The sequence below is a fragment of the Rutilus rutilus genome (genome assembly GCF_951802725.1).
Source record: "Rutilus rutilus genome assembly, chromosome: 5".
NCBI classification, from domain to species: domain Eukaryota; kingdom Metazoa; phylum Chordata; class Actinopteri; order Cypriniformes; family Leuciscidae; genus Rutilus; species Rutilus rutilus.
The window spans coordinates 17,467,975-17,540,063 of record NC_140213.1 but is presented as its reverse complement, the minus strand read 5'-3'; the positions used below and the strand labels follow the sequence as shown (position 1 = coordinate 17,540,063).

General features: G+C 36.5%; 1 protein-coding gene across 1 annotated transcript; it reads right to left on the bottom strand.

The window, feature by feature from the left end:
- Window positions 1-20,538: 20,538 nt before the first annotated feature.
- On the bottom strand, window positions 20,539-21,519 carry LOC311291098 (putative inhibitor of apoptosis; the record flags this gene model as incomplete). Its single annotated transcript, XM_084409969.1, has 1 exon — window positions 20,539-21,519. One exon carries the CDS (start codon window positions 21,517-21,519, stop codon window positions 20,539-20,541), a length of 981 nt encoding a protein of 326 aa, XP_084266095.1.
- Window positions 21,520-72,089: the final 50,570 nt, after the last annotated feature.

Sequence of the window (72,089 nt, the reverse complement as noted above, 5' to 3'; positions counted from 1 at the left end):
ATCTGTAGAGTGGTAGTGGGATCCTCCATAGGGAGAGACTAGTTGGCACTTCAGCACTGCGTTGTCATCGGTCCAGGTGAAGGTCCTTCGTCAGATCTGGATACGGCCCGGATCCGGCAGGCTGCAGGAAAAACCTTGGGATAAACACAGACACTAAAATTAGCGTAGATGCCATTCTTCTCATGATGTAACGAGTACATCAGGATTTTTGGGAAGTGTTCCCGGTTCCGGCTGACCTAATCTATGCAGCATAACATTAAATTATAGAAGTCTATAATGTATTATGTGAAAGCTAGGTCAAAGAGATGTGTCTTTAATCTGGCTTTGAACTGACAGAGTGTGTCTGCTTCCCGGACAATGGTAGGAAGACTGTTCCAGAGTTTTGGTGCTAAATAGGAAAAGGATCTACCGCCAGCAGTGGATTTTGATATTCTAGGTATAATCAACTGGCCGGAATTTTGAGATCGTAATAGACGTGACGGACTATAATGCGTTAAGAGCTCGCTCAAGTACTGCGGAGCTAAACCATTCAGTGCTTTGTAAGTAATCAGCAATATTTTAAAATTTATGCGATGTTTAATAGGGAGCCAATGCAGTTTTGACAGAACTGGGCTAATATGGTCATACTTCCTGGTTCTGGTAAGAACTCGAGCTGCTGCGTTTTGAACTAGCTGTAGTTTGTTTATTAAGCGTGCAGGGCAACCACCCAGTAGAGCATTACAATAATCTAGCCTTGAGGTCATGAACGCATGAACTAATTGTTCCGCATTTGTCAATGAGAGCATATGACGTAATTTAGATATATTTTTAAGATGGAAAAATGCAGTTTTACAGATACTAGACACGTGACTTTCAAATGAAAGATTGGTATCAAAGAGCACACCCAGGTTCCTAACCGACGACGAAGACTTAACAGAGCAGCCATCAAGTGTTAGACAGTATTCTAGGTTATTACGTGAGGAAGTTTTTTGTCCAATAATTAGAAACTCTGTTTTTTCAGAATTTAGAAGTAGGAAATTACAAGTCATCCAATTTTTTATATCCGCTATGCATTCCGTTAATTTTGTGAATTGATAAGTTTCGTTAGGTTTTGAAGAAATATAGAGCTAAGTATCATCGGCATAACAGTGAAAGCTAATGCCATGTTTCCTAATGATATCTCCTAATGGTAGCATGTACAGAGTGAACAGCAGCGGTCCTAGTACTGAGCCTTGTGGTACGCCATACTGAACTTGTGATCGATGAGACATCTCATCATTTACTGCTACAAACTGATAACGGTCAGATAAGTATGATTTAAACCATGCTAGTGCATTTCCCGTAATGCCAACATAATGTTCTAATCTATTTAAAAGAACGTTGTGGTCGATGGTGTCAAATGCAGCACTAAGATCGAGTAACACTAATAGAGAGATACAACCACGATCGGATGATAAGAGCAAATCATTTGTGACTCTAACGAGAGCTGTTTCGGTACTATGGTACGGTCTAAATCCGGACTGGAAATCCTCGCAGATATCATTTCTTTCAAGAAAGGAACACAGTTGTGAGGATACTGCCTTTTCTAATATCTTTGACAGAAAAGGTAGATTCGAGATCGGCCTGTAATTGACTAATTCTGAAGGATCAAGTTGCGTTTTTTTAACAAGCGGTTTAATCAAAGCCAGCTTAAAGTTTTTTGGTACGTATCCTAGAGACAAAGACGAATTAATGATATTAAGAAGAGGATCTATGACCTCTGGAAGTATTTCTTTCAGTAGCTTAGTCGGTATCGGGTCTAACATACATGTTGTCGATTTAGATGATTTAACGAGTTTAGTAAATTCTTCCTCTCCTATAGCAATGAATGAATCAAATTTTTCCTCAGGGAGACTACAATGCACTGCCTGATGCGATACTGTAGTAGACGGTTGCATAGTTATAATTTTGTCCCTGATATTATCAATCTTATAAGTGAAGAAGTTCATAAAGTCATTACTGCTGTGTTGCTTGGAAACTTCGGTGCTTGAAGCTTTATTTTTCGTTAGTTTAGCCACCGTTTCAAATAAATACCTAGGATTATGTTTATTTTCTTCTAATAGGGTTGAAAAATAAGCAGATCTAGCAGCTTTTAAAGCCTCTCTGTAAGTAATTGAGCTCTCTTTCCATGAAATGCGAAATACCTCTAGTTTTGTTTTCTTCCAGTTGCGCTCCATTTTTCTGGCTGCTCTCTTAAGGGCCCGAGTGTGCTCGTTGTACCACGGCGTTGGACTATTTTCTTTAATCTTCTTTAAGCGCAACGGAGCAACTGTGTCTAAAGTGCTGGAAAAGAGAGAGTTAAACGTTTCTGTTGTAATATCTAGTTCTTCTAAGCTATCTGAGATGCTGAGATGATGAAACTGATTAGGAAGATTATTAATAAAGCAATCTTTAGTAGCAGAAGTGATAGGTCTCACATATTTGAAACACGGAGTCGGCTTTGCAGCCTTGGCTAAATGCAAATTACACGAGACTAGATAATGATCTGAGATGTCATCGCTCTGCTGCAGAATTTCAACGGCATCAACATCTATTCCGTGTGATAATATTAGATCTAGAGTATGATTACGACGATGAGTAGGTCCTGACACGTGTTGTCTAACTCCAATTGAATTTACAATGTCTTTAAATGCCAATCCCAATGCATCTTTTTCATTATCGATGTGTATATTAAAATCACCAACAATTAGTACTTTATCTGCAGTCAATATTAATTCTGATAGAAAGTCCGCAAATTCTTTGATAAAGTCTGTATGGTGCCCTGGTGGCCTGTATACAGTAGCCAGCACAAATCTCAAACGTGATTTATCGTTTACACTATATATTTTTACATTAAGCACCAATGCTTCAAAAGAATTATATTTAAAACTTGATTTCTTAGTGGTTTTGAAACTATTACTATAAATTACAGCAACACCACCCCCTTTGCGTTTCAGACGAGGCTCATGTTTATAACAGTAGTCTTGCGGGGTGGACTCATTTAAAGTAATGTAATCGTTTGGTTTTAGCCAGGTTTCTGTCAAACACAGCACATCTAGGTTATTATCTGAAATCATATCGTTAACAACGAGTGCTTTTGAAGTAAGCGATCGAATATTCAGCAACCCAAGCTTTAGCATTTGCTCATCTGTATTATAGCTGTTTTTTATTTGTTGAACATCAATTAAATTTTTAACCTTAGTTGGGTTTAAACGGTTTTTGGATTTCCAAATTCGGGGAACAGACACAGTCTCTATATGATGATAGCTAGGTGAAAGAGGCTCTATGTGATAGGATTTATCTGACCTTGGTGACGCGAGGCCGCTAGCAGACAGTCGGTTAAGCCAGTCTGTCTGCTTCCTGACCTGAGCCCCAGATTGTCATGTTTGAGCTCTAAGACTATGAGCCATATTACTAGAGAGAAGAGCAGCACCATCCCAGGAGGGATGAATACCATCTCTTTTCAACAGGTCAGGTTTGCCCCAAAACCTTTTCCAATTGTCTATGAATTCTATATTATTAAGCGGACACCACCGAGACAGCCAACCGTTAAGCGAACATAATCTACTAACTATCTCATCACTCCTGCGAACAGGAAGGGGGCCAGAGCAAATTACAGTGCCTGACATCGTACTTGCAAGTTCACACACCTCTTTAATATTAATTTTGGTGATCTCCGACTGGCGGAGTCGAACATCATTAGTGCCGACATGAATAATGATCTTAGAGAATTTACGATTAGCATTAGCCAGCACTTTTAAATTTGCTTTGATGTCAGGCGCTCTGGCTCCCGGCAAACATGTGACTATGGTGGTTGGTGTCTCTATTTTCACGTTCCGTGTAATAGAATCGCCAATAACTAGGGCACAATCATTCTCAGTGGGTGTTTCACTGAGCGGGGCAAATCGATTTGTTATGGTAATCGGAACGGAAGAGTGGTTTTTAGATCCGCGACTAGAGCGATCCCTCACTGTCACCCATTTGCCCGGCTGCACGGGCTCTACTTCAGCCAGAACCGACTCATGTAAAGTGTTCACTATGCTATGCGCATCCAAAACATCTAAAGCACTAGCACTCTTACTATCCTCAATTAAAGTTTGGATGCGTGTTTCTAATTCTGAAATCTTCTCTGTCAACCTAACTGTCTCCTTACATTTATCACATATAAATCCTATATTGTCGACAGAGAAGCCTATACTAAACATGTGACATGAAGTGCAAGTGAAAATAACAGGACAAGACATTACTCACCGTGTTTGTTGAGTGATTATTACTCACCTGAGCTTTTTATGAACTCAAAGGCGCGAGCGCGCGAGAGAAAAATAAATAAATAAAATAGCTGAGCGCACGGGTGGCGCGTTAACAGGCTAGCGAATTACTAGCGTGTTGTGCTAGTAGTACTAATAAAAAAGCTAGCGATGTCAGGTTAATCTGAGATGTTGGGTAAAATGTAGTAGTATAAACAACTAGAAATGGTAGTAAAATGATGGTTCAAAACAAAGAAATATATGGCTAAGACGGAGCTTATCGCACCGAATCAAACAAACACACTCACAGCAGGCAACGAGGCAGACAGGAGCAATCGATCAGACAGCAATCCAAATTGCAATCCAAACGAGCCAACAACCATGTCTGTACGATGTTGTGGAGCTGAAATATGGCTTCTATATGTTGCAATATGGTTGCTAGGTGGCTCTAAACGGTTGCTAGGGTGTGAATACAGTTACCATGGTGATATTTACATACTGGTTTCCCAACCGAAACAAACAAACACACACCCATGTCTATACGATGTTCTGGTGCTGAGATATAGCTCATTCATGTGTTTGTACGGTTGCTAGGGTACTCCAAATTGTTGCTAAGGTTTGTTTATACAGTTTATGGGGTAATATTTAGAGAGTATTTGCAAGTCTGGGTCAAAAAATGCCCAACTCTGTGTTTTTACAATGTTTTGTTGCTGAGATATGGCTTGTAAATGTTGTTCAATGGTTGCTAGGGACCTATAACTGGTTGCTATGGCGTGGCTATGAAGTTGTTATGTCACTACTTATTAGCTGCTTGATAGGATGAATCAAAAGAGCCCAACCCCAAGGCACTATGACCTTCTGAGCCAAAGATATGATTTTACAAATTTTGTGCCTATGTTGAGTCTATGGGACATTTTTCGGCAAATTTTTCGCACGCCAGACGAACATCTTACACCCGATCGCTTATAAAAGTCATAGCACACCTCTCCTCAATAAACCGGTCGATTTGACACCTCATTCAGGGGTCTGTGACAAACGGTGTGGGGCAAGTTACGCGCCGAAGTTTTGTCTAGGCGAATAGTAATCACAACACTAGAATGTACATTTCCTGAAGAAAATGTGAAGTGGTGCTTGCAGTGGCAAAATTCGGCACGGTTGCTAGGGTTTTACTAGGTGGTTGCTATGGTGTTCTGGGAGGTTTCCAAGGTATTCTGGGTGGTTGCTAGGGCGTTGCTAAGTGGTTGCTAGGGTATTCAGTGTGGTTGCTAGGCAGTTGCTAAGGTGTTTACCATAGTTTACCATGATTTACCACGATTTACTATAGTTTACCATGATTTACTATAGTATGCCATGATTTACCATGTTCAAGTATGATTTACTGATTCAAGCATGATTTACCATAGTTTACCATGATTTACCACGATTTACCATAGTTTACCATAATTTACTATAGTATACCAGGATTTACCATGTTCAAGTATGATTTACTGATTCTAGCATGATTTATCATAGTTTACCATGATTTACCACGATTTACCATAGTTTACCATGATTTATTATAGTATACCATGATTTACCATGTTCAAGTATGATTTACTGATTCTAGCATGATTTACCATAGTTTACCATGATTTACTATAGTATACCACAATTTACCATGTTCTAGTATAATTTACTGATTCTAGCATGATTTATCATAGTTACCATGATTTACCATGATTTACCATAGTTTACCATGATTTACTATAGTATACCATGATTTACCATGTTCAAGTATGATTTACTGATTCTAGCATGATTTACCATAGTTTACCATGATTTACAACGATTTACCACTAATTACCATAGTTTACCATGATTTACTATAGTATACCATGATTTACCATGTGCAAGTATGATTTACTGATTCAGGCATGATTTACCATAGTTTACCACAATTTACCACGATTTACTATAGTTTACCATGATTTACTATAGTATACCACGATTTACCATGTTCAATTATAATTTACTGATTCTAGCATGATTTACCATGATTTACCATAGTTTACCATGATTTACTATAGTATACCATGATTTACCATGTTCAAGTATGATTTACTATGATTCTAGCATGATTTATCATAGTTTACCATGATTTACCATAGTTTACCATGATTTACCATAATTCACCACGATTTACCATAGTTTACCATGATTTACCATGTTCAAGTATGATTTACTGATTCTAGCATGATTTACCATAGTTTACCATGATTTACCATAGTTAACCATTATTTACCACGATTTACCATAGTTTACCATGATTTACTATAGTATACCATGATTTACCATGTTCAAATATGATTTACTGATTCTAGCATGATTTACCATAGTTTACCATGATTTACCACGATTTACCATACTTTACCATGATTTACTATAGTATACCATGATTTACCATGTTCAAGTATGATTTACTGATTCTAGCATGATTTACCATAGTTTACCATGATTTACCACGATTTACCATACTTTACCATGATTTACTATAGTATACCATGATTTACCATGTTCCAGTATGATTTACTGATTCTAGCATGATTTATCATAGTTTACCATGATTTACCATAGTTTACCATGATTTACTATAGTATACCATGATTTACCACGATTTACCATAGTTTACTATGATTTACTATAGTATACCATGATTTACCATGTTTTAGTATGATTTACTATGATTCTAGGATCATTTACCATAGTTTACCATGATTTACTATAGTATACTATGATTTACCATGTTCAAGTATGATTTACTGATTCTAGCATAATTTACCATAGTTTACCATGATTTACTATAGTTTACCATGATTTACCACGATTTAGCATAGTTTACCATGATTTACTATAGTATACCATGATTTACCATGTTCAAGTCTGATTTACTGATTTTAGCATGATTTACCATAGTTTACCATGATTTACTATAGTATACAATGATTTACCATGTTCAAGTATGATTTACTATGATTCTAGCATGATTTACCATAGTTTACCATGATTTACTACGATTTACTATAGTTTACCATGATTTACTATAGTATACCATGATTTACCATGTTCAAGTATGATTTACTGATTCTAGCATGATTTACCATAGTTTACCATGATTTACCATAGTTTACCACGATTTACCACGATTTACCATAGTTTACCATGATTTACTATAGTATACCATGATTTACTATAGTATACCATGATATACCATGTTCAATTATGATTTACTGATTCTAGCATGATTTATCATAGTTTACCATGATTTACCATAGTTTACCATGATTTACCATAGTTTACCATGATTTACTATAGTATACCATGATTTACCATGTTCAAGTATGATTTACTATGATTCTAGCATGATTTACCATAGTTTACCATGATTTACCACGATTTACCATAGTTTACCATGATTTATTATAGTATACCATGATTTACCATGTTCAAGTATGATTTACTGATTCTAGCATGATTTACCATAGTTTACCATGATTTACTATAGTATACCACAATTTACCATGTTCTAGTATAATTTACTGATTCTAGCATGATTTATCATAGTTACCATGATTTACCATGATTTACCATAGTTTACCATGATTTACTATAGTATACCATGATTTACCATGTTCAAGTATGATTTACTGATTCTAGCATGATTTACCATAGTTTACCATGATTTACAACGATTTACCACTAATTACCATAGTTTACCATGATTTACTATAGTATACCATGATTTACCATGTGCAAGTATGATTTACTGATTCAGGCATGATTTACCATAGTTTACCACAATTTACCACGATTTACTATAGTTTACCATGATTTACTATAGTATACCACGATTTACCATGTTCAATTATAATTTACTGATTCTAGCATGATTTACCATGATTTACCATAGTTTACCATGATTTACTATAGTATACCATGATTTACCATGTTCAAGTATGATTTACTATGATTCTAGCATGATTTATCATAGTTTACCATGATTTACCATAGTTTACCATGATTTACCATAGTTCACCACGATTTACCATAGTTTACCATGATTTACCATGTTCAAGTATGATTTACTGATTCTAGCATGATTTACCATAGTTTACCATGATTTACCATAGTTTACCATTATTTACCACGATTTACCATAGTTTACCATGATTTACTATAGTATACCATGATTTACCATGTTCAAGTATGATTTACTATGATTCTAGCATGATTTATCATAGTTTACCATGATTTACCATAGTTTACCATGATTTACCATAGTTCACCATGATTTACTATAGTATACCATGATTTACCATGTTCAAATATGATTTACTGATTCTAGCATGATTTACCATAGTTTACCATGATTTACCACGATTTACCATACTTTACCATGATTTACTATAGTATACCATGATTTACCATGTTCAAGTATGATTTACTGATTCTAGCATGATTTACCATAGTTTACCATGATTTACCACGATTTACCATACTTTACCATGATTTACTATAGTATACCATGATTTACCATGTTCCAGTATGATTCACTGATTCTAGCATGATTTATCATAGTTTACCATGATTTACCATAGTTTACCATGATTTACTATAGTATACCATGATTTACCACGATTTACCATAGTTTACTATGATTTACTATAGTATACCATGATTTACCATGTTTTAGTATGATTTACTATGATTCTAGGATCATTTACTATGGTTTACCATGATTTACTATAGTATTCTATGATTTACCATGTTCAAGTATGATTTACTGATTCTAGCATAATTTACCATAGTTTACCATGATTTACTATAGTTTACCATGATTTACCACGATTTAGCATAGTTTACCATGATTTACTATAGTATACCATGATTTACCATGTTCAAGTCTGATTTACTGATTTTTGCATGATTTACCATAGTTTACCACGATTTACCATAGTTTACCATGATTTACTATAGTATACCATGATTTACTATAGTATACCATGATATACCATGTTCAATTATGATTTACTGATTCTAGCATGATTTATCATAGTTTACCATGATTTACCATAGTTTACCATGATTTACCATAGTTTACCATGATTTACTATAGTATACCATACCATGATTTACCATGTTCAAGTATGATTTACTATGATTCTAGCATGATTTACCATAGTTTACCATGATTTACCACGATTTACCATAGTGTACTATGATTTACTATAGTATACCATGATTTACCATGTTTTAGTATGATTTACTATGATTCAAGGTTGATTTACCATAGTTTACCATGATTTAGTCAAAAGAGCCAAGTCCCATCTCTATACTATGTTTTGATGCAGAGATATACGTTTTGCTAAACGGTTGCTAGGATACTCTCTTTGGTTGCTATGGAGTTACTTGGCAGCTGCCAATGATGAAATTCCAAAGGCTTCTTGTCAGTATGAATGATATAAACCAACTCCCATGCCTCTGTGACATTCAGAATGGAAGATATCCCTCTTTGGATTTTGGTTGCTAAGGTGCTCGACAATGGTTGCTAGGGAGGGGCTTGGAAGTGTTGAGGTGATTCATGATTGGCTGTTTACTGCCCCGAGTCAAATGAGACCACCCCCATGTTTCTATGACAATTCAGTCTGGAGATATCTCTTTGAACTCTTTCAATGGAAGTCTATGGAACTTGTTGCTAAGGGGCTCTAAATGGTTGCTAGGGCGTGGCTTGATAGCTTCACAATGATCCTGAGAGACTGATTGGTCGTCTGAGTAAAATGAGCCCTCCCCCTTGTCTCTATGACACTGTGATCCAGAGCTACGTTCAATACAAAGTCCCTATGCAATTTACCATAGTAGGAAAAGCATGTGTGTTTCACGGGACGTTCCTTCCCCATAGTAAGTCAATGGGGCAACTTTGGGCATCTCCTGCCCCCCAGGGGTGCAACTTTTACCCCATTGTGAGGTATGTTCTTACAGAGCCTGTCAGCCTCTTCAAATGTGGCAAATCACACATTTCTGCGAAATCCTCGCTCAGAGCTACGTGTGGTCAAAGTTCGTCGCAATGTTAAGTCAATGGGACTTTTTTGGCCGCTTTTTCGCCCCTGGGGCGAACACCGCACCCCCGATCGCTTATAAAAGTCATAGCACACCTCTCCTTAATGAGCCGGTCGATTTGACACCTCATTCATGGCTCTGAGACAAACGGTGCGGGGCGAGTTACGCGCCAAACTTTGTCCAGAATAATAATAATAATAATAATAATAATAACTAGAATGTACATTTCCTGAAGAAAATGTGAAGTGGTGCTTGCAGTGGCAAAATTCGGCACGGTTGCTAGGGTTTTACTAGGTGGTTGCTATGGTGTTCTGGGAGGTTTCCAAGGTATTCTGGGTGGTTGCTAGGGCGTTGCTAAGTGGTTGCTAGGGTATTCAGTGTGGTTGCTAGGCAGTTGCTAAGGTGTTTACCATAGTTTACCATGATTTACCACGATTTACTATAGTTTACCATGATTTACTATAGTATGCCATGATTTACCATGTTCAAGTATGATTTACTGATTCAAGCATGATTTACCATAGTTTACCATGATTTACCACAATTTACCATAGTTTACCATAATTTACTATAGTATACCAGGATTTACCATGTTCAAGTATGATTTACTGATTCTAGCATGATTTATCATAGTTTACCATGATTTACCACGATTTACCATAGTTTACCATGATTTACTATAGTATACCATGATTTACCATGTTGAAGTATGATTTACTGATTCTAGCATGATTTACCATAGTTTACCATGATTTACCATAGTTTACCATGATTTACCACGATTTACCATAGTTTACCATGATTTACTATAGTTTACCATGATTTACCACGATTTACCATAGTTTACCATGATTTACTATAGTATACCATGATATACCATGTTCAAGTATGATTTACTGATTCTAGCATGATTTATCATAGTTTACCATGATTTACCATAGTTTACCATGATTTACTATAGTATACCATGATTTACCATGTTGAAGTATGATTTACTGATTCTAGCATGATTTACCATAGTTTACCATGATTTACCATAGTTTACCATGATTTACCACGATTTACCATAGTTTACCATGATTTACTATAGTATACCATGATATACCACGTTCAAGTATGATTTACTGATTTTAGCATTATTTATCATAGTTTACCATGATTTACCATAGTTTACCATGATTTACCATAGTTTACCATGATTTACCATACTTTACCATGATTTACCATAGTTTACCATGATTTACTATAGTATACCATAATTTACCATGTTGAAGTATGATTTACTGATTCTAGCATGATTTACCATAGTTTACCTTGATTTACCATAGTTTACCATGATTTACCACAATTTACCATGATTTACCATAATTTACCATAGTTTACCATAATTTACCATAGTTTACCATGATTTACCATAGTTTACCATGATTTACCACGATTTACCATAGTTTACCATGATTTACTATAGTATACCATGATATACCATGTTCAAGTATGATTTACTGATTCTAGCATGATTTATCATAGTTTACCATGATTTACCATAGTTTACCATGATTTACTATAGTATACCATGATTTACCATGTTGAAGTATGATTTACTGATTCTAGCATGATTTACCATAGTTTACCATGATTTACCATACTTTACCATGATTTACCATAGTTTACCATGATTTACTATAGTATACCATAATATACCATGTTGAAGTATGATTTACTGATTCTAGCATGATTTACCATAGTTTACCATGATTTACCATAGTTTACCATGATTTACCACAATTTACCATAGTTTACCATGATTTACCATAATTTACCATAGTTTACCATAATTTACCATAGTTTACCATGATTTACCATAGTTTACCATGATTTACCACGATTTACCATAGTTTACCATGATTTACTATAGTATACCATGATATACCATGTTCAAGTATGATTTACTGATTCTAGCATGATTTATCATAGTTTACCATGATTTACCATAGTTTACCATGATTTACCATAGTTTACCATGATTTACTATAGTATACCATGATTTACCATGTTGAAGTATGATTTACTGATTCTAGCATGATTTACCATAGTTTACCATGATTTACCATAGTTTACCATTATTTACCACGATTTACCATAGTTTACCATGATTTACCATAGTTTACCATGATTTACCATGATTTACCATAGTTTACTATGATTTACTATAGTATACCATGATTTACCATGTTTTAGTATGATTTACTATGATTCTAGGATGATTTACCATAGTTTACCATGATTTACCACGATTTACCATAGTTTACTATGATTTACTATAGTATACCATGATTTACCATGTTTTAGTATGATTTACTATGATTCTAGGATGATTTACCATAGTTTACCATGATTTAGTCAAAAGAGCCAAGTTCCATCTCTATACTATGTTTTGATGCAGAGATATACGTTTTGCTAAACGGTTGCTAGGGTACTCTTTTTAGTTGCTATGGAGTTACTTGGCAGCTGCCAATGATGAAATTCCAAAGGCTTCTTGTCACTATGAATGATATAAACCAACTCCCATGCCTCTGTGACATTCAGAATGGAAGATATCCCTCTTTGGATTTTGGTTGCTAGGGTACTCTGTTTGGTTGCTAGGGAGTGGCTTGTCAGCTGCCAATCATGAAACTCCAAAGGCTGCTTGTCAGTATGAATGATATAAACCAACTCCCATGCCTCTGCGACATTCAGAATGGAAGATAACCCTCTTTGGATTTTGGTTGCTAGGGTACTCTGTTTGGTTGCTAGGGAGTGGCTTGTCAGCTGCCAATCATGAAACTCCAAAGGCTTCTTGTCAGTATGAATGATATAAACCAACTCCCATGCCTCTGTGACATTCAGAATGGAAGATATCCCTCTTTGGATTTTGGTTGCTAAGGTGCTCGACAATGGTTGCTAGGGAGGGGCTTGGAAGTGTTTAGGTGATTCATGATTGGCTGTTTGCTGCCCCGAGTCAAATGAGACCACCCCCATGTTTCTATGACAATTCAGTCTGGAGATATCTCTTTGAACTCTTTCAATGGAAGTCTATGGAACTTGTTGCTAAGGGGCTCTAAATGGTTGCTAGGGCGTGGCTTGATAGCTTCACAATGATCCTGAGAGACTGATTGGTCGTCTGAGTAAAATGAGCCCTCCCCCTTGTCTCTATGACACTGTGATCCAGAGCTACGTTCAATACAAAGTCCCTATGAGTAGTTAATATGGGACACCATGTGTCAAAATGATTGATGGCTTCCGGTTGTCATTGACCTTCCGGTTGACCTTTCCGGTCGCCCTTCCGGTCTCTATTGTTCTGGATTGACCTATTGACCCTCCCTATCCGTCGATCATGTGGTTTTGACAGTTAGTTTTGACCTATTGACCCTCCCTATCCCTTCGATCATGTGTTTTGACAGGTGGCCTTCCGGTGTCTTTCCGGCATATGTTGTTATGGTTTGCCCTATTGACCTTGCTTTGATCATGTGGTTTCGACAGTTAGTTTGCCCTATTTGAACCTTTTTATCCCTAAATCATGTGATTTGACAGAAAGTTTGAAGGCTCTGTTATATATATATATAGGATATGGGATATGTGTCAGCATCTCCTCAGCATTCCTGAGTACATTGTGAGCCCCTTTGGAAAGTGAGAAAAAAGACAGAGTATTGTGCCTGTATGTGTGTGTGTGTGTGTGTGTGTGTGTGTGTGTGTGTGTGTGATTGTGCGCGCGTCCTCTGACATTCCTGAGGTAACAGTGAAAGTGAGAAGAAAAGACTGAAAGTGTGTCACACAACCATTGAAAAACAATTATACAAGCAGTTAAATGTTTATAGAGAGCGCTGAAGAAAAACAACGTACAGGTTATGAAAATCAGTGTGGTGTCTATCACACAAAATAATAAATGAATAAGGATAAAAGAATACATCATACAATATATAATATCTTCAACCTACCACAAAAAGTTGAAAACATACTGTTCTTTAAAAAGTATAAATGAAATGAGTATAAAATAATTTAACTAAGGTTGAAAAACATTCTGTTCTTTTAAAGTATAAATGAAATGGTTATAAAATAATTTAACTAAAGCTGAAAACATACTGTTCTTTTAAAAATTGTGTAAAATAAAAAACTACAGAAATTTTAGTTTTAGATAAACAAAAATAATATAATATAAAATCACAGAGTGGTTCTCTCTTACAGTACCACCTGACGGTCTCTGACTCCTAGGGTTGTATTCAGTGATCACGATGAGACATTGTGTTAGGGCTTAAAAATCAAACCAACCTTAAAATCATAAGGTTTAAAAATGTTTTAAATGTAATATATTATTAAAAGTCGTAATAATGTTTTTAAATTCAAAACATTATTAAAACTGGTAAAACAAAAACACTGTTTTTTCCTGAATTAGTTCACCAGAGCACTCAGAGTGGCACACGCGTCTGTGTGTGTGTGTGTGTGTGTGTGTCGGCAGGAAGAGGGGGGGGGGGGGGGGCGAGCGTGCCTGCGTCTATGAGCGCGTTCTCTCTGGCTGAGTTCAGACCCCCCTCGCATTCCAGAGCAGTGAAAGTGAGAATGGGGTTTCCTAAATATCACACTAACTAACGTTGAAAAACATACTCAATATAAAATGATATTAAGACAGCTATTTCAGTCAAAAATAAAAAAAATCATAGGATGATGACTTCATAGGATGAACGCTGTGCTCTCACAGTTTGTATGCTGACTTGGCGTTCATACAAGTCACTTGTATACAAGTCAACAGTCATTTGTTTAAAAACACTGATGCTGGTAATTTTTGCGGGCCGTCTGACAGGTTAAAATAAATTATTGCGCTTTGGTTAGTCTATGTCCATCCTGCTTTGCACTTTCTATGCTGACTTAGCGGTCTGTATTCGTTGATATAAACGTCTTTTTAACAATCATTATCTGTTACACAGCGGTCGTATTTTCTGTGTTAATGACTTAGTAAAGGGGCTGAGCAGTCGGATGATGTTTAAAAAACATTCTATCCTTTAAAAGTATATAATGAAATGCTTATACAATATATCTTACTAAAAGAATAAAAATCATCTTACAATTTTTAGAGAGAGTTGAATAAACTCTTAACACATCAATGTCCATACCATTGATGGCCACGCGTCTATGGTTGTGTGTGTGTGTGTGTCACGGGATTCCCTCTCCCAGCCTTCACATTTGAACTCTGACATTTGAAACGTGCTGTTCAGACACTGTGATTAAACAATGTCATACAAAAAAAATAAAAAATAAAATAAATTCTATCCTTTAAAATAATTATCGTGCTAATTAAACTAAAGTTGAAAACATACTGTTCTTTAAAAGTATAAATGATATGGTTATAAAATAATATCTTGCTAATTTAACTAAAGTTGAAAAACATTCTGTTCTTTAAAAGTATATAAATTATATAATATAAAATCACAGAGTGGTTCTCTCTCTCTCTCTCTCTCTCTCTCTCTCTCTCTCATTTAAAACCATAACCTTAAAAGTTTAAATTAGATCTTTTAAAATTAAAAGACTGTTTAAATTAAATCTTTAAAGTATTATTAAAATCATATCTTCTATTTATATTCTAAGAAGACTTGTGTATTATAAAAAAATAAAATAATAATAATTAAAGCAAAAAGTATGCTTGGTCGTCTTAGATCTTTTGTCCATACAACATTTTGTCAAAGTTTTGTTGTTGTGTTGTTTTAAGAAATCCGAGGACTCCACATTGCTCTTATTTAGACTAAGTTGTATCATTTGGAAAATCACCACACAATTTCAGATAAGTAAAGTTTGTGTTGAGCGAATATTTAATTTTACTCGTCTTAATTCAAAGTATAAGTATAAGATCGTATAAGATAATTTTTACTTGTATCTCCCGAACTATCCTTAATCAGTGTGGAAACACACAGGGTGAAACCCTTTACATGTTACCCTTTAAATATATGTAGAAGTTTCAAATGTTAGCATTAGCCTATGGTGACCGCATGAACAGACTTTGGGGAGAGCTATATAGCAGGAAGCATCCCCTTTGACCTCCTCGATTTTGGAGGCTTTTTTTGTTAAAGACCCTACAAGTTAGTCCTCCCAAAAGAATTTCTCCCATCTAGTGGTTCTCCCATCTACTCGCTTTTTCAAATGCGTGTTGCAACTGCGGTAGCCGTAATGTGTCAAGAATCTATGACGACATGTCTTCCGATAGCGCTTCATCGAGTTTAATTGTACATGTTCTACCGTTATGCTGCCTATATAATGATTTACACAACCAAGCAATGGAAAAAGCTTGTCATTTAGACCGTAATTTTGACTTAACCGTCGAGAAGAAAGCAGGCACCTACACCTCTTTCTCCTTCATTAGCTCTTTCCACCTGGGAAAAGCTATCCCGGTATTTATTTACATACCGATAAATTAAATTTTAGCTTTTTGGCGACGAGGATTCCTTTTCCTGTGGCTCGGCATAAGTATGATCCTGCATTATAATGTACTGTGCAGCCTTTCAAATGTGCTGGGGGAGTATTATTGCCTCCCATATGGTCTAGTGGCTAGGATTCCTTGTTTTCATCCACGCTGCCCGGGGTTCAACTCCCGGTATGGAAAGTCAAAAAATTTGTTACATTGTCAACAAAATTCAAGTTATTCAATAATCATTTTTAGTTATTCATAGTCTTAGGGGCCTACACGAACTGCAGAAACAAGCAGAAGATATGTAAAAACTCATAAATGCTGTTTCAGTACTGAATCATTTTCACAAATACAATTATATTGAATTCAGAAAATTTCACTATGGAATATTTACTTTATCTATCATAATTTCAATTTAGTACATCATCATTTAAACTTTTCATCTCATAATTATGACGCATAGTCAATTTTTATTTCAACTTTTTGTTATAATTATTACTTAATTCAGAATTTCAATTTTTGTCAATTACGCCTTTTTAATGTAACACTATTTTGATGGTCCTTTTGAATGTGCTGTTGAGTAGTGTTGATGATGAAACGTGTTGAGTTAGGCTAGCGCTTTTTGTCCCTCTCTGCTATTATAGTGTTTCAAGATGGCGGAACGACACGGAAGCCTCCTTGGACTTACCCGCCCCATGTAAATAAAGATAAGAAATGTTTCGCTTACGAGGATAAGTCAGATCATTGGCAGAGGTCATTTTACACCCATGAGGACATATTTTATGAATACAGACAATGATTTTAGCTATTAAAATACCATTTTTTCACCGAGCGAATCTACACATGAGAGGCCTTCAGAAGTCATAACTTCAGGGGTCAACGGCTTAGGCCTGTTGGTTTAGGTATTTGTAAAAATCAAATACTGTATTACACTTTTCAAAGTTACAATAAAAAGACCTGTTGTGTTCTGACACAAGGTCATTAACTTGTTTTTATAAATGTATTTTGCTCATTTCTACAAATATCAACCTGAAAAATGAAAATCTGAAAAAACAAAACAAAAAAAAAACAGTGTTTTAAAATACAACTAAACCATGATAATGTTTAGTTTAGATGTTGATGACTAAGCTTCTGGCATATAGTCCAACCACGCAACAAGAAATCTAATATTGGTGTAATCTTTGAGAGGTCTCACTCACGACACACAACTTTGTAAATAAAATAAAATAAAATAAAATATTATGGAAGTCATTGTACTGTAATTTAACCATATTTTATTGATTAATATTATGGCTTCATGTTGATTTAAAGTTTTTAATTGTTGTTAACTAATACCTTTATCTTTTAACATCCGGCACAAAATGAAAGAGATGTATTATTAAAAAAAAAAAAAGAAAAAAAAAAAAAAAAAATGGAATGTTCACAATCACTATGTGTCAAAAACAGTATGCGTGTAAATAGTTGTGCAAAGTTCCACACCCTATGGACTAACTTTAAAAAACTAAACAAAAATACACATACATTATATATAACATACACAAATCATTTCTTAACTAAGCAACTGTCTCTTAAATTATCAGACACTCACCGCACCGATGTTAACATCACCATATATTGTATTTTCTACCATGATTGTAGTAACTATTGTCCCACCATTCTTCTGGGCAATTGTTAAGTTAAGCTGATTAGGGTTCTGAATTAATGGCTGTCCGAATGATGTAGAAATATTATGCTGGCGTCGTTGTGGAAGGTTGTTAGGCTGTTGAACGTCACCATCTGTTAAAAAATTAGCAATTAAATACACAACCAAAACCATGTAAACATTATAGTAAAGCTTATTGAAGATTGAGAAACATATTGACTACTAACAAAGTAAATTATACATCTTTCCTACGTTTGATATTCTTTTTTTTATTTTTTTCACTATGGACTTGATCCTTTTTAATGCTGTTTTCTCTCCATATTTATTCTGTAGTTCCTCTACTGTGTCTTCCAACCTCCCTGTTGTTCTTCTCCAGCTGTGTTAACCAAAGACAAACAGTTAGAAGAATAAAATGTATGTACAATAGCAAAAATAAAGTTGGTCATTAGTTGTTAGGGTTAGATACACCTGTAGACACATTCATACACCCGTTCGCCTGTTTTCATTTAGCATACACCAGAGTTCAAACATTCACTTTTTCAAAGGCCGAAAGATTGCGCGGTCAAAATTTCTCTTTTTAACATAGGAGTTAAAAAATGTACATGAGTCACGACGCATTGCATTATGCACCTGACCTGCCGGCTGATGAAGTATTTATTACATCAAGAAAAATGGATGAATACATTTATTAGATTTATTTAATAATATTGCCAGTTCCATATTATCTTTATTAAAAAATAAGACAATAAATGATTTTATTTTTTAAATTTGACTGCATTCTTTACTTTTTAAATTAATGAATTATAACAGACTGATGGGAAAAACATTATTTTGCTGTTACTTTTTTAAAATTTGTTTTATTATTCAACTATTTCTTTCTTTTTGTTAGTTTTTATTAGTTGTAATTTTATATAAACATTTAACTTTTAAAATAAAGGTTTTACAACAACATCACCATCTTCTGTTATATTTGGGCCTCCATGCTCATCTACTGTACAGTATATGATATTGGTGAAGGGGGCCCGCATGAATATATTTTTTAGGGTGCCCCCGAATTCTCTAGCTACGGCCCTGTTCACATCTCATCGTAAGCGCATAATATCACCTGCTCAAGTATGTCTTGATGAGTTTCTTCTGTATTAAACAGAGAATCTTCTCAGTCAGATCGTCGCAAGATCTCAGGAATCCTCTCACACTGCTCGTGTTCACGCGCTCCATCGCTAACGATTCAAACTTCCATAAAGCGCGCCAAAACAGCAGCGCGGAGATGTGACGTCACGTGTCGAGCGGGCACTCGTAAAAAGCACATCTTTGCATTTCTTCTGAAACAACCATTTTTAACATCACTAGCGCAACACTTATCATATTGCCGGGTGTGATTGTAATGTTTTGTATGGCGTTTTCTTTACACTCTCCCCGGATATCTGTTTCCTACAGTTAGCTGTAATGTTAGTGAACTCTAGGTCTTCTCTTTGTTCATATACGACAGTATTCGCATGAATTGGCTTGATTTGATAAAATTATGTTTTAAACCATCATCTTCACTTGAGACATTTACATTATATTATATACCGTCCTATATACCGTTATACCGTCCTAGTTTTTAAATAGCGCTAAAATGTATATTTTAACCCTTTATGCGGATATGCCGCACAAGGTTCTCTGTTCTCTGGTTCTATGTTTTTAAAAATAAAGACAAGGATGCCTCTTTCTATAAGCGACCCTCAAAATCTGTGCATACAACAAAACACGTGTAGGTGTACGATGATTTATCAGAAAATTACTTTTGTTTGAAGAAAAACTTAAATCAGCTGGTGCTTGATGACTATTGAAGTTATATTGAAGTTATGAATTCGGTAATGATGCGATATTTATCACGTTTTAATTTTAACTCAATACTCAAAACATCTTGTTGGTCAAATTAACTTAAAGCCTGCGCAAAATTATTCTTAACTTAAAGCACATTAACTTAAAGCATACGCATCCTAGCTACTTTCTAAATGTTTGTTACAGAACTTATGGTGAACAATTCACCATGTTTAATCAGATTTTGTCACTGGATCGAGTGAAAATAATAAACTTCTCCTTTGTTTTTATTCATCAAGTTAAATCCAAATGATAGGAAAACTTTATGATAGGAAAGTACGGACGGCGCCTTTGACCAATCCTCTACATATGGGGCACTTGCTCAGAGAAGGGGCACATTCTTTGCACACAACTAGGTGACCACAGGGGATGAAGACAATGTTCACTTCCTTATCCATGCAAACTTTGCATGTGCGCTCCTCTTGAAGTCTTCTTAACTGTTCCTCCATAGACAAGTCTGAAAGATCTTGACTCGGGGATGCTGCTTCATTTGTCTGGGCCGTCAGGCCACACTCAAATTCCATCTCTAAAGCAGACTTCACCACAGGATTGTTCTCTTGTTCTCTCACAAATTCTCTTGAGTCGCTGTCTCCATTAGTCAATAGCTGTTCAAATAGTCTTGGAAATCTTGCTTGAATCTGATGAACAAACTCTTGGCCCTTTTCTTGCAAGAGGTATTCACATCTTGGAAACCACTTAGCATGTTCTACCCATGGATCATCACCAGACTCCCAACATCCGAGTCCACCATCGCAACAAAAGCACTTCACGTCATCATTACGACCAACATAGTAAAAACCAGCCATAGCCAATTGGTCTGGTCGAACAGTTATTCTTGAGGGCCAGTAGACAAATGTGAGCAACCTTTCTTCACACTGTTGCATTGCCGATACATTGGAAAGGCTAGATAAAGGTACATTATCTGCACGGTCACCTCGAACGAAGCGGCAGTTGGGGTAATGCCTCTGGTGTTCTGATACTGCACGATCTCCCGGTTCCCAGTTGCTAAGCTGGCCTCCACAACTGAAGCAAGCCACTCTGTCGCCCTGGCCAAGGTAGTAGAAACCAGCTTTGGCAAGCTCGGCCGGAGCTACTGGTGCAAGAGTCCAATTCTGAAAGGTGTCAAGGCGTTCCTGTTCCCGACGCATGCCAAGATTGTGACAAGCCGGAGGGCGCTGGTGAGACATATCCTCAACTCCACGGGAGGAAATGGGGCTGGAAAGGGTCAGGTTGCTGAATGCCATGTTTAAGTAACCCACCCGCTCCTCCGTTTGGCCTGAAACAGATGCCGTGGTGGTCGATGTTACGGCTGTCACAGGGGCGGAAAGAGGATGGCTACGTTGCAAAGCGGGGGAAAAGGCACTTTTGATGAAGACATAAAAATGTGACCACTCAAGCCCTTCTCTCTGTCAGACATCCCATGACTAGTGTCTAGTCGTCCTCTCACATAATCTTATTAAACTTATTAAATACCCTCTATGATTCAGGACCCGATGCTAAGAACAAAATCGAATTTTGTTCAACACCACAAAATGTCCTTTTTTATGTTCTGTACACAGCGGGCAAATTAATTGTATCATTTGAAAAATCACCACACAATTTCAGGTATTCACATCTTGGAAATGGTTGCCGCTTCGGGAATACAGTAATTAAAATGCAGAAAACAAATATTTAATCTCTTAAAATCATGTATACTATTTTTATGAGCTCAGACATTTTTTTTAACCAGAATTTTTTTTATTTCAACATTATAATTTCATACATTGAAGTAGTGAAGAAAATGATAGACCGGCATTACGTACATAAAGTAAAACAACATTTACAGATGGTCTAACCAGAATAGAAAATCTCTGCAGGTGATCATGTCTTTCTCTAGGCTATAGTTGACCAGAATTTCAACTATTTCACCAACGTCTGTTTTTGCATTTTTTGACACCAGTGACACACAGAGATCCGTTACAAATGTCCATATAGCGAGTATCTCTGTGACTCCGAATTCGTCACTACATGCACTCAACACATCCAGAACTTTTCTGAGGATCACGCCGATCGGCTCTTTGCCGTTAAAAAACATCGGCGTTACATCGGTCCATGACTTTATCAAGCCTCTTACGACATCCATTTCATTTTTGAGATTTGTCACACGTTTGCTATCCTGCGCACAATCGTTTTTCATACCACACGCAGCGTCGATAATCCTGTGCATCAAGCCAACCATCTGGCCTCTAAAATGATCTTTAAACATACTGTCTAGCATGTCTCTTAAACGACAGTCTTTGCCCGTGGCGCACTCACACGCCGGATGATACTTGTGCCCCACATCGCCAGAACTGGACGGGGAGTCGCTCTCCATCAGGTTTTGCGTTTTCTAATTTTTTCAAATTTTCCTGGAATGTTCCTGGAATCTCCTGAGTCCTTGCTGCACAATTATCCAAGCCTTGTGTTTTTGGGTCGGAAGTTTGCGTCAGGTTCAGGCAAACAGGACTTTCAACTTTTGTTGCAGTAGCACAGCAGTCCGCGGCTAGTAGAGCTAGAGTAGAGCTAGAGCGTGCGATGTCCTGAAATATTTATCAGGACAACAACTCACCCCACCCTGTTGTGTAGGATGCACGGGGGCTGTCATCAGGAGAGCTGTAAAAAACTATGTAAATTAAAGCCACATTGCATCAGAAGAAGCGTCATGGAAAAGTTATGCATATGCCGCCAGAGAGAAGTTTATTATTTTCACTCGATCCAGTGACAAAATCTGATTAAACATGGTGAATTGTTCACCATAAGTTCTGTAACAAACATTTAGAAAGTAGCTAGGATGCGTTGTGGCGATTAAGGAAAAAAAAAGGAGCTTTACGCCACCTCTTCGTTTTGTTTACTTTTATTTTTTACTTTCACTTTGCGTGTATGGGGAGGCGCTTTTCAATTAACGGCGGAGGCAAGGAGGATATAAATGTGGGTTCGTACCTGAGAGAGTGCGCGTCATCCGAAGGTTTGAAGCTGAGGGAGTGATTGTTTGGATTACCGTATGAAGGGGAGAGACGGCCGCTTGTGAGCTGAGGTTTCCAGCGAGGGATGTCTGGTGCGTCGCGGAGTTCACTCAACTTCACTGCGTTGCACATCCTGATCATCTGGTTTTAATAAAGCTGAAGACAAGTATGGGCTGCTTAATCCGCCGAAACGGTGCCTGACAACAACACCCCCTAGATCCCTTCATAAACGACAAACTTGGTCAGTACCTGTGCGCCGCCATTACCCACTCATTCATTCACGCACGCACTCGCAAAACATTCACGCACGCACTTTTGATATGCTTATATTACTGTGATTGTTTATTGATTATTGTACCTTTTAAGTTTGTTGATATTAGTAACTTTGAGCTAATTAACAGAATGTTTATTCTATGTTTTTTTCTTTTTTGTACAATTTATGAATGGTCCTGGACGCGAATCTGCCTATTGGAAACGTGACACAGGTGACGCGGCGATTGCTACAGGGATTTTTTTTTTTTCCCCTTTTTTCTTTTTCTTTTCACCCTTGAATTACATTGTTGAACAGTTTTTTTTGTTTTGTTTTTTGTGTTTTTATTTTTATTTTTTGCTCTTGAAGGTTGTTTTGTGTCTTGTTATTGGGACATTGGAAAATAAAAAATTTTTTGCTAACAGTTGTCGCTGACAAATATATATTTTTTGTAAATATTGTAACCGGTGGTTTTTTGCTATCCGGGGAAAGATACCATCTTTGTCAGGAAATTCCTGGCTGGCGCCCGAACAGAAAGAATATATTATTTCTTTGAAAGACTTTTTGTGCTAGGGCGGTCACCACCGTTACAGAGTGGCGCCCGAACAGGGACTTGAGCATGAACATTGTATTTTTGTGAATTTTTTTTTTTGCTGGGGATTATTGCAACCTAAAAGACATTTCCGGATTGAGGTTGTGTGTACCTTAAAAGGAGAACCTCTTGTTTTCTTTGTGTGAACCTGCTACAAAATCTTTAACATTTTAAAAGTGATTGCGACTTGTTGAACATTCAAATTGAAAATTCAATCCCTCAAATCCTGTGACGTGTTTTGACAGAAAACTGTGTTTAAGTGGTCTAACTAGGGGATAATTACTTGTACTGGGTAAAAGTATTTTGTGAAACATTACTTTGTGTGGTTTTGTGAAAACTGTGAACTATGGTGTGAGAAAAATTGACACATACACTATTCCTGATTTACATTTTACATTTACTGATTTACCAACACTGCAACACTTTAATCACTCTCGTGAACACAACAAATATGGCGGCAACCCCTCTTTCCCCATCTACTTTTGTAGAAATGGAGTCACCCCCAGACATTGCAACTCCAGTATGGCCACCAGCAGTGCGACCTCTGATACCTCAAGTACCTCCCCCTGGTGTCTCTGCAGTGTATAACACCCCTATTCCATTCAGTCCCATGCATCCTGTAACCCTTTTTCCAAGGTTTCCTCCTGTTCTAGCTGGCAGCACTCCCGTGCAAACTCTCACCTGGGCACCCCTAATGGATAACATGCAGCTTTGCACATCATCCGAAGGAGAAACTCCGTCTTCAGTTGCACAACACGACCTGCCAAACGTTCTACCAACTCCTGGAAGGGAAATTCAACAGGTTACTGCTCAGGTACAAGGGAACTGGGATATTTTATTTGACTTCATGAAAAGACAAGAAAAAAATGTGAATGATCTTACCCAAGAAATGAAAGTCACTTCTTCTCACCACAAAAGTCAACTCGCTGACCTTACTGCAAAAATGGAGGATAACAAGAGTCAAATCTTCACTCTGTTGACCACCACCAAACAACAGGAGGAATCTGAAACAGACAAGTTGACTAAAGCTGTGAAGCAAATGATTACAGATGAACTGAAACAGGTGGAATCTAATATGGTGTCGGAAATGCGTTTCATGGTGGACCAACTTCAGTCAGAAGTTCAGCAGGACCTCAAAGCTGTTCAACACGCATTTCAAACGAATCACGATCACCTTACCACAGAACTTCAGCAATGTGTCACTCAAATTAACAAGTTCTCTACATGTGTAAGGGAATTGAAAGATGAGATGGAGAAAGAGTTTCAAGGACTCAAAAAACAGATTGAGGAACAAAACGTGGCACCATCAGTTTCCAGCACCCCCATTACTTCAACTCTGCCATCTGAGTCTTCAACTTCTGCAACTCTTCAACCGTCATCTGTAATAAAAAGTGACCATATCAGGTTAACTTTTCCCACTTTTGGAAGGCCATCAGATGATGCAGACCCCCTACTGTACCTAACTAAGTGTCAGGATTTCTTGGCTCTTCATCCCCTCATTGATGTGGATATCTTGGCCACCTTCCGTACTGTCCTACACGGGACCGCACGTGACTGGTGGGAGGTCAGACGTTCCAGCATAACCACATGGAGTGAGTTTGAGGCAGCTTTTCTTTCTGCATTCTTATCTGAAGATTATGAGGATGAACTGGCTGAACGGGTTAGAACAAAGATCCAGGGTGAGAAAGAATCTATAAGAGACTTTGCTTTTTCCTACAGAGCACTTTGTAGAAGATGGAAGGCTGATCTAACGGAAGGTGAAATTGTAAAGATGATACTGAAAAACATCAAGCCTTACCTGGCCAGCCAATTGCGTAGTCGAGTAAGTACTGTGGAGGAGTTGGTTAAGTTAGGACACCAACTGGAAAAAGATCATGAACAACAGCTTCGATATGAAGGTCGACTGGGTCCAAAGCATCCCCCCACATCACAAAAACCCTCACCGAACCGACCTGTTGAGAATGCACCCGTTCAATGTTGGAGATGCAGAGGACAGCATCCGCCAGGGAAGTGTCCACACTATATACCTCCACAGTCCCCGCAGCATCCATATTCCTCTCCTCAGACAAGGGGTCAGACTTCGAACAACTCTGTTACTGCCACGAGAATGCAGAAGCCTCCATCGACCATCAAGACAACCACAATACCCACAGGCCCTAATGCACCAATGTCAGTACCTCAGCAATTGGTTGTTCCCATCAGTATTGCTGCCTGGACTGGAAAAGCCATCGTGGATACTGGTGCAAGTTTCACTCTTATTCATGAAAGTCTCATGAAGCTGTTTCCATCATCCACTCAGCTCCACCCATGGTCCCGTGGACCTCTCTACTTGGCAAATGGAAAAGCAGAGATTCCATTAGGATGGATGAATACCACCCTACAACTCCATGACCAAGCTTTCACTATACCTGCTGCTGTTCTGACGTCACAAGCTCTCGCCTATGCTGTAGTCCTAGGTTTGGATTTTATCTTCTTCAGTGGGATGCAGCTTAATGTCATAGACCAAAAATATTCTTTCAAGTTTTCTCTTGGAAAAGAGTATCCCTTTCAACCAGGCAATGCCAGTGTACCAATTGTAAGTCCACCACAAGGAAACCTGCCACAGAAGAAAATCACACAGAATCTGTCTTTACTAAGTTCTATTCCACCTCCATCTACTCAACTGCTAATTCAACATCTTGACAGTATGGATAAAGAAATGTTAATTCAAAAGGCAGTGGATGAAGCTCATTTACCCCCAGATGGTAAACAACAGTTGCTCCACATCCTGCAAAGCCACCCTCAGGTGTGTACTCCCCGGACGGGACGTACTGATGTTCTGCAACACCACATTTATACTACTTGCCAAGTACCCATTAAACAAAAACCATATCGCATGTCTCCTCTAAAACAACTTGCCATGGATGAGCAACTTGAAGAAATGCTGGTGGAAGGAATTGTTGAACCATCTCACTCTGGTTGGGCCTCACCAGTGGTTTTGGTTCCTAAAAAGGATGGAAAACTTAGATTCTGTGTGGATTACAGAAAAGTTAATTCGGTCACAGAAAGTGATGCTTACCCTTTCCCCAACATTACAGAAATCCTGGAGTCACTCTCTGGAGCTGCCATTTTCACCACTATCGATCTCAACAGTGGCTATTGGCAGGTGATAATGAGCCCCGATAGCAAAGCCAAGACTGCCTTTATCACACCTGCAGGGCTCTATCAGTTTAATGTTATGCCTTTTGGTCTCAAAAATGCTCCCGCCACTTTTCAGAGACTTATGGAAACAGTCCTGGGGGAGTTAAGAAGAAAAATATGCCTCGTCTATATAGACGATATAATCATTTACTCACCTTCGATCAACCAGCACTTCCATGACCTTCAGACGGTTCTTCACAGGTTGGAAACGGCTGGGCTAACTATTAATTTGAAGAAGAGCAAGTTCTGTCTGCAAGAAATCACCTTTCTGGGTCATGTAGTCGGCATTCAAGGCATTTCAGCAGACCCAGGTAAGACAGAGGCCATTCACGTCTACCCTGTGCCAAAAAACCTGAAGGAGGTTCAAAGGTTCCTTGGATTAGCAGGCTGGTACCATCGGTTTGTCCCGAACTTTTCAAGAATAGCCGAACCCCTCAACTCACTGAAAAAGAAAGGACAACGATTTCAGTGGACAGTACAGTGCCAACAAGCATTCGAACAATTAAAGTCTTGCCTCACCTCATCACCCATCCTTGGCCATCCAGATCTTGCACTCCCCTTCACTGTTTACACTGACGCCAGTGACACGGGTCTGGGTGCAATTCTGGCCCAACGGAAAGATACTAGCAGGGAGGAAGTGATTGCATATGCAAGCAGATCCTTAACAGGAGCTGAATTAAATTACACAGCAACCGAAAAGGAATGTCTGGCAGTAGTGTGGGCTTTAGAAAAATGGCAACATTACCTGGAACACAAACTTTTCACCGTTGTCACAGACCATTCCGCCCTACACTGGGTCATGGGTTCCACCAAAACCACCAGTCGTCTCATCCGTTGGGTACTGCGACTGCAGAAATTTGATTTTATCATAGAGTACAGAAAAGGGAAACTCAATGTAGCACCAGATGCTCTATCCAGGACTTCTCAAACCTCAAGTTGCAATCTGTACACCAGCCACAAGGACCCGGAGCTTCCATTGTCAGATGTTGTCTTGTGGGAGGAACAACACAAAGACACTGAGGTTACGAAGTTATTACAAGCAGTTGCAGAAAACCGTTTAAGTCTGGTAGAACAATACGAAGTTGTTGAGGACAAATTATATCATAAAACATACCTCCCAAATAACCAGTTGCACTACCGTGTGTACGTTCCCAGTAGTCTTCGGCCCTCTCTGCTGCAGCACTATCACTCCAGTCCTCTTAGTGGCCATGGAGGAATCTACAAAACGTACAAGCGACTCCAGGAAGTAGCATTTTGGCCTGGCATGTGGTCTGATGTGAAACGTCATGTCAAAACCTGTATAAAATGTCAAACTTTGAAAAATGATAATCGAAAACCTGCTGGAAAATTGCAGCAAATTACCACCACACACCCAAACCAAATGCTAGGAGTTGACATCATGGGTCCCTTACCACGGAGTTCAAATCAAAATGAATACCTGCTAGTGTTCGTTGATTATTATTCGCGCTGGGTGGAGTTATTCCCCATCCGTCAGGCCACTGCACAAAGTGTTGCTTCCATCTTCAGAAAAGAGATCCTGACTCGATGGGGCGTTCCGGATTTCATTCTCTCAGACAGGGGTGCTCAGTTTGTCTCAGTTGTGTTCAGAGAGCTGTGTGAGAATTGGAGCATTACATCCAAACTAACTACAGCCTACCATCCACAAACCAACATGACAGAAAGAGTGAATCGTACCCTCAAAACTATGATGGCAGCCTACGTAGACGACAATCACAAGAAGTGGGATCAGTTCTTGCCCGAGTTTCGATTCGCCCTGAATTCCGCCATCCAAGAGACCACTGGACTATCTCCAGCAGAACTCCAGCTTGGCAGAAAGCTCCAAGGACCAATGGATAAAATACTTTGTGGCCCTAACTTATCTCCAGACACTGCTTCTTACGATGTGGTCCATCACCTCCATCAGCTGCAAATGCAAGCTAAAGAAAATAGTGAAAAAGCCAAGATGAGACAACTGAGGAACTATAATAAAAAGAGAAGAGAGTCAACTTTCAAACATAAAGACAGAGTTTGGCTGCGAAACTTTCCACAATCAAGTGCAAAACACCACTTTAGTGCAAAGTTGGCACCAAAATGGAAAGGACCGTACCGTATCCTGAAACAGTTGGGTCCACTGAACTATCAAATAGCTCTGGAAGATACAGGCGAAGATGTACGTACAGCACATGTCTGTAACTTAAAAATGTGTTTTCCAACAGCGGAAGAATTGGAGTCTCTGGGGAAAAAAAAACTGTATGAGCTATTTCAAGAACCCTCGGATGATGAAGAATTCTTAGGTTTCTAATACATGTTTTTTTTTAACAACCGTGGGTTGTTTTCTTCCAGGGAGGGAGAGTGTGGCGATTAAGGAAAAAAAAAGGAGCTTTACGCCACCTCTTCGTTTTGTTTACTTTTATTTTTTACTTTCACTTTGCGTGTATGGGGAGGCGCTTTTCAATTAACGGCGGAGGCAAGGAGGATATAAATGTGGGTTCGTACCTGAGAGAGTGCGCGTCATCCGAAGGTTTGAAGCTGAGGGAGTGATTGTTTGGATTACCGTATGAAGGGGAGAGACGGCCGCTTGTGAGCTGAGGTTTCCAGCGAGGGATGTCTGGTGCGTCGCGGAGTTCACTCAACTTCACTGCGTTGCACATCCTGATCATCTGGTTTTAATAAAGCTGAAGACAAGTATGGGCTGCTTAATCCGCCGAAACGGTGCCTGACAACAACACCCCCTAGATCCCTTCATAAACGACAAACTTGGTCAGTACCTGTGCGCCGCCATTACCCACTCATTCATTCACGCACGCACTCGCAAAACATTCACGCACGCACTTTTGATATGCTTATATTACTGTGATTGTTTATTGATTATTGTACCTTTTAAGTTTGTTGATATTAGTAACTTTGAGCTAATTAACAGAATGTTTATTCTATGTTTTTTTCTTTTTTGTACAATTTATGAATGGTCCTGGACGCGAATCTGCCTATTGGAAACGTGACACAGGTGACGCGGCGATTGCTACAGGGATTTTTTTTTTTTTCCCCTTTTTTCTTTTTCTTTTCACCCTTGAATTACATTGTTGAACAGTTTTTTTTGTTTTGTTTTTTGTGTTTTTATTTTTATTTTTTGCTCTTGAAGGTTGTTTTGTGTCTTGTTATTGGGACATTGGAAAATAAAAAATTTTTTGCTAACAGTTGTCGCTGACAAATATATATTTTTTGTAAATATTGTAACCGGTGGTTTTTTGCTATCCGGGGAAAGATACCATCTTTGTCAGGAAATTCCTGGCTGGCGCCCGAACAGAAAGAATATATTATTTCTTTGAAAGACTTTTTGTGCTAGGGCGGTCACCACCGTTACAGCGTATGCTTTAAGTTAATGTGCTTTAAGTTAAGAATAATTTTGCGCAGGCTTTAAGTTAATTTGACCAACAAGATGTTTTGAGTATTGAGTTAAAATTAAAACGTGATAAATATCGCATCATTACCGAATTCATAACTTCAATATAACTTCAATAGTCATCAAGCACCAGCTGATTTAAGTTTTTCTTCAAACAAAAGTAATTTTCTGATAAATCATCGTACACCTACACGTGTTTTGTTGTATGCACAGATTTTGAGGGTCGCTTATAGAAAGAGGCATCCTTGTCTTTATTTTTAAAAACATAGAACCAGAGAACAGAGAACCTTGTGCGGCATATCCGCATAAAGGGTTAAAATATACATTTTAGCGCTATTTAAAAACTAGGACGGTATAACGGTATATAGGACGGTATATAATATAATGTAAATGTCTCAAGTGAAGATGATGGTTTAAAACATAATTTTATCAAATCAAGCCAATTCATGCGAATACTGTCGTATATGAACAAAGAGAAGACCTAGAGTTCACTAACATTACAGCTAACTGTAGGAAACAGATATCCGGGGAGAGTGTAAAGAAAACGCCATACAAAACATTACAATCACACCCGGCAATATGATAAGTGTTGCGCTAGTGATGTTAAAAATGGTTGTTTCAGAAGAAATGCAAAGATGTGCTTTTTACGAGTGCCCGCTCGACACGTGACGTCACATCTCCGCGCTGCTGTTTTGGCGCGCTTTATGGAAGTTTGAATCGTTAGCGATGGAGCGCGTGAACACGAGCAGTGTGAGAGGATTCCTGAGATCTTGCGACGATCTGACTGAGAAGATTCTCTGTTTAATACAGAAGAAACTCATCAAGACATACTTGAGCAGGTGATATTATGCGCTTACGATGAGATGTGAACAGGGCCGTAGCTAGAGAATTCGGGGGCACCCTAAAAAATATATTCATGCGGGCCCCCTTCACCAATATCATATACTGTACAGTAGATGAGCATGGAGGCCCAAATATAACAGAAGATGGTGATGTTGTTGTAAAACCTTTATTTTAAAAGTTAAATGTTTATATAAAATTACAACTAATAAAAACTAACAAAAAGAAAGAAATAGTTGAATAATAAAACAAATTTTAAAAAAGTAACAGCAAAATAATGTTTTTCCCATCAGTCTGTTATAATTCATTAATTTAAAAAGTAAAGAATGCAGTCAAATTTAAAAAATAAAATCATTTATTGTCTTATTTTTTAATAAAGATAATATGGAACTGGCAATATTATTAAATAAATCTAATAAATGTATTCATCCATTTTTCTTGATGTAATAAATACTTCATCAGCCGGCAGGTCAGGTGCATAATGCAATGCGTCGTGACTCATGTACATTTTTTAACTCCTATGTTAAAAAGAGAAATTTTGACCGCGCAATCTTTCGGCCTTTGAAAAAGTGAATGTTTGAACTCTGGTGTATGCTAAATGAAAACAGGCGAACGGGTGTATGAATGTGTCTACAGGTGTATCTAACCCTAACAACTAATGACCAACTTTATTTTTGCTATTGTACATACATTTTATTCTTCTAACTGTTTGTCTTTGGTTAACACAGCTGGAGAAGAACAACAGGGAGGTTGGAAGACACAGTAGAGGAACTACAGAATAAATATGGAGAGAAAACAGCATTAAAAAGGATCAAGTCCATAGTGAAAAAAATAAAAAAAAGAATATCAAACGTAGGAAAGATGTATAATTTACTTTGTTAGTAGTCAATATGTTTCTCAATCTTCAATAAGCTTTACTATAATGTTTACATGGTTTTGGTTGTGTATTTAATTGCTAATTTTTTAACAGATGGTGACGTTCAACAGCCTAACAACCTTCCACAACGACGCCAGCATAATATTTCTACATCATTCGGACAGCCATTAATTCAGAACCCTAATCAGCTTAACTTAACAATTGCCCAGAAGAATGGTGGGACAATAGTTACTACAATCATGGTAGAAAATACAATATATGGTGATGTTAACATCGGTGCGGTGAGTGTCTGATAATTTAAGAGACAGTTGCTTAGTTAAGAAATGATTTGTGTATGTTATATATAATGTATGTGTATTTTTGTTTAGTTTTTTAAAGTTAGTCCATAGGGTGTGGAACTTTGCACAACTATTTACACGCATACTGTTTTTGACACATAGTGATTGTGAACATTCCATTTTTTTTTTTTTTTTTCTTTTTTTTTTTTTAATAATACATCTCTTTCATTTTGTGCCGGATGTTAAAAGATAAAGGTATTAGTTAACAACAATTAAAAACTTTAAATCAACATGAAGCCATAATATTAATCAATAAAATATGGTTAAATTACAGTACAATGACTTCCATAATATTTTATTTTATTTTATTTTATTTACAAAGTTGTGTGTCGTGAGTGAGACCTCTCAAAGATTACACCAATATTAGATTTCTTGTTGCGTGGTTGGACTATATGCCAGAAGCTTAGTCATCAACATCTAAACTAAACATTATCATGGTTTAGTTGTATTTTAAAACACTGTTTTTTTTTGTTTTGTTTTTTCAGATTTTCATTTTTCAGGTTGATATTTGTAGAAATGAGCAAAATACATTTATAAAAACAAGTTAATGACCTTGTGTCAGAACACAACAGGTCTTTTTATTGTAACTTTGAAAAGTGTAATACAGTATTTGATTTTTACAAATACCTAAACCAACAGGCCTAAGCCGTTGACCCCTGAAGTTATGACTTCTGAAGGCCTCTCATGTGTAGATTCGCTCGGTGAAAAAATGGTATTTTAATAGCTAAAATCATTGTCTGTATTCATAAAATATGTCCTCATGGGTGTAAAATGACCTCTGCCAATGATCTGACTTATCCTCGTAAGCGAAACATTTCTTATCTTTATTTACATGGGGCGGGTAAGTCCAAGGAGGCTTCCGTGTCGTTCCGCCATCTTGAAACACTATAATAGCAGAGAGGGACAAAAAGCGCTAGCCTAACTCAACACGTTTCATCATCAACACTACTCAACAGCACATTCAAAAGGACCATCAAAATAGTGTTACATTAAAAAGGCGTAATTGACAAAAATTGAAATTCTGAATTAAGTAATAATTATAACAAAAAGTTGAAATAAAAATTGACTATGCGTCATAATTATGAGATGAAAAGTTTAAATGATGATGTACTAAATTGAAATTATGATAGATAAAGTAAATATTCCATAGTGAAATTTTCTGAATTCAATATAATTGTATTTGTGAAAATGATTCAGTACTGAAACAGCATTTATGAGTTTTTACATATCTTCTGCTTGTTTCTGCAGTTCGTGTAGGCCCCTAAGACTATGAATAACTAAAAATGATTATTGAATAACTTGAATTTTGTTGACAATGTAACAAATTTTTTGACTTTCCATACCGGGAGTTGAACCCCGGGCAGCGTGGATGAAAACAAGGAATCCTAGCCACTAGACCATATGGGAGGCAATAATACTCCCCCAGCACATTTGAAAGGCTGCACAGTACATTATAATGCAGGATCATACTTATGCCGAGCCACAGGAAAAGGAATCCTCGTCGCCAAAAAGCTAAAATTTAATTTATCGGTATGTAAATAAATACCGGGATAGCTTTTCCCAGGTGGAAAGAGCTAATGAAGGAGAAAGAGGTGTAGGTGCCTGCTTTCTTCTCGACGGTTAAGTCAAAATTACGGTCTAAATGACAAGCTTTTTCCATTGCTTGGTTGTGTAAATCATTATATAGGCAGCATAACGGTAGAACATGTACAATTAAACTCGATGAAGCGCTATCGGAAGACATGTCGTCATAGATTCTTGACACATTACGGCTACCGCAGTTGCAACACGCATTTGAAAAAGCGAGTAGATGGGAGAACCACTAGATGGGAGAAATTCTTTTGGGAGGACTAACTTGTAGGGTCTTTAACAAAAAAAGCCTCCAAAATCGAGGAGGTCAAAGGGGATGCTTCCTGCTATATAGCTCTCCCCAAAGTCTGTTCATGCGGTCACCATAGGCTAATGCTAACATTTGAAACTTCTACATATATTTAAAGGGTAACATGTAAAGGGTTTCACCCTGTGTGTTTCCACACTGATTAAGGATAGTTCGGGAGATACAAGTAAAAATTATCTTATACGATCTTATACTTATACTTTGAATTAAGACGAGTAAAATTAAATATTCGCTCAACACAAACTTTACTTATCTGAAATTGTGTGGTGATTTTCCAAATGATACAACTTAGTCTAAATAAGAGCAATGTGGAGTCCTCGGATTTCTTAAAACAACACAACAACAAAACTTTGACAAAATGTTGTATGGACAAAAGATCTAAGACGACCAAGCATACTTTTTGCTTTAATTATTATTATTTTATTTTTTTATAATACACAAGTCTTCTTAGAAGATAAATAGAAGATATGATTTTAATAATACTTTAAAGATTTAATTTAAACAGTCTTTTAATTTTAAAAGATCTAATTTAAACTTTTAAGGTTATGGTTTTAAATGAGAGAGAGAGAGAGAGAGAGAGAGAGAGAGAGAGAGAGAGAGAGAACCACTCTGTGATTTTATATTATATAATTTATATACTTTTAAAGAACAGAATGTTTTTCAACTTTAGTTAAATTAGCAAGATATTATTTTATAACCATATCATTTATACTTTTAAAGAACAGTATGTTTTCAACTTTAGTTTAATTAGCACGATAATTATTTTAAAGGATAGAATTTATTTTATTTTTTATTTTTTTTGTATGACATTGTTTAATCACAGTGTCTGAACAGCACGTTTCAAATGTCAGAGTTCAAATGTGAAGGCTGGGAGAGGGAATCCCGTGACACACACACACACACAACCATAGACGCGTGGCCATCAATGGTATGGACATTGATGTGTTAAGAGTTTATTCAACTCTCTCTAAAAATTGTAAGATGATTTTTATTCTTTTAGTAAGATATATTGTATAAGCATTTCATTATATACTTTTAAAGGATAGAATGTTTTTTAAACATCATCCGACTGCTCAGCCCCTTTACTAAGTCATTAACACAGAAAATACGACCGCTGTGTAACAGATAATGATTGTTAAAAAGACGTTTATATCAACGAATACAGACCGCTAAGTCAGCATAGAAAGTGCAAAGCAGGATGGACATAGACTAACCAAAGCGCAATAATTTATTTTAACCTGTCAGACGGCCCGCAAAAATTACCAGCATCAGTGTTTTTAAACAAATGACTGTTGACTTGTATACAAGTGACTTGTATGAACGCCAAGTCAGCATACAAACTGTGAGAGCACAGCGTTCATCCTATGAAGTCATCATCCTATGATTTTTTTTATTTTTGACTGAAATAGCTGTCTTAATATCATTTTATATTGAGTATGTTTTTCAACGTTAGTTAGTGTGATATTTAGGAAACCCCATTCTCACTTTCACTGCTCTGGAATGCGAGGGGGGTCTGAACTCAGCCAGAGAGAACGCGCTCATAGACGCAGGCACGCTCGCCCCCCCCCCCCCCCCTCTTCCTGCCGACACACACACACACACACACACACAGACGCGTGTGCCACTCTGAGTGCTCTGGTGAACTAATTCAGGAAAAAACAGTGTTTTTGTTTTACCAGTTTTAATAATGTTTTGAATTTAAAAACATTATTACGACTTTTAATAATATATTACATTTAAAACATTTTTAAACCTTATGATTTTAAGGTTGGTTTGATTTTTAAGCCCTAACACAATGTCTCATCGTGATCACTGAATACAACCCTAGGAGTCAGAGACCGTCAGGTGGTACTGTAAGAGAGAACCACTCTGTGATTTTATATTATATTATTTTTGTTTATCTAAAACTAAAATTTCTGTAGTTTTTTATTTTACACAATTTTTAAAAGAACAGTATGTTTTCAGCTTTAGTTAAATTATTTTATAACCATTTCATTTATACTTTAAAAGAACAGAATGTTTTTCAACCTTAGTTAAATTATTTTATACTCATTTCATTTATACTTTTTAAAGAACAGTATGTTTTCAACTTTTTGTGGTAGGTTGAAGATATTATATATTGTATGATGTATTCTTTTATCCTTATTCATTTATTATTTTGTGTGATAGACACCACACTGATTTTCATAACCTGTACGTTGTTTTTCTTCAGCGCTCTCTATAAACATTTAACTGCTTGTATAATTGTTTTTCAATGGTTGTGTGACACACTTTCAGTCTTTTCTTCTCACTTTCACTGTTACCTCAGGAATGTCAGAGGACGCGCGCACAATCACACACACACACACACACACACACACACACACACACACATACAGGCACAATACTCTGTCTTTTTTCTCACTTTCCAAAGGGGCTCACAATGTACTCAGGAATGCTGAGGAGATGCTGACACATATCCCATATCCTATATATATATATAACAGAGCCTTCAAACTTTCTGTCAAATCACATGATTTAGGGATAAAAAGGTTCAAATAGGGCAAACTAACTGTCGAAACCACATGATCAAAGCAAGGTCAATAGGGCAAACCATAACAACATATGCCGGAAAGACACCGGAAGGCCACCTGTCAAAACACATGATCGAAGGGATAGGGAGGGTCAATAGGTCAAAACTAACTGTCAAAACCACATGATCGACGGATAGGGAGGGTCAATAGGTCAATCCAGAACAATAGAGACCGGAAGGGCGACCGGAAAGGTCAACCGGAAGGTCAATGACAACCGGAAGCCATCAATCATTTTGACACATGGTGTCCCATATTAACTACTCCTATGCAATTTACCATAGTAGGAAAAGCATGTGTGTTTCACGGGACGTTCCTTCCCCATAGTAAGTCAAAGGGGCAACTTTGGGCATCTCCTGCCCCCCAGGGGTGCAACTTTTACCCCATTGAGAGGTATGTTCTTACAGAGCCTGTCAGCCTCTTCAAATGTGGCAAATCACACGTTTCTGCGAAATCGTCGCTCAGAGTTATGACTCGTCAAAGTTTGTCGCAATGTTAAGTCTATGGGATTTTTCGGACGCTTTTTCGCCCCTGGGGCGAACACCGCACCCCCGATCGCTTATAAAAGTCATAGCACACCTCTCCTTAATGAGCCGGTCGATTTGACACCTCATTCATGGATCTGTGACAAACGGTGCGGGACAAGTTACGCGCCAAACTTTGTGTGGAATAATAAAAAGAAGAATAATAATAATAAGTATGAGCAATAACAATAGTGATGCCTTGCTTTCAGCAAGCACCACTAATAATAAGAAGAATAATAAGTATGAGCAATAACAATAGTGATGCCTTGCTTTCAGCAAGCACCACTAACTAGAATGTACATTTCCTGAAGAAAATGTGAAGTGGTGCTTGCAGTGGCAAAACTCGCCACTCGGTTGCTAGGGTGTTGTACATGATTGCATACGAGCCAACAACCATGCCTGTACGATGTTGTGGAGCTGAAATATGGCTTCTATATGTTGCAATATGGTTGCTAGGTGGCTCTAAATGGTTGCTAGGGTGTGAATACACAGTTACCATGGTGATATTTACAGACTGTTTTCCAACTGAAACTAATGAGCCAACCCCCATCTCTATATGATGTTCTGATGCAGAGATGTAGGTCTTGTAAAATGGTTGCTAGGGTACTCTGTTTGGTTGCTAGGGAGTGGCTTGGCAGCTGCCAATCATGAAACTCTAAAGGCTGCTAGTCAGTACGAATGATATAAACCAACTCCCATTCCTCTGTGACATTCAGAATGAAAGATATCCCTCTATGGATTTTGGTTGCTAAGGTGCTCGACAGTGATTGCTGGGGCGGGGCTAGCAAGTGTTGTGGTGTCTCATGAATGGCTGTTTGCTGCCCTGAGTCAAACTTGTCTTAACTCCATCTCTTTATGATGTTCTGATGCAGAGATATAGGTCTTGTAAAATGGTTGCTAGGGTACCCTGTTTGGTTGCTATGGAGTTGCTTGGCAGCTGCCAATGATGAAACTGCAAAGGCTTCTTGTCACTATGAATGATATAAACCAACTCCCATGCCTCTGTGACATTCAGAATGGAAGATATCCCTCTTTGGATTTTGGTTGCTAAGGTGCTCGACAATGGTTGCTAGGGAGGGTCTAGGAAGTATTGAGGTGATTCATGATTGGCTGTTTGCTGCCCAGAGTCAAATGAGACCACCCCCGTGTTTCTATGACAATTCAGTCTTGAGATATCCCTTTGATCTCTTTCAATGGAAGTCTATGGGACTTGTTGCTAAGGTGCTCTAAATGGTTGCTAGGGCGTGGCTTGATAGCTTCACACTGATCTTGAGGGACTGATTGGTCGTCTGAGTAAAATGAGGCCGCCCCCTTGTCTCTATGACAATGTGATCCAGAGCTACGTTCAATACAAAATCCCTATGCAATTTACCATAGTAGGAAAAGCATGTGTGTTTCACGGGACATTCCTTCCCCATAGTAAGTCAATGGGGCAACTTTGGGACGCTCTTGCCCCCCAGGGGTGCAACTTTTACCCCATTGTGAGGTATGTTCGTACAGAGCCTGTCAGCCTCTTCAAATGTGGCAAATCACACGTTTCTGCGAAATCCTCGCTCAGAGCTACGAGTGCTCAAAGTTCGTCGCAATGTTAAGTCAATGGGACTTTTTGGGACGCTTTTTCGCCCCTGGGGCGACCACCGTACAACCGATCGCTTAGAAAAGATATAGCACACCTCTCCTCAATGAGCCGGTCGATTTGACACCTCACTCAGGGGTCTGAGACAAACGGTGCGGGGCGAGTTACGCGCCAAACTTTGTCCAGAATAATAAGAATAATAACTAGAATGTACATTTCCTGAAGAAAATGTGAAGTGGTGCTTGCAGTGGCAAAACTCGCCACTCGGTTGCTAGGGTGTTGTACATGATTGCATACGAGCCAACAACCATGCCTCTACGATGTTGTGGAGCTGAAATATGGCTTCTATATGTTGCAATATGGTTGCTAGGTGGCTCTAAATGGTTGCTAGGGTGTGAATACACAGTTACCATGGTGATATTTACAGACTGTTTTCCAAATGAAACTAATGAGCCAACCCCCATCTCTATACAATATTCTGATGCAGAGAGATGTAGGTCTTGTAAAATGGTTGCTAGGGTACTCTGTTTGGTTGCTATGGAGATGCTTGTCAGCTGCTAATGATGAAACTGCAAAGGCTTCTTGTCAGTATGAATGATATAAACCAACTCCCATCTCTATATGATGTTCTGATGCAGAGATATACGTTTTGCTAAACAGTTTCTAGGGTACTCTATTTGGTTGCTAGCGAGTGGCTTGTCAGCTGCCAATCATGAAACTCCAAAGGCTTCTTGTCACTATGAATGATATAAACCAACTCCCATGCCTCTGTGACATTCAGAATGGAAGATATCCCTCTTTGGATTTTGGTTGCTAAGGTGCTCGACAATGGTTGCTAGGGAGGGGCTTGGAAGTGTTGAGGTGATTCATGATTGGCTGTTTGCTGCCCCGAGTCAAATGAGACCACCCCCATGTTTCTATGACAATTCAGTCCGGAGATATCTCTTTGAACTCTTTCAATGTAAGTCTATGGATCTTGTTGCTAAGGGGCTCTAAATGGTTGCTAAGGCGTGGCTTGATAGCTTCACAATGATCCAGAGAGACTGACTGGTCATCTGAGTAAAATGAGCCCTCCCCTTTGTCTCTATGACACTGTGATCCAGAGCTACGTTCAATACAAAGTCCCTATGCAATTTACCATAGTAGGAAAAGCATGTGTGTTTCACGGGATGTTCCTTCCCTATAGTAAGTCAATGGGGCAACTTTGGGCATCTCCTGCCCCCCAGGGGTGCAACTTTTACCCCATTGTGAGGTATGTTCTTACAGAGCCTGTCAGCCTCTTCAAATGTGGCAAATCACACGTTTCTGCGAAATCCTTGCTCAGAGCTACGTGTGGTCAAAGTTCGTCGCAATGTTAAGTCAATGGGACTTTTTTGGCCGCTTTTTCGCCCCTGGGGCGAACACCGTACCCCCGATCACTTATAAAAGTCATAGCACACCATTCCCGAATAATCCGCACGATTTGACGCCTCATTCGTGTGTCTGTGACAAAAGCTGCGGGACGAGTTACGCGCCAAACTTTTGTCCGGAATAATAAGAAGAAAAATAATAATAACTAGAATGTACATTTCCTGAAGAAAATGTGAAGTGGTGCTTGCAGTGGCAAAATTCGGCACGGTTGCTAGGGTTTTACTAGGTGGTTGCTATGGTGTTCTGGGAGGTTTCCAAGGTATTCTGGGTGGTTGCTAGGGCGTTGCTAAGTGGTTGCTAGGGTATTCAGTGTGGTTGCTAGGCAGTTGCTAAGGTGTTTACCATAGTTTACCATGATTTACCACGATTTACTATAGTTTACCATGATTTACTATAGTATGCCATGATTTACCATGTTCAAGTATGATTTACTGATTCAAGCATGATTTACCATAGTTTACCATGATTTACCACAATTTACCATAGTTTACCATAATTTACTATAGTATACCAGGATTTACCATGTTCAAGTATGATTTACTGATTCTAGCATGATTTATCATAGTTTACCATGATTTACCACGATTTACCATAGTTTACCATGTTCAAGTATGATTTACTGATTCTAGCATGATTTATCATAGTTTACCATGATTTACCACGATTTACCATAGTTTACCATGATTTATTATAGTATACCATGATTTACCATGTTCAAGTATGATTTACTGATTCTAGCATGATTTACCATAGTTTACCATGATTTACTATAGTATACCACAATTTACCATGTTCTAGTATAATTTACTGATTCTAGCATGATTTATCATAGTTACCATGATTTACCATGATTTACCATAGTTTACCATGATTTACTATAGTATACCATGATTTACCATGTTGAAGTATGATTTACTGATTCTAGCATGATTTACCATAGTTTACCATGATTTACCATAGTTTACCATGATTTACCACGATTTACCATAGTTTACCATGATTTACTATAGTTTACCATGATTTACCACGATTTACCATAGTTTACCATGATTTACTATAGTATACCATGATATACCATGTTCAAGTATGATTTACTGATTCTAGCATGATTTATCATAGTTTACCATGATTTACCATAGTTTACCATGATTTACTATAGTATACCATGATTTACCATGTTGAAGTATGATTTACTGATTCTAGCATGATTTACCATAGTTTACCATGATTTACCATAGTTTACCATGATTTACCACGATTTACCATAGTTTACCATGATTTACTATAGTATACCATGATATACCACGTTCAAGTATGATTTACTGATTTTAGCATTATTTATCATAGTTTACCATGATTTACCATAGTTTACCATGATTTACCATAGTTTACCATGATTTACCATACTTTACCATGATTTACCATAGTTTACCATGATTTACTATAGTATACCATAATTTACCATGTTGAAGTATGATTTACTGATTCTAGCATGATTTACCATAGTTTACCATGATTTACCATAGTTTACCATGATTTACCACAATTTACCATGATTTACCATAATTTACCATAGTTTACCATAATTTACCATAGTTTACCATGATTTACCATAGTTTACCATGATTTACCACGATTTACCATAGTTTACCATGATTTACTATAGTATACCATGATATACCATGTTCAAGTATGATTTACTGATTCTAGCATGATTTATCATAGTTTACCATGATTTACCATAGTTTACCATGATTTACCATAGTTTACCATGATTTACTATAGTATACCATGATTTACCATGTTGAAGTATGATTTACTGATTCTAGCATGATTTACCATAGTTTACCATGATTTACCATACTTTACCATGATTTACCATAGTTTACCATGATTTACTATAGTATACCATAATATACCATGTTGAAGTATGATTTACTGATTCTAGCATGATTTACCATAGTTTACCATGATTTACCATAGTTTACCATGATTTACCACAATTTACCATAGTTTACCATGATTTACCATAATTTACCATAGTTTACCATAATTTACCATAGTTTACCATGATTTACCATAGTTTACCATGATTTACCACGATTTACCATAGTTTACCATGATTTACTATAGTATACCATGATATACCATGTTCAAGTATGATTTACTGATTCTAGCATGATTTATCATAGTTTACCATGATTTACCATAGTTTACCATGATTTACCATAGTTTACCATGATTTACTATAATATACCATGATTTACCATGTTGAAGTATGATTTACTGATTCTAGCATGATTTACCATAGTTTACCATGATTTACCATAGTTTACCATTATTTACCACGATTTACCATAGTTTACCATGATTTACCATAGTTTACCATGATTTACCATGATTTACCATAGTTTACTATGATTTACTATAGTATACCATGATTTACCATGTTTTAGTATGATTTACTATGATTCTAGGATGATTTACCATAGTTTACCATGATTTACCACGATTTACCATAGTTTACTATGATTTACTATAGTATACCATGATTTACCATGTTTTAGTATGATTTACTATGATTCTAGGATGATTTACCATAGTTTACCATGATTTAGTCAAAAGAGCCAAGTTCCATCTCTATACTATGTTTTGATGCAGAGATATACGTTTTGCTAAACGGTTGCTAGGGTACTCTTTTTAGTTGCTATGGAGTTACTTGGCAGCTGCCAATGATGAAATTCCAAAGGCTTCTTGTCACTATGAATGATATAAACCAACTCCCATGCCTCTGTGACATTCAGAATGGAAGATATCCCTCTTTGGATTTTGGTTGCTAGGGTACTCTGTTTGGTTGCTAGGGAGTGGCTTGTCAGCTGCCAATCATGAAACTCCAAAGGCTGCTTGTCAGTATGAATGATATAAACCAACTCCCATGCCTCTGCGACATTCAGAATGGAAGATAACCCTCTTTGGATTTTGGTTGCTAGGGTACTCTGTTTGGTTGCTAGGGAGTGGCTTGTCAGCTGCCAATCATGAAACTCCAAAGGCTTCTTGTCAGTATGAATGATATAAACCAACTCCCATGCCTCTGTGACATTCAGAATGGAAGATATCCCTCTTTGGATTTTGGTTGCTAAGGTGCTCGACAATGGTTGCTAGGGAGGGGCTTGGAAGTGTTTAGGTGATTCATGATTGGCTGTTTGCTGCCCCGAGTCAAATGAGACCACCCCCATGTTTCTATGACAATTCAGTCTGGAGATATCTCTTTGAACTCTTTCAATGGAAGTCTATGGAACTTGTTGCTAAGGGGCTCTAAATGGTTGCTAGGGCGTGGCTTGATAGCTTCACAATGATCCTGAGAGACTGATTGGTCGTCTGAGTAAAATGAGCCCTCCCCCTTGTCTCTATGACACTGTGATCCAGAGCTACGTTCAATACAAAGTCCCTATGCAATTTACCATAGTAGGAAAAGCATGTGTGTTTCACGGGACGTTCCTTCCCCATAGTAAGTCAAAGGGGCAACTTTGGGCATCTCCTGCCCCCCAGGGGTGCAACTTTTACCCCATTGAGAGGTATGTTCTTACAGAGCCTCTCAGCCTCTTCAAATGTGGCAAATCACACGTTTCTGCGAAATCGTCGCTCAGAGTTATGACTCGTCAAAGTTTGTCGCAATGTTAAGTCTATGGGATTTTTCGGACGCTTTTTCGCCCCTGGGGCGAACACCGCACCCCCGATCGCTTATAAAAGTCATAGCACACCTCTCCTTAATGAGCCGGTCGATTTGACACCTCATTCATGGATCTGTGACAAACGGTGCGGGACAAGTTACGCGCCAAACTTTGTGTGGAATAATAAAAAGAAGAATAATAATAACTAGAATGTACATTTCCTGAAGAAAATGTGAAGTGGTGCTTGCAGTGGCAAAATTCGGCACGGTTGCTAGGGTTTTACTAGGTGGTTGCTATGGTGTTCTGGGAGGTTTCCAAGGTATTCTGGGTGGTTGCTAGGGCGTTGCTAAGTGGTTGCTAGGGTATTCAGTGTGGTTGCTAGGCAGTTGCTAAGGTGTTTACCATAGTTTACCATGATTTACCACGATTTACTATAGTTTACCATGATTTACTATAGTATGCCATGATTTACCATGTTCAAGTATGATTTACTGATTCAAGCATGATTTACCATAGTTTACCATGATTTACCACGATTTACCATAGTTTACCATAATTTACTATAGTATACCAGGATTTACCATGTTCAAGTATGATTTACTGATTCTAGCATGATTTATCATAGTTTACCATGATTTACCACGATTTACCATAGTTTACCATGATTTATTATAGTATACCATGATTTACCATGTTCAAGTATGATTTACTGATTCTAGCATGATTTACCATAGTTTACCATGATTTACTATAGTATACCACAATTTACCATGTTCTAGTATAATTTACTGATTCTAGCATGATTTATCATAGTTACCATGATTTACCATGATTTACCATAGTTTACCATGATTTACTATAGTATACCATGATTTACCATGTTCAAGTATGATTTACTGATTCTAGCATGATTTACCATAGTTTACCATGATTTACAACGATTTACCACTAATTACCATAGTTTACCATGATTTACTATAGTATACCATGATTTACCATGTGCAAGTATGATTTACTGATTCAGGCATGATTTACCATAGTTTACCACAATTTACCACGATTTACTATAGTTTACCATGATTTACTATAGTATACCACGATTTACCATGTTCAATTATAATTTACTGATTCTAGCATGATTTACCATGATTTACCATAGTTTACCATGATTTACTATAGTATACCATGATTTACCATGTTCAAGTATGATTTACTATGATTCTAGCATGATTTATCATAGTTTACCATGATTTACCATAGTTTACCATGATTTACCATAGTTCACCACGATTTACCATAGTTTACCATGATTTACCATGTTCAAGTATGATTTACTGATTCTAGCATGATTTACCATAGTTTACCATGATTTACCATAGTTTACCATTATTTACCACGATTTACCATAGTTTACCATGATTTACTATAGTATACCATGATTTACCATGTTCAAATATGATTTACTGATTCTAGCATGATTTACCATAGTTTACCATGATTTACCACGATTTACCATACTTTACCATGATTTACTATAGTATACCATGATTTACCATGTTCAAGTATGATTTACTGATTCTAGCATGATTTACCATAGTTTACCATGATTTACCACGATTTACCATACTTTACCATGATTTACTATAGTATACCATGATTTACCATGTTCCAGTATGATTTACTGGTTCTAGCATGATTTATCATAGTTTACCATGATTTACCATAGTTTACCATGATTTACTATAGTATACCATGATTTACCACGATTTACCATAGTTTACTATGATTTACTATAGTATACCATGATTTACCATGTTTTAGTATGATTTACTATGATTCTAGGATCATTTACCATAGTTTACCATGATTTACTATAGTATACTATGATTTACCATGTTCAAGTATGATTTACTGATTCTAGCATAATTTACCATAGTTTACCATGATTTACTATAGTTTACCATGATTTACCACGATTTAGCATAGTTTACCATGATTTACTATAGTATACCATGATTTACCATGTTCAAGTCTGATTTACTGATTTTAGCATGATTTACCATAGTTTACCATGATTTACTATAGTATACCATGATTTACCATGTTCAAGTATGATTTACTATGATTCTAGCATGATTTACCATAGTTTATCATGATTTACCACGATTTACTATAGTTTACCATGATTTACTATAGTATACCATGATTTACCATGTTCAAGTATGATTTACTGATTCTAGCATGATTTACCATAGTTTACCATGATTTACCATAGTTTACCACGATTTACCATAGTTTACCATGATTTACTATAGTATACCATGATTTACTATAGTATACCATGATATACCATGTTCAATTATGATTTACTGATTCTAGCATGATTTATCATAGTTTAACATGATTTACCATAGTTTACCATGATTTACCATAGTTTACCATGATTTACTATAGTATACCATGATTTACCATGTTCAAGTATGATTTACTATGATTCTAGCATGATTTACCATAGTTTACCATGATTTACCACGATTTACTATAGTTTACCATGATTTACTATAGTATACCATGATTTACCATGTTCAAGTATGATTTACTGATTCTAGCATGATTTACCATAGTTTACCATGATTTACCATAGTTTACCACGATTTACCACGATTTACCATAGTTTACCATGATTTACTATAGTATACCATGATATACCATGTTCAATTATGATTTACTGATTCTAGCATGATTTATCATAGTTTACCATGATTTACCATAGTTTACCATGATTTACCATAGTTTACCATGATTTACCATAGTTTACCATGATTTACTATAGTATACCATGATTTACCATGTTCAAGTATGATTTACTATGATTCTAGCATGATTTACCATAGTTTACCATGATTTACCACGATTTACCATAGTGTACTATGATTTACTATAGTATACCATGATTTACCATGTTTTAGTATGATTTACTATGATTCAAGGTTGATTTACCATAGTTTACCATGATTTAGTCAAAAGAGCCAAGTCCCATCTCTATACTATGTTTTGATGCAGAGATATACGTTTTGCTAAACGGTTGCTAGGATACTATCTTTGGTTGCTATGGAGTTACTTGGCAGCTGCCAATGATGAAATTCCAAAGGCTTCTTGTCAGTATGAATGATATAAACCAACTCCCATGCCTCTGTGACATTCAGAATGGAAGATATCCCTCTTTGGATTTTGGTTGCTAAGGTGCTCGACAATGGTTGCTAGGGAGGGGCTTGGAAGTGTTGAGGTGATTCATGATTGGCTGTTTACTGCCCCGAGTCAAATGAGACCACCCCCATGTTTCTATGACAATTCAGTCTGGAGATATCTCTTTGAACTCTTTCAATGGAAGTCTATGGAACTTGTTGCTAAGGGGCTCTAAATGGTTGCTAGGGCGTGGCTTGATAGCTTCACAATGATCCTGAGAGACTGATTGGTCGTCTGAGTAAAATGAGCCCTCCCCCTTGTCTCTATGACACTGTGATCCAGAGCTACGTTCAATACAAAGTCCCTATGCAATTTACCATAGTAGGAAAAGCATGTGTGTTTCACGGGACGTTCCTTCCCCATAGTAAGTCAATGGGGCAACTTTGGGCATCTCCTGCCCCCCAGGGGTGCAACTTTTACCCCATTGTGAGGTATGTTCTTACAGAGCCTGTCAGCCTCTTCAAATGTGGCAAATCACACATTTCTGCGAAATCCTCGCTCAGAGCTACGTGTGGTCAAAGTTCGTCGCAATGTTAAGTCAATGGGACTTTTTTGGCCGCTTTTTCGCCCCTGGGGCGAACACCGCACCCCCGATCGCTTATTAAAGTCATAGCACACCTCTCCTCAATGAGCCGGTCGATTTGACACCTCATTCATGGGTCTGTGACAAACGGTGCGGGACGAGTTACGCGCCGAAAAAAAAGTGGAATAAAAATAATAATAATAATAAGTATGGAGGATAACAATAGTGATGCCTTGCTTTCAGCAAGCACCACTAATAAGTATGAGCAATAACAATAGTGATGCCTTGCTTTCAGCAAGCACCACTAATAACTAGAATGTACATTTCCTGAAGAAAATGTGAAGTGGTGCTTGCAGTGGCAAAATTCGGCACGGTTGCTAGGGTTTTACTAGGTGGTTGCTATGGTGTTCTGGGAGGTTTCCAAGGTATTCTGGGTGGTTGCTAGGGCGTTGCTAAGTGGTTGCTAGGGTATTCAGTGTGGTTGCTAGGCAGTTGCTAAGGTGTTTACCATAGTTTACCATGATTTACCACGATTTACTATAGTTTACCATGATTTACTATAGTATGCCATGATTTACCATGTTCAAGTATGATTTACTGATTCAAGCATGATTTACCATAGTTTACCATGATTTACCACGATTTACCATAGTTTACCATAATTTACTATAGTATACCATGATTTACCATGTTCAAGTATGATTTACTGATTCTAGCATGATTTACTATAGTTTACCATGATTTACTATAGTATACCACAATTTACCATGTTCTAGTATAATTTACTGATTCTAGCATGATTTATCATAGTTACCATGATTTACCATGATTTACCATAGTTTACCATGATTTACTATAGTATACCATGATTTACCATGTTCAAGTATGATTTACTGATTCTAGCATGATTTATCATAGTTTACCATGATTTACAACGATTTACCACTAATTACCATAGTTTACCATGATTTACTATAGTATACCATGATTTACCATGTGCAAGTATGATTTACTGATTCAGGCATGATTTACCATAGTTTACCACAATTTACCACGATTTACTATAGTTTACCATGATTTACTATAGTATACCACGATTTACCATGTTCAATTATAATTTACTGATTCTAGCATGATTTACCATGATTTACCATAGTTTACCATGATTTACTATAGTATACCATGATTTACCATGTTCAAGTATGATTTACTATGATTCTAGCATGATTTATCATAGTTTACCATGATTTACCATAGTTTACCATGATTTACCATAGTTCACCACGATTTACCATAGTTTACCATGATTTACCATGTTCAAGTATGATTTACTGATTCTAGCATGATTTACCATAGTTTACCATGATTTACCATAGTTTACCATTATTTACCACGATTTACCATAGTTTACCATGATTTACTATAGTATACCATGATTTACCATGTTCAAATATGATTTACTGATTCTAGCATGATTTACCATAGTTTACCATGATTTACCACGATTTACCATACTTTACCATGATTTACTATAGTATACCATGATTTACCATGTTCAAGTATGATTTACTGATTCTAACATGATTTACCATAGTTTACCATGATTTACCACGATTTACCATACTTTACCATGATTTACTATAGTATACCATGATTTACCATGTTCCAGTATGATTTACTGATTCTAGCATGATTTATCATAGTTTACCATGATTTACCATAGTTTACCATGATTTACTATAGTATACCATGATTTACCACGATTTACCATAGTTTACTATGATTTACTATAGTATACCATGATTTACCATGTTTTAGTATGATTTACTATGATTCTAGGATCATTTACCATAGTTTACCATGATTTACTATAGTATACTATGATTTACCATGTTCAAGTATGATTTACTGATTCTAGCATAATTTACCATAGTTTACCATGATTTACTATAGTTTACCATGATTTACCACGATTTAGCATAGTTTACCATGATTTACTATAGTATACCATGATTTACCATGTTCAAGTCTGATTTACTGATTTCAGCATGATTTACCATAGTTTACCATGATTTACTATAGTATACCATGATTTACCATGTTCAAGTATGATTTACTATGATTCTAGCATGATTTACCATAGTTTACCATGATTTACCACGATTTACTATAGTTTACCATGATTTACTATAGTATACCATGATTTACCATGTTCAAGTATGATTTACTGATTCTAGCATGATTTACCATAGTTTACCATGATTTACCATAGTTTACCACGATTTACCATAGGTTACCATGATTTACTATAGTATACCATGATTTACTATAGTATACCATGATATACCATGTTCAATTATGATTTACTGATTCTAGCATGATTTATCATAGTTTACCATGATTTACCATAGTTTACCATGATTTATCATAGTTTACCATAATTTACTATAGTATACCATGATTTACCATGTTCAAGTATGATTTACTATGATTCTAGCATGATTTACCATAGTTTACCATGATTTACCACGATTTACCATAGTTTACCATGATTTATTATAGTATACCATGATTTACCATGTTCAAGTATGATTTACTGATTCTAGCATGATTTACCATAGTTTACCATGATTTACTATAGTATACCACAATTTACCATGTTCTAGTATAATTTACTGATTCTAGCATGATTTATCATAGTTACCATGATTTACCATGATTTACCATAGTTTACCATGATTTACTATAGTATACCATGATTTACCATGTTCAAGTATGATTTACTGATTCTAGCATGATTTACCATAGTTTACCATGATTTACAACGATTTACCACTAATTACCATAGTTTACCATGATTTACTATAGTATACCATGATTTACCATGTGCAAGTATGATTTACTGATTCAGGCATGATTTACCATAGTTTACCACAATTTACCACGATTTACTATAGTTTACCATGATTTACTATAGTATACCACGATTTACCATGTTCAATTATAATTTACTGATTCTAGCATGATTTACCATGATTTACCATAGTTTACCATGATTTACTATAGTATACCATGATTTACCATGTTCAAGTATGATTTACTATGATTCTAGCATGATTTATCATAGTTTACCATGATTTACCATAGTTTACCATGATTTACCATAGTTCACCACGATTTACCATAGTTTACCATGATTTACCATGTTCAAGTATGATTTACTGATTCTAGCATGATTTACCATAGTTTACCATGATTTACCATAGTTTACCATTATTTACCACGATTTACCATAGTTTACCATGATTTACTATAGTATACCATGATTTACCATGTTCAAGTATGATTTACTATGATTCTAGCATGATTTATCATAGTTTACCATGATTTACCATAGTTTACCATGATTTACCATAGTTCACCATGATTTACTATAGTATACCATGATTTACCATGTTCAAATATGATTTACTGATTCTAGCATGATTTACCATAGTTTACCATGATTTACCACGATTTACCATACTTTACCATGATTTACTATAGTATACCATGATTTACCATGTTCAAGTATGATTTACTGATTCTAGCATGATTTACCATAGTTTACCATGATTTACCACGATTTACCATACTTTACCATGATTTACTATAGTATACCATGATTTACCATGTTCCAGTATGATTCACTGATTCTAGCATGATTTATCATAGTTTACCATGATTTACCATAGTTTACCATGATTTACTATAGTATACCATGATTTACCACGATTTACCATAGTTTACTATGATTTACTATAGTATACCATGATTTACCATGTTTTAGTATGATTTACTATGATTCTAGGATCATTTACCATAGTTTACCATGATTTACTATAGTATACTATGATTTACCATGTTCAAGTATGATTTACTGATTCTAGCATAATTTACCATAGTTTACCATGATTTACTATAGTTTACCATGATTTACCACGATTTAGCATAGTTTACCATGATTTACTATAGTATACCATGATTTACCATGTTCAAGTCTGATTTACTGATTTCAGCATGATTTACCATAGTTTACCATGATTTACTATAGTATACCATGATTTACCATGTTCAAGTATGATTTACTATGATTCTAGCATGATTTACCATAGTTTACCATGATTTACCACGATTTACTATAGTTTACCATGATTTACTATAGTATACCATGATTTACCATGTTCAAGTATGATTTACTGATTCTAGCATGATTTACCATAGTTTACCATGATTTACCATAGTTTACCACGATTTACCATAGGTTACCATGATTTACTATAGTATACCATGATTTACTATAGTATACCATGATATACCATGTTCAATTATGATTTACTGATTCTAGCATGATTTATCATAGTTTACCATGATTTACCATAGTTTACCATGATTTATCATAGTTTACCGTAATTTACTATAGTATACCATGATTTACCATGTTCAAGTATGATTTACTATGATTCTAGCATGATTTACCATAGTTTACCATGATTTACCACGATTTACCATAGTTTACCATGATTTATTATAGTATACCATGATTTACCATGTTCAAGTATGATTTACTGATTCTAGCATGATTTACCATAGTTTACCATGATTTACTATAGTATACCACAATTTACCATGTTCTAGTATAATTTACTGATTCTAGCATGATTTATCATAGTTACCATGATTTACCATGATTTACCATAGTTTACCATGATTTACTATAGTATACCATGATTTACCATGTTCAAGTATGATTTACTGATTCTAGCATGATTTACCATAGTTTACCATGATTTACAACGATTTACCACTAATTACCATAGTTTACCATGATTTACTATAGTATACCATGATTTACCATGTGCAAGTATGATTTACTGATTCAGGCATGATTTACCATAGTTTACCACAATTTACCACGATTTACTATAGTTTACCATGATTTACTATAGTATACCACGATTTACCATGTTCAATTATAATTTACTGATTCTAGCATGATTTACCATGATTTACCATAGTTTACCATGATTTACTATAGTATACCATGATTTACCATGTTCAAGTATGATTTACTATGATTCTAGCATGATTTATCATAGTTTACCATGATTTACCATAGTTTACCATGATTTACCATAGTTCACCACGATTTACCATAGTTTACCATGATTTACCATGTTCAAGTATGATTTACTGATTCTAGCATGATTTACCATAGTTTACCATGATTTACCATAGTTTACCATTATTTACCACGATTTACCATAGTTTACCATGATTTACTATAGTATACCATGATTTACCATGTTCAAGTATGATTTACTATGATTCTAGCATGATTTATCATAGTTTACCATGATTTACCATAGTTTACCATGATTTACCATAGTTCACCATGATTTACTATAGTATACCATGATTTACCATGTTCAAATATGATTTACTGATTCTAGCATGATTTACCATAGTTTACCATGATTTACCACGATTTACCATACTTTACCATGATTTACTATAGTATACCATGATTTACCATGTTCAAGTATGATTTACTGATTCTAGCATGATTTACCATAGTTTACCATGATTTACCACGATTTACCATACTTTACCATGATTTACTATAGTATACCATGATTTACCATGTTCCAGTATGATTCACTGATTCTAGCATGATTTATCATAGTTTACCATGATTTACCATAGTTTACCATGATTTACTATAGTATACCATGATTTACCACGATTTACCATAGTTTACTATGATTTACTATAGTATACCATGATTTACCATGTTTTAGTATGATTTACTATGATTCTAGGATCATTTACCATAGTTTACCATGATTTACTATAGTATTCTATGATTTACCATGTTCAAGTATGATTTACTGATTCTAGCATAATTTACCATAGTTTACCATGATTTACTATAGTTTACCATGATTTACCACGATTTAGCATAGTTTACCATGATTTACTATAGTATACCATGATTTACCATGTTCAAGTCTGATTTACTGATTTTTGCATGATTTACCATAGTTTACCACGATTTACCATAGTTTACCATGATTTACTATAGTATACCATGATTTACTATAGTATACCATGATATACCATGTTCAATTATGATTTACTGATTCTAGCATGATTTATCATAGTTTACCATGATTTACCATAGTTTACCATGATTTACCATAGTTTACCATGATTTACTATAGTATACCATACCATGATTTACCATGTTCAAGTATGATTTACTATGATTCTAGCATGATTTACCATAGTTTACCATGATTTACCACGATTTACCATAGTGTACTATGATTTACTATAGTATACCATGATTTACCATGTTTTAGTATGATTTACTATGATTCAAGGTTGATTTACCATAGTTTACCATGATTTAGTCAAAAGAGCCAAGTCCCATCTCTATACTATGTTTTGATGCAGAGATATACGTTTTGCTAAACGGTTGCTAGGATACTCTCTTTGGTTGCTATGGAGTTACTTGGCAGCTGCCAATGATGAAATTCCAAAGGCTTCTTGTCAGTATGAATGATATAAACCAACTCCCATGCCTCTGTGACATTCAGAATGGAAGATATCCCTCTTTGGATTTTGGTTGCTAAGGTGCTCGACAATGGTTGCTAGGGAGGGGCTTGGAAGTGTTGAGGTGATTCATGATTGGCTGTTTACTGCCCCGAGTCAAATGAGACCACCCCCATGTTTCTATGACAATTCAGTCTGGAGATATCTCTTTGAACTCTTTCAATGGAAGTCTATGGAACTTGTTGCTAAGGGGCTCTAAATGGTTGCTAGGGCGTGGCTTGATAGCTTCACAATGATCCTGAGAGACTGATTGGTCGTCTGAGTAAAATGAGCCCTCCCCCTTGTCTCTATGACACTGTGATCCAGAGCTACGTTCAATACAAAGTCCCTATGCAATTTACCATAGTAGGAAAAGCATGTGTGTTTCACGGGACGTTCCTTCCCCATAGTAAGTCAATGGGGCAACTTTGGGCATCTCCTGCCCCCCAGGGGTGCAACTTTTACCCCATTGTGAGGTATGTTCTTACAGAGCCTGTCAACCTCTTCAAATGTGGCAAATCACACATTTCTGCGAAATCCTCGCTCAGAGCTACGTGTGGTCAAAGTTCGTCGCAATGTTAAGTCAATGGGACTTTTTTGGCCGCTTTTTCGCCCCTGGGGCGAACACCGCACCCCCGATCGCTTATAAAAGTCATAGCACACCTCTCCTTAATGAGCCGGTCGATTTGACACCTCATTCATGGCTCTGAGACAAACGGTGCGGGGCGAGTTACGCGCCAAACTTTGTCCAGAATAATAATAATAACTAGAATGTACATTTCCTGAAGAAAATGTGAAGTGGTGCTTGCAGTGGCAAAATTCGCCACTCGGTTGCTAGGATGTTGTAAGGCAAGGCAAGGCAAGGCAAGTTTATTTATATAGCACATTTCGTACACAATGGCAATTCAAAGTGCTTTACATAGAAGAAATTAAAATAACAAAAAGAAATAAGAATAATTAAAACAGTTTAGAAAAATAAAAAATAAAATACAGTACAAACAGTCGGACGAACATTGGCACAGTGCTCATTCAGTAAATGCATAGTTAAACAGATGTGTTTTGAGTCTGGATTTGAATGTGACTACAGTAGGAGCACATCTGATCTCCTCTGGAAGCTGGTTCCAGCTGCGGCTGGCATAATAGCTAAAAGCGGACTCGCCATGCTTAGAGTGAACCCTTGGTATTTCAAGCTGATATGATCCTAATGATCTGAGTGATCTGTTGGGTTTATATTCAGTGAGCATATCTGCAATGTATTGAGGTCCTAGGCCATTGAATGATTTATATACCAGTAATAATACTTTAAAATCAATCCTAAATTTAACTGGGAGCCAGTGTAAAGACCTGAGGACTGGTGTGATATGTTCATATTTTCTGGTTCTGCTCAGAATCCTGGCGGCAGCGTTCTGTATGAGCTGCAACTGTCTTATGGTCTTTTTGGGAAGGCCAGTGAGGAGTCCATTACAATAATCCACCCTGCTGGTGATGAAAGCATGAACAAGTTTCTCTAAGTCTTGTCTGGAAACAAAGCATCTTATTCTTGCTATATTTTTCAGATGATAGTATGCTGATTTAGTTATTGCTTTGACATGACTACTGAAACTAAGGTCTGACTCTAGTGTCACACCAAGATTCCTGACTTGATGTTTAGTTGTTTGACCCCTAGAGTGAAGGTATGCGTTCACCTTGAGAACTTCATCTTTGTTTCCAAACGCAATGACTTCAGTTTTGTCTTTGTTTAACTGAAGAAAGTTTTGACACATCCAACTGTTAACTTCATCAATGCATTGGCACAGGGAGTCAATGGGGCTGTAATCGTTAGGCGATAGGGCTAAGTAGAGCTGTGTGTCGTCTGCATAGCTGTGGTAAGCAATTTGGTTCTTTCTCATTATTTGGCTCATTGGGAGCATATACAGGAGCATTGTACATGATTGCATACGAGCCAACAACCATGTCTCTACGATGTTGTGGAGCTGAAATATGGCTTCTATATGTTGCAATATGGTTGCTAGGTGGCTCTAAACGGTTGCTAGGGTGTGAACACACAGTTACCATGGTGATATTACAGACTGTTTCCCAACCGAAACAAACAAACGCACCCTCATGTCTATACGATGTTCTGGTGCTGAGATATAGCTCATTCATGTGTTTGTACGGTTGCTAGGTTACTCCAAATGGTTGCTAAGGTTTGTTTATAAAGTTTATGCGGTAATATTTAAAGAGTATTTGCAAGTCTGGGTCAAAAAATGCCCAACTCTGTGTTTTTACAATGTTTTGTTGCTGAGATATGGCTTGTAAATGTTGTTCAATGGTTGCTAGGGGCCTGTAACTGGTTGCTAGGGCTTGGCTATGAAGTTGTTATGTCACTACTTATTGGCTGCTTGATAGGACGAATCAAAAGAGCCCAACCCCAAGGCTCTATGACCTTCTGAGCCAAAGATATTATTTTGCAAATTTTGTGCCTATGTTAAGTTTATGGGAAATTTTTTGGCAAATTTTTCGCCCGCCAGACGAACATCTTACACCCGATCACTTATAAAAGTCATAGCACACCTTTCCTCAATAAACCGGTCGATTTGACACCTCATTCAGGGGTCTGTGACAAACGGTGTGGGGCGAGTTACGCGCCGAAGTTTTGTCTAGGTGAATAGTAATCACAACACTAGAATGTACATTTCCTGAAGAAAATGTGAAGTGGTGCTTGCAGTGGCAAAACTCGCCACTCGGTTGCTAGGGTGTTGTACATGATTGCATACGAGCCAACAACCATGCCTCTACGATGTTGTGGAGCTGAAATATGGCTTCTATATGTTGCAATATGGTTGCTAGGTGGCTCTAAACGGTTGCTAGGGTGTGGCTACACAGTTACCATGATGATATTTACAGACTGGTTTCCCAACCGAAACAAACAAACACACCCCCATGTCTATACAATGTTCTGGTGATGAGATATAGCCCATTCATGTGTTTGTACGGTTGCTAGGGTACTCCAAATGGTTGCTAAGGTTTGTTTATACAATTTATGGGGTAATATTTAAAGAGTGTATGGGAGTCTGGGTCAAAAAATGCCCAACTCTGTGTTTTTACAATGTTTTGTTGCTGAGATATGGCTTGTAAATGTTGTTCAATGGTTGCTAGGGGCCTGTAACTGGTTGCTAGGGCATGACTATGAAGTTTTTATGTCATTACTTATTGGCTGCTTGATAGGACGAATCAAAAGAGCCCACCCCCAAGCCTCTATGACCTTCTGAGCCAAAGATATGATTTTACAAATTTTGTGCCAATGTTAAGTCTATGGGACATTTTTCGGCTTATTTTTCGCCCGCCAGACGAACATCGTAGACCCGATCGCTTATAAAAGTCATAGCACACCTCACCAAAATAAACCGGTCGATTTGACACCTCACTCATGGGTCTACGAGAAACGGTGCAGGGCGAGTTACGCGCCAAAGTTTTGTCTAGGTGAATAGTAATCACAACACTAGAATGTACATTTCCTGAAGAAAATGTGAAGTGGTGCTTGCAGTGGCAAAATTCGCCACTGGGCAGATGCTAACACAATTGACATGTTGTGATACCATGATATACCACATTTTAGCATCATTTACCATGATTTACCATGTTTCTAAGATGATTTACTACGATTTACCACATTCCAGCATGATTTATTATGATTAACATGTTGTTAGAATGATGCTAGCAGGATTAGCATGTTGCTAGCATGATTAGCATGTTGGTTGGATGATGCTAGCATGATTAGCATGCTTTTAACAAGATGCTAGCATGATTAGCATTTTGCTAGCATGTTTTTAGCTAGATGCTAACATGATTAGCATGTTGCTAGCATAATGCTAGCATGATTAGCATGTTGCTAGCATGATGCTAGCTTGATTAGTATGTTGCTAGCATAATGCTAGCATGATTAGCACAATGCTAGCACGATTAGCATGTTGCTAGCATAATGCTAACATGATTAGCATGTTTTAGCTAGATGCTAACATGATTAGCATGTTGCTAGCATGATGCTAGCTTGATTAGCATGTTGCTAGCATAATGCTAGCATGATTAGCACAATGCTAGCACGATTAGCATGTTGTTAGCATAATGCTAGCATGATTAGCATGTTGCTAGCATGTTTTTAGCTAGATGCTAACATGATTAGCATGTTTTGCTAGCATTATGTTAGCTTGATTAGCATGTTGCTAGCATGATTAGCATTTTGCTAGCATGATTAGCATGTTGCTAGCTTGATTAGCATGTTGCTAGCATAATGCTAGCATGATTAGCATGTTGCTAGCATGATGCTAGCTTGATTAGCATGTTGCTAGCATCATGCTAGCATGATTAGCATGTTGATAGCATGTTTTTAGCAAGATGCTGAATGTTCTGGGTGGTTGCTAGGCAGTTGCTAGGGTGTTCTGGGTGGTTGCTAGAGTTTTTTGTTAGTTGCTATGGTGTTACTAGGTGGTTGGTAGTTGTCAAATATGGTTACTATGGAGTTTTTATAGAGTTCTTAAAATCTTTAATAACGAGTGCCTTCAGTACGGCACTCGGCCTGCGGCCTCGTGCCTATGGCCGAATAGGCACAAGCATGGAGCGATATCGCAAGGCCACGAGAGTAAAATTGCTTTAAAAAATACAAAAAATGTAAAAAAATGTTTTTTTTTGGTTTAGGGTGGTTGCTAGGGAGCTCTTAGTGGTTGCTAGGGTGCTAAAACTGGTTGCTAGGGTGTGGCTATGAAGATTTTAGGCCATTACTTATTGGCTGCTTGATAATATAAATCCTCTGAGGGAGAGAGAGAGGGAGAGATGCAGGGGTGACAGGCCCTTTGGAGTCTGTGTGTGTGAAAACGTCAGTTGGGATTCAAATGTTTTTAGAACTCCCCATGTTAAGTCAATGGGACTTTTTTGGCCGCTTTTTCGTCCGCTGTGCGAAAATCGTACACCCGATCGCTTAGAAAAGTCATAGCACACCTCTCCTCAATGAGCCGGTCGATTTGACACCTCACTCAGGGGTCTGTGACAAACGGTGCGGGGCGAGTTACGCGCCAAACTTTGGGCGGAATAATAATAATAAGAAGAAGAAGAATAATAAGTATGAGCAATAACAATAGTGATGCTTTTAAAAAAGCACCACTAACTAGAATGTACATTTCCTGAAGAAAATGTGAAGTGGTGCTTGCAGTGGCAAAATTCGGCACGGTTGCTAGGGTTTTACTAGGTGGTTGCTATGGTGTTCTGGGAGGTTTCCAAGGTATTCTGGGTGGTTGCTAGGGCGTTGCTAAGTGGTTGCTAGGGTATTCAGTGTGGTTGCTAGGCAGTTGCTAAGGTGTTTACCATAGTTTACCATGATTTACCACGATTTACCACGATTTACTATAGTTTACCATGATTTACTATAGTATACCACGATTTACCATGTTCAATTATAATTTACTGATTCTAGCATGATTTACCATGATTTACCATAGTTTACCATGATTTACTATAGTATACCATGATTTACCATGTTCAAGTATGATTTACTATGATTCTAGCATGATTTATCATAGTTTACCATGATTTACCATAGTTTACCATGATTTACCATAGTTCACCACGATTTACCATAGTTTACCATGATTTACCATGTTCAAGTATGATTTACTGATTCTAGCATGATTTACCATAGTTTACCATGATTTACCTAGTTTACCATTATTTACCACGATTTACCATAGTTTACCATGATTTACTATAGTATACCATGATTTACCATGTTCAAATATGATTTACTGATTCTAGCATGATTTACCATAGTTTACCATGATTTACCACGATTTACCATACTTTACCATGATTTACTATAGTATACCATGATTTACCATGTTCAAGTATGATTTACTGATTCTAGCATGATTTACCATAGTTTACCATGATTTACCACGATTTACCATACTTTACCATGATTTACTATAGTATACCATGATTTACCATGTTCCAGTATGATTTACTGATTCTAGCATGATTTATCATAGTTTACCATGATTTACCATAGTTTACCATGATTTACTATAGTATACCATGATTTACCACGATTTACCATAGTTTACTATGATTTACTATAGTATACCATGATTTACCATGTTTTAGTATGATTTACTATGATTCTAGGATCATTTACCATAGTTTACCATGATTTACTATAGTATACTATGATTTACCATGTTCAAGTATGATTTACTGATTCTAGCATAATTTACCATAGTTTACCATGATTTACTATAGTTTACCATGATTTACCACGATTTAGCATAGTTTACCATGATTTACTATAGTATACCATGATTTACCATGTTCAAGTCTGATTTACTGATTTTAGCATGATTTACCATAGTTTACCATGATTTACTATAGTATACCATGATTCACCATGTTCAAGTATGATTTACTATGATTCTAGCATGATTTACCATAGTTTACCATGATTTACCACGATTTACTATAGTTTACCATGATTTACTATAGTATACCATGATTTACCATGTTCAAGTATGATTTACTGATTCTAGCATGATTTACCATAGTTTACCATGATTTACCATAGTTTACCACGATTTACCACGATTTACCATAGTTTACCATGATTTACTATAGTATACCATGATATACCATGTTCAATTATGATTTACTGATTCTAGCATGATTTATCATAGTTTACCATGATTTACCATAGTTTACCATGATTTACCATAGTTTACCATGATTTACCACGATTTACCATAGTTTACCATAATTTACTATAGTATACCATGATTTACCATGTTCAAGTATGATTTACTGATTCAAGCATGATTTACCATAGTTTACCATGATTTACCACGATTTACCATAGTTTACCATAATTTACTATAGTATACCAGGATTTACCATGTTCAAGTATGATTTACTGATTCTAGCATGATTTATCATAGTTTACCATGATTTACCACGATTTACCATAGTTTACCATGATTTATTATAGTATACCATGATTTACCATGTTCAAGTATGATTTACTGATTCTAGCATGATTTACCATAGTTTACCATGATTTACTATAGTATACCACAATTTACCATGTTCTAGTATAATTTACTGATTCTAGCATGATTTATCATAGTTACCATGATTTACCATGATTTACCATAGTTTACCATGATTTACTATAGTATACCATGATTTACCATGTTCAAGTATGATTTACTGATTCTAGCATGATTTACCATAGTTTACCATGATTTACAACGATTTACCACTAATTACAATAGTTTACCATGATTTACTATAGTATACCATGATTTACCATGTGCAAGTATGATTTACTGATTCAGGCATGATTTACCATAGTTTACCACAATTTACCACGATTTACTATAGTTTACCATGATTTACTATAGTATACCACGATTTACCATGTTCAATTATAATTTACTGATTCTAGCATGATTTACCATGATTTACCATAGTTTACCATGATTTACTATAGTATACCATGATTTACCATGTTCAAGTATGATTTACTATGATTCTAGCATGATTTATCATAGTTTACCATGATTTACCATAGTTTACCATGATTTACCATAGTTCACCACGATTTACCATAGTTTACCATGATTTACCATGTTCAAGTATGATTTACTGATTCTAGCATGATTTACCATAGTTTACCATGATTTACCATAGTTTACCATTATTTACCACGATTTACCATAGTTTACCCTGATTTACTATAGTATACCATGATTTACCATGTTCAAATATGATTTACTGATTCTAGCATGATTTACCATAGTTTACCATGATTTACCACGATTTACCATACTTTACCATGATTTACTATAGTATACCATGATTTACCATGTTCAAGTATGATTTACTGATTCTAGCATGATTTACCATAGTTTACCATGATTTACCACGATTTACCATACTTTACCATGATTTACTATAGTATACCATGATTTACCATGTTCCAGTATGATTTACTGATTCTAGCATGATTTATCATAGTTTACCATGATTTACCATAGTTTACCATGATTTACTATAGTATACCATGATTTACCACGATTTACCATAGTTTACTATGATTTACTATAGTATACCATGATTTACCATGTTTTAGTATGATTTACTATGATTCTAGGATCATTTACCATAGTTTACCATGATTTACTATAGTATACTATGATTTACCATGTTCAAGTATGATTTACTGATTCTAGCATAATTTACCATAGTTTACCATGATTTACTATAGTTTACCATGATTTACCACGATTTAGCATAGTTTACCATGATTTACTATAGTATACCATGATTTACCATGTTCAAGTCTGATTTACTGATTTTAGCATGATTTACCATAGTTTACCATGATTTACTATAGTATACCATGATTTACCATGTTCAAGTATGATTTACTATGATTCTAGCATGATTTACCATAGTTTACCATGATTTACCACGATTTACTATAGTTTACCATGATTTACTATAGTATACCATGATTTACCATGTTCAAGTATGATTTACTGATTCTAGCATGATTTACCATAGTTTACCATGATTTACCATAGTTTACCACGATTTACCACGATTTACCATAGTTTACCATGATTTACTATAGTATACCATGATTTACTATAGTATACCATGATATACCATGTTCAATTATGATTTACTGATTCTAGCATGATTTATCATAGTTTACCATGATTTACCATAGTTTACCATGATTTACCATAGTTTACCATGATTTACTATAGTATACCATGATTTACCATGTTCAAGTATGATTTACTATGATTCTAGCATGATTTACCATAGTTTACCATGATTTACCACGATTTACCATAGTGTACTATGATTTACTATAGTATACCATGATTTACCATGTTTTAGTATGATTTACTATGATTCAAGGTTGATTTACCATAGTTTACCATGATTTAGTCAAAAGAGCCAAGTCCCATCTCTATACTATGTTTTGATGCAGAGATATACGTTTTGCTAAACGGTTGCTAGGATACTCTCTCCTGGTTGCTATGGAGTTACTTGGCAGCTGCCAATGATGAAATTCCAAAGGCTTCTTGTCAGTATGAATGATATAAACCAACTCCCATGCCTCTGTGACATTCAGAATGGAAGATATCCCTCTTTGGATTTTGGTTGCTAAGGTGCTCGACAATGGTTGCTAGGGAGGGGCTTGGAAGTGTTGAGGTGATTCATGATTGGCTGTTTACTGCCCCGAGTCAAATGAGACCACCCCCATGTTTCTATGACAATTCAGTCTGGAGATATCTCTTTGAACTCTTTCAATGGAAGTCTATGGAACTTGTTGCTAAGGGGCTCTAAATGGTTGCTAGGGCGTGGCTTGATAGCTTCACAATGATCCTGAGAGACTGATTGGTCGTCTGAGTAAAATGAGCCCTCCCCCTTGTCTCTATGACACTGTGATCCAGAGCTACGTTCAATACAAAGTCCCTATGCAATTTACCATAGTAGGAAAAGCATGTGTGTTTCACGGGACGTTCCTTCCCCATAGTAAGTCAATGGGGCAACTTTGGGCATCTCCTGCCCCCCAGGGGTGCAACTTTTACCCCATTGTGAGGTATGTTCTTACAGAGCCTGTCAGCCTCTTCAAATGTGGCAAATCACACATTTCTGCGAAATCCTCGCTCAGAGCTACGTGTGGTCAAAGTTCATCGCAATGTTAAGTCAATGGGACTTTTTTGGCCGCTTTTTCGCCCCTGGGGCGAACACCGCACCCCCGATCGCTTATAAAAGTCATAGCACACCTCTCCTTAATGAGCCGGTCGATTTGACACCTCATTCATGGCTCTGAGACAAACGGTGCAGGGCGAGTTACGCGCCAAACTTTGTCCAGAATAATAATAATAATAATAATAATAATAAGTATGAGCAATAACAATAGTGATGCCTTGCTTTCAGCAAGCACCACTAATAACTAGAATGTACATTTCCTGAAGAAAATGTGAAGTGGTGCTTGCAGTGGCAAAATTCGGCACGGTTGCTAGGGTTTTACTAGGTGGTTGCTATGGTGTTCTGGGAGGTTTCCAAGGTATTCTGGGTGGTTGCTAGGGCGTTGCTAAGTGGTTGCTAGGGTATTCAGTGTGGTTGCTAGGCAGTTGCTAAGGTGTTTACCATAGTTTACCATGATTTACCACGATTTACTATAGTTTACCATGATTTACTATAGTATGCCATGATTTACCATGTTCAAGTATGATTTACTGATTCAAGCATGATTTACCATAGTTTACCATGATTTACCACAATTTACCATAGTTTACCATGATTTACCACAATTTACCATAGTTTACCATAATTTACTATAGTATACCAGGATTTACCATGTTCAAGTATGATTTACTGATTCTAGCATGATTTATCATAGTTTACCATGATTTACCACGATTTACCATAGTTTACCATGATTTACTATAGTATACCATGATTTACCATGTTGAAGTATGATTTACTGATTCTAGCATGATTTACCATAGTTTACCATGATTTACCATAGTTTACCATGATTTACCACGATTTACCATAGTTTACCATGATTTACTATAGTTTACCATGATTTACCACGATTTACCATAGTTTACCATGATTTACTATAGTATACCATGATATACCATGTTCAAGTATGATTTACTGATTCTAGCATGATTTATCATAGTTTACCATGATTTACCATAGTTTACCATGATTTACTATAGTATACCATGATTTACCATGTTGAAGTATGATTTACTGATTCTAGCATAATTTACCATAGTTTACCATGATTTACCATAGTTTACCATGATTTACCACGATTTACCATAGTTTACCATGATTTACTATAGTATACCATGATATACCACGTTCAAGTATGATTTACTGATTTTAGCATTATTTATCATAGTTTACCATGATTTACCATAGTTTACCATGATTTACCATAGTTTACCATGATTTACCATACTTTACCATGATTTACCATAGTTTACCATGATTTACTATAGTATACCATAATTTACCATGTTGAAGTATGATTTACTGATTCTAGCATGATTTACCATAGTTTACCTTGATTTACCATAGTTTACCATGATTTACCACAATTTACCATGATTTACCATAATTTACCATAGTTTACCATAATTTACCATAGTTTACCATGATTTACCATAGTTTACCATGATTTACCACGATTTACCATAGTTTACCATGATTTACTATAGTATACCATGATATACCATGTTCAAGTATGATTTACTGATTCTAGCATGATTTATCATAATTTACCATGATTTACCATAGTTTACCATGATTTACCATAGTTTACCATGATTTACTATAGTATACCATGATTTACCATGTTGAAGTATGATTTACTGATTCTAGCATGATTTACCATAGTTTACCATGATTTACCATACTTTACCATGATTTACCATAGTTTACCATGATTTACTATAGTATACCATAATATACCATGTTGAAGTATGATTTACTGATTCTAGCATGATTTACCATAGTTTACCATGATTTACCATAGTTTACCATGATTTACCACAATTTACCATAGTTTACCATGATTTACCATAATTTACCATAGTTTACCATAATTTACCATAGTTTACCATGATTTACCATAGTTTACCATGATTTACCACGATTTACCATAGTTTACCATGATTTACTATAGTATACCATGATATACCATGTTCAAGTATGATTTACTGATTCTAGCATGATTTATCATAGTTTACCATGATTTACCATAGTTTACCATGATTTACCATAGTTTACCATGATTTACTATAGTATACCATGATTTACCATGTTGAAGTATGATTTACTGATTCTAGCATGATTTACCATAGTTTACCATGATTTACCATAGTTTACCATTATTTACCACGATTTACCATAGTTTACCATGATTTACCATAGTTTACCATGATTTACCATGATTTACCATAGTTTACTATGATTTACTATAGTATACCATGATTTACCATGTTTTAGTATGATTTACTATGATTCTAGGATGATTTACCATAGTTTACCATGATTTACCACGATTTACCATAGTTTACTATGATTTACTATAGTATACCATGATTTACCATGTTTTAGTATGATTTACTATGATTCTAGGATGATTTACCATAGTTTACCATGATTTAGTCAAAAGAGCCAAGTTCCATCTCTATACTATGTTTTGATGCAGAGATATACGTTTTGCTAAACGGTTGCTAGGGTACTCTTTTTAGTTGCTATGGAGTTACTTGGCAGCTGCCAATGATGAAATTCCAAAGGCTTCTTGTCACTATGAATGATATAAACCAACTCCCATGCCTCTGTGACATTCAGAATGGAAGATATCCCTCTTTGGATTTTGGTTGCTAGGGTACTCTGTTTGGTTGCTAGGGAGTGGCTTGTCAGCTGCCAATCATGAAACTCCAAAGGCTGCTTGTCAGTATGAATGATATAAACCAACTCCCATGCCTCTGCGACATTCAGAATGGAAGATAACCCTCTTTGGATTTTGGTTGCTAGGGTACTCTGTTTGGTTGCTAGGGAGTGGCTTGTCAGCTGCCAATCATGAAACTCCAAAGGCTTCTTGTCAGTATGAATGATATAAACCAACTCCCATGCCTCTGTGACATTCAGAATGGAAGATATCCCTCTTTGGATTTTGGTTGCTAAGGTGCTCGACAATGGTTGCTAGGGAGGGGCTTGGAAGTGTTTAGGTGATTCATGATTGGCTGTTTGCTGCCCCGAGTCAAATGAGACCACCCCCATGTTTCTATGACAATTCAGTCTGGAGATATCTCTTTGAACTCTTTCAATGGAAGTCTATGGAACTTGTTGCTAAGGGGCTCTAAATGGTTGCTAGGGCGTGGCTTGATAGCTTCACAATGATCCTGAGAGACTGATTGGTCGTCTGAGTAAAATGAGCCCTCCCCCTTGTCTCTATGACACTGTGATCCAGAGCTACGTTCAATACAAAGTCCCTATGCAATTTACCATAGTAGGAAAAGCATGTGTGTTTCACGGGACGTTCCTTCCCCATAGTAAGTCAAAGGGGCAACTTTGGGCATCTCCTGCCCCCCAGGGGTGCAACTTTTACCCCATTGAGAGGTATGTTCTTACAGAGCCTGTCAGCCTCTTCAAATGTGGCAAATCACACGTTTCTGCGAAATCGTCGCTCAGAGTTATGACTCGTCAAAGTTTGTCGCAATGTTAAGTCTATGGGATTTTTCGGACGCTTTTTCGCCCCTGGGGCGAACACCGCACCCCCGATCGCTTATAAAAGTCATAGCACACCTCTCCTTAATGAGCCGGTCGATTTGACACCTCATTCATGGATCTGTGACAAACGGTGCGGGACAAGTTACGCGCCAAACTTTGTGTGGAATAATAAAAAGAAGAATAATAATAATAAGTATGAGCAATAACAATAGTGATGCCTTGCTTTCAGCAAGCACCACTAATAATAATAATAAGAAGAAGAATAATAAGTATGAGCAATAACAATAGTGATGCCTTGCTTGCTTTCAGCAAGCACCACTAATAATAATAATAACTAGAATGTACATTTCCTGAAGAAAATGTGAAGTGGTGCTTGCAGTGGCAAAATTCGGCACGGTTGCTAGGGTTTTACTAGGTGGTTGCTATGGTGTTCTGGGAGGTTTCCAAGGTATTCTGGGTGGTTGCTAGGGCGTTGCTAAGTGGTTGCTAGGGTATTCAGTGTGGTTGCTAGGCAGTTGCTAAGGTGTTTACCATAGTTTACCATGATTTACCACGATTTACTATAGTTTACCATGATTTACTATAGTATGCCATGATTTACCATGTTCAAGTATGATTTACTGATTCAAGCATGATTTACCATAGTTTACCATGATTTACCACGATTTACCATAGTTTACCATAATTTACTATAGTATACCAGGATTTACCATGTTCAAGTATGATTTACTGATTCTAGCATGATTTATCATAGTTTACCATGATTTACCACGATTTACCATAGTTTACCATGATTTATTATAGTATACCATGATTTACCATGTTCAGGTATGATTTACTGATTCTAGCATGATTTACCATAGTTTACCATGATTTACTATAGTATACCACAATTTACCATGTTCTAGTATAATTTACTGATTCTAGCATGATTTATCATAGTTACCATGATTTACCATGATTTACCATAGTTTACCATGATTTACTATAGTATACCATGATTTACCATGTTCAAGTATGATTTACTGATTCTAGCATGATTTACCATAGTTTACCATGATTTACAACGATTTACCACTAATTACCATAGTTTACCATGATTTACTATAGTATACCATGATTTACCATGTGCAAGTATGATTTACTGATTCAGGCATGATTTACCATAGTTTACCACAATTTACCACGATTTACTATAGTTTACCATGATTTACTATAGTATACCACGATTTACCATGTTCAATTATAATTTACTGATTCTAGCATGATTTACCATGATTTACCATAGTTTACCATGATTTACTATAGTATACCATGATTTACCATGTTCAAGTATGATTTACTATGATTCTAGCATGATTTATCATAGTTTACCATGATTTACCATAGTTTACCATGATTTACCATAGTTCACCACGATTTACCATAGTTTACCATGATTTACCATGTTCAAGTATGATTTACTGATTCTAGCATGATTTACCATAGTTTACCATGATTTACCATAGTTTACCATTATTTACCACGATTTACCTTAGTTTACCATGATTTACTATAGTATACCATGATTTACCATGTTCAAATATGATTTACTGGTTCTAGCATGATTTACCATAGTTTACCATGATTTACCACGATTTACCATACTTTACCATGATTTACTATAGTATACCATGATTTACCATGTTCAAGTATGATTTACTGATTCTAGCATGATTTACCATAGTTTACCATGATTTACCACGATTTACCATACTTTACCATGATTTACTATAGTATACCATGATTTACCATGTTCCAGTATGATTTACTGATTCTAGCATGATTTATCATAGTTTACCATGATTTACCATAGTTTACCATGATTTACTATAGTATACCATGATTTACCACGATTTACCATAGTTTACTATGATTTACTATAGTATACCATGATTTACCATGTTTTAGTATGATTTACTATGATTCTAGGATCATTTACCATAGTTTACCATGATTTACTATAGTATACTATGATTTACCATGTTCAAGTATGATTTACTGATTCTAGCATAATTTACCATAGTTTACCATGATTTACTATAGTTTACCATGATTTACCACGATTTAGCATAGTCTACCATGATTTACTATAGTATACCATGATTTACCATGTTCAAGTCTGATTTACTGATTTTAGCATGATTTACCATAGTTTACCATGATTTACTATAGTATACCATGATTTACCATGTTCAAGTATGATTTACTATGATTCTAGCATGATTTACCATAGTTTACCATGATTTACCACGATTTACTATAGTTTACCATGATTTACTATAGTATACCATGATTTACCATGTTCAAGTATGATTTACTGATTCTAGCATGATTTACCATAGTTTACCATGATTTACCATAGTTTACCACGATTTACCACGATTTACCATAGTTTACCATGATTTACTATAGTATACCATGATTTACTATAGTATACCATGATATACAATGTTCAATTATGATTTACTGATTCTAGCATGATTTATCATAGTTTACCATGATTTACCATAGTTTACCATGATTTATCATAGTTTACCATGATTTACTATAGTATACCATGATTTACCATGTTCAAGTATGATTTACTATGATTCTAGCATGATTTACCATAGTTTACCATGATTTACTACGATTTACCATAGTGTACTATGATTTACTATAGTATACCATGATTTACCATGTTTTAGTATGATTTACTATGATTCAAGGTTGATTTACCATAGTTTACCATGATTTAGTCAAAAGAGCCAAGTCCCATCTCTATACTATGTTTTGATGCAGAGATATACGTTTTGCTAAACGGTTGCTAGGATGCTCTCTTTGGTTGCTATGGAGTTACTTGGCAGCTGCCAATGATGAAATTCCAAAGGCTTCTTGTCAGTATGAATGATATAAACCAACTCCCATGCCTGTGTGACATTCAGAATGGAAGATATCCCTCTTTGGATTTTGGTTGCTAAGGTGCTCGACAATGGTTGCTAGGGAGGGGCTTGGAAGTGTTGAGGTGATTCATGATTGGCTGTTTACTGCCCCGAGTCAAATGAGACCACCCCCATGTTTCTATGACAATTCAGTCTGGAGATATCTCTTTGAACTCTTTCAATGGAAGTCTATGGAACTTGTTGCTAAGGGGCTCTAAATGGTTGCTAGGGCGTGGCTTGATAGCTTCACAATGATCCTGAGAGACTGATTGGTCGTCTGAGTAAAATGAGCCCTCCCCCTTGTCTCTATGACACTGTGATCCAGAGCTACGTTCAATACAAAGTCCCTATGCAATTTACCATAGTAGGAAAAGCATGTGTGTTTCACGGGACGTTCCTTCCCCATAGTAAGTCAATGGGGCAACTTTGGGCATCTCCTGCCCCCCAGGGGTGCAACGTTTACCCCATTGTGAGGTATGTTCTTACAGAGCCTGTCAGCCTCTTCAAATGTGGCAAATCACACATTTCTGCGAAATCCTCGCTCAGAGCTACGTGTGGTCAAAGTTCGTCGCAATGTTAAGTCAATGGGACTTTTTTGGCCGCTTTTTCGCCCCTGGGGCGAACACCGCACCCCCGATCGCTTATAAAAGTCATAGCACACCTCTCCTTAATGAGCCGGTCGATTTGACACCTCATTCATGGCTCTGAGACAAACGGTGCGGGGCGAGTTACGCGCCAAACTTTGTCCAGAATAATAATAATAATAAGAATAATAAGAATAATAATAAGTATGAGCAATAACAATAGTGATGCCTTGCTTTCAGCAAGCACCACTAATAAGAGGAATAATAAGTATGAGCAATAACAATAGTGATGCCTTGCTTTCAGCAAGCACCACTAATAATAATAATAAGAATAATAAGTATGAGCAATAACAATAGTGATGCCTTGCTTTCAGCAAGCACCACTAACTAGAATGTACATTTCCTGAAGAAAATGTGAAGTGGTGCTTGCAGTGGCAAAATTCGGCACAGTTGCTAG